Consider the following 72,089-nt stretch of genomic DNA (forward strand, 5'->3'; position numbering starts at 1 on the left):
TCTTTGCAAATGGCCGATAAATCAACTGCTATACCTGTCGGTATTTGTGAGGATGTGCCCGTTGTGGTTGCAAACGTTACTATTTTAACGGACTTTGTTATACTTGATATTTCCGAGGATGATAGTATGTCTATTATTCTTGGAAGACCTTTTCTTAATACTGCAGGGGCTGTTATTGATTGCAACAAAGGCAATGTCACTTTTCATGTTAATGGTTATGAGCATACGGTACACTTTCCGAGGAAACAACCTCAAGTTCATAGTATCAACTCTATTGGAAAAATTCCATTGATTATATTTGGAGGTTTTGAATTTCCTCTTCCTACTATCAAGAAGAAATATGATATACTTATTATTGGGGATGTGCATATCCCCGTTGAGGTAACCTAGTGTTATTCGAAATTTCTCCGGTTTCATGATTATCGGAATGAGTTTGTTAACAAGACTTGATCAACCTTGTTAGTGGATTATTTTTGATGAGCATGAGATGGATGAAACTAGAAGCACAAACTTCTGTACCCTCTCTATACTTTCTGTTATTTATATTAAATAAAGTAAAAATAGTATTTTTCTGTCTGTTTCCTAACTTATCCGTGCAATATAAAAATATCCCGAATAAAAGTCCTCAGAATGCCATGCCAATTTAATATGATTTTTTTGAGAATATTTGAGGATTTACTGCGCAAAAATTACCGCGGGACGAGCTGCCACCTGGCCACGAGGGTGGTGGGCGCCCCCCCTATAGGGCGCACCCCCCTGCCTCGTGGGCCCACGGTGGCCCTCCTCCACTTATCCCAGCACCCATCTTCTTCCTCTGTCTCACACAAACCCGAAAAACCAACTCAAGCATGAGTTCCAGCCACTTTTGCTGTGATTTTCGATCTCCCTGCTCAAAGCACCTCTCGCAAAACTGCTTGGGGAGATTGTTCCTTCGTATGTGACTCCTCCATTGGTCCAATTAGTTTTTGTTCTAGTGCTTTATTCTTTGCAAATTTGTGCTACATAGATGACCATGTTCTTGAGCTTGCATGTCAAATTTATATGGTTCCAAGTAGTTCTAATGCTTGATTTAGGCTCTGGGCACTTGTAGGAGTAGTTGCTATCAGTTTTATTGAGTTTGGTTTACTTTTTGTTTGAAGTTACTAAAAATTTCAGATTGTTTCAGAAAAATAATGAGGAGATTTTTGAGGGGCTCATCGAGCCAAAGCTCGAAGGAAAAGGCACCGAAGCCTAAGTATAATTTGCCGCGCACCGCGAAGATTCGGGCGTGTGAATGGCCTTCTGAAGATTTCTTGAGAGCAGCCGGTATCTATGAAGATTTTCATGAATTGGCTCACAATGCAGGCCTCACCGCTTTCCTCCATGACCAATGCGATCAGTATCTCTTTCTCACAAATACTTTCGTGCAAAACTTTGATTTTCATTCTAGGAACTCACCACCTACGGTGGAGTTTCATTTATATGATGAGCATAAGGAGATGTCACTTTATGATTTTTGTCGGATTTGTTTAGTCCCTTTTGAGGGCAAGGCAGAAGAACCACATCATGATGATGAGGCTGGGTTTATTGATACTATCACTATAGGAGAAACTAGAAAGGTTTCCGATGCACGAATCACTAGCATACATTTTGCTGTTTTACATTACTTTGCATTATTTGCTAGTCGTTGTTTAATTGGACGTGGAAACAGTGGAAACCTTAGTATCCCTGATATAATTATTCTGCACCACGGTTTATACAGTGATAACACTTTTAGTATGGGCGGTATTATTGCTAGACGGTTAAGTATGAACCGTACTAAGTGTCCCATCTATGGAGGCATCTATGCCACACGCCTAGCCGCACATTTTAACATACCTATTAGGCATGCTGAGAAGGAAGAAAAGGTGCTGCCCCGTGTTTATCTAGATCATAAAAGTATGGTGGCACATGATTTTATTATTAAAAATAGGGCAGGGGAGCTTAAATATCAATTGTTCTTTAATAAACATCATCCTGAGACTATTACATTGCCTGCTCCTTCTTTGTTTGATTTGACTGCAGGCACATACCTTGTTCCGTTGACGGCTATTCACGCCTACCGGAACCCTGCACCAGTCAAGGAGCTAGAACAGGAACCACAAGATGAGCCTCCACGACAATATGTTTATTCTTGGGATCCAGAGATGACTGTCAGCCAGTGGCAGTCAGAGTCTTCTTCTTCATCACAGTATGATCCCAACTATCCTTCCTCATCACAGTACGACCCCAACAACTATTATTATGGATATCCGCCAGGCCAGCCGTGGCCATAGACCAACTTAGGCCAAAAGCCTAAGCTTGGGGGAGTATGTATTTCTCACCGACATTACATTTATGTTCACACACACTCATTGCTAGATGTCGGTGCTCATGCTTTTTCACTGTAATATCCATGCTAGTTTATTTTCTTTTTCCTTCTTTCTTCTTGTGTGTTTGCTAAACCTTAAGAAAAACCAAAAAAAATTAGTAGTGGTTTATTTTTCTGCTGTAGTAGTAATAACTAAAAAGAAAACCCAAAAATATTTCCCGTTCTTCTTTTGATTGTTGGGAGCTTCCCCGTGTAAATAGTTTTATTTCTTTTCTTTTCTTTGGGGGTCAGTAGGAGAAGACCATAATTAAATTGTTGAAGTGGCTCTTATATGCATTATTGTTGATTTAACCAAGAGCCCATATTGCCTTGTCTTCTCGTGTTTATTGAATGCTTGCAGATTCCAGCTTAGTCCAATGCACGTGCACTCTTATTATTATTCACACCGTTCGGTCATGCAAGTGAAAGGCAATTATGATGATATATGATGGACTGACTGAGATGAGAAAAGCTGGTATGAACTCGACCTCTTTTGTTTTTGTAAATATGATGAGTCCCTCGTTCTTGATTCAGCTTATTATGAATAAACATGTTTGCAATGACAATTAGAGATCATAGTTGCTTGTGCAATGGTTTAGCTTGTGTGCCAACATGCTATTGAGATGATTATGATGTGGTATGATGGGGTGGTATCCTCCTTTGAATGATTTAAGTGACTTGACTTGGCACATGTTCATGCATGTAGTTGAAACAAAATCAACATAGCCTTCACGATATTTATGTTCATGGTGGATTATATCCTACTCATGCTTGCATCCAATGTTTATTAATTTTAATGCATGTACATGGCTGTTGTCGCTCTCTAGTTGGTCGCTTCCCAGTCTTTTGCTAGCCTTCACTTGTACTAAGCGGGAATACTGCTTGTGCATCCAATCCCTTAAACCCCAAAGTTATTCCAGATGAGTCCACCATACCTTCCTATATGCGGTATCTACCTGTCGTTCCAAGTAAATTTGTATGTGCCAAACTCTACACCTTCAAATAAACATTCTGTTTTGTATGCTCGAATAGCTCATGTATCAACAAAGGTTGTCCTTATCTTCCATGTTAGGCGGGTTATTCTCAAGAGGAGTGGACTCCGCTCCTCACTCGCGAGAAAATGGCTGGTCACCGGGATGCCCAGTCCCATGCTTTATGCAAAATAAATCAAAATTAATTGCAAACAAAACTCCCCCTGGGACCTGATGTATGTTGGAGGCACTCGTTGTTTCGAGCAAGCCATGGATTGATGCTTGTTGGTGGAGGGGGAGTATAAACTTTACCATTCTGTTTGGGAACCACCTATAATGTGTTTAGCATGGAAGATATTGCCATCTCTTAGTTGTTACGTTGACAATGAAAGTAAACCACTCAAAATACAATTTATCTCTATTGCAAAACCGAGCTCTGGCACCTCTACAAATCCCTGCTTCCCTCTGCGAAGGGCCTATCCATTTACTTTTATGTTGAGTCATCACCCTCTTATTAAAAGTCACTAGCTGGAGAGCACAGCCGTCATTTGCATTCATCGCTGTTAATTTATATTGGGTATGACTATGACTGGATCTCTTTTACCATGAATTACAATTTCTAGTCAGTCCTTGATCTTTAAAGGTGCTCTGCATTTATGTTTTGCGGTCTCAGAAAGGGCTAGCGAGATACCATCTTGTTATATCATATTATGATTGTTTTGAGAAAGTGTTGTCATCCGAGATTTATTATTATGACTTGCTAGTTGATTATGCTATTGATATGAGTAATTGTGAGACCTGAGAATTATTGCAAATGTGGTTAATTATGATCTATGCTGAAAACTTGAATGCTGGCTTGACATAGTTACAACAACAAGAGCAAACAGAGTTTGTAAAAGTTTTTCTTTCTTTCTTTCAGTTTGTCAACTAAATTGCTTGAGGACAAGCAAGGGTTTAAGATTGGGGGAGTTGATACGTCTCCGTCGTATCTACTTTTCCAAACACTTTTGCCCTTGTTTTGGACTCTAACTTGTATGATTTGAATGGAACTAACCCGGACTGACGATGTTTTCAGCAGAATTACCATGGTGTTGTTTTATGTGTAGAAAACAAATATTCTCGGAATGACCTGAAACTCCATGGAACATCTTAGAAAAAACAATAAAAAATCCTCGCCAAAGATGAAGACCAGGGGGCCCACACCCTTCTCACGAGGGTGCCCCCCCTAGGGCGCGCCCCCCTACCTCGTGGGCCCCCTAGAAACCCTCCGACGCCAACTCCAACTCTATATATTTGCTTTCGGAGAGAAAAAAATCAGGGAGAAGAAATCATCGCGTTTTACAATACGGAGCCGCCGCCAAGCCCTAAAACCTCTCGGGAGGGCTGATCTGGAGTCCGTTCGGGGCTCCGAAGAGGGGGATTCGTCGCCGGCGTCATCATCAACCATCCTCCATCACCAATTTCATGATGCTCACCGCCGTGCATGAGTAATTGCATTGTAGGCTTGCTGGATGGTGATGGGTTGGATGAGATTTATCATGTAATCGAGTTAGTTTTGTTAGGGTTTGATCCCTAGTATCCATTATGTTCTGAGATTGATGTTGCTATGACTTTGCTATGCTTAATGCTTGTCACTAGGGCCCGAGTGCCATGATTTCAGATCTGAACCTATTATGTTTTCATGAATATATGTGAGTTCTTGATCCTATCTTGCAAGTCTATAGTCACCTACTATGTGTTATGATCTAGCAACCCCGAAGTGACAATAATCGGGACCACTCCCGGTGATGACCATAGTTTGAGGAGTTCATGTATTCACTATGTGCTAATGCTTTGTTCCGGTTCTCTATTAAAAGGAGGCCTTAAAATCCCTTAGTTTCCAATAGGACCCCGCTGTCACGGGAGGGTAGGACAAAAGATGTCATGTAAGTTCCTTTCCATAAGCACGTATGACTATATACGGAATACATGCCTACATTACATTGATGAATTGGAGCTAGTTCTGTGTCACCCTATGTTATGACTGTTACATGATGAACCGCATCCGGCATAATTATCCATCACTGATCCGGTGCCTACGAGTTTTACATATACTGGTTTACGCTTATTTACTTTCCCGCTGCTACTGTTACAATCACTACAAAATACCAAAAACATTACTTTTGATGTCTTTACTTTTGTTGCCGCTACCACCACTATCATATTACTTTGCTACTAAACACTTTGCTACAGATACTAAGTTTCCAGGTGTGGTTGGATTGACAACTCAGCTGCTAATACTTGAGAATATTCTTTGGCTCCCCTTGTGTCGAATCAATAAATTTGGGTTGAATACTCTACTCTCGAAAGCTGTTGCGATCCCCTATACTTGTGGGTTATCAGTCCTCCCCAAGCTCGAGGCTATGCGCCTGCTCATATGGTTCAAGTGTGCCATCATGTTCAGCTCGGCAGATCAGCTCAAATGCGCGGCTACCTCTGGCGCCCTCCCGATGCTCTGTTCACCAGTCATTAGCAACGTACAAGTTACCAAGACTCTCATCGATGGCGGCGCAGGGATCAACGTCCTGTCCGTCGACACGTTTGACAGTCTCCAAGTGCTGTATGATCAGCTTCAGCCCACCAAGCCTTTCTCAGGAGTGACCGACGGCTCCACCACCCCGATCGGTCAGGTCCGCCTCCCCGTCACCTTCAGCCAACGCGACAACTACCGCACCGAGCTCGTCGACTTCGACGTCTCCCATATCCGTCTGCCATACAATGCCATCCTCGGGTATCCGGCCCTGGCCAAGTTCATGGTCGTGACGCATCATGGCTACAACGTCCTCGAGATGGCAGGAAGCGGTGGGATCATCACAGTCCCCTGCGAAGAAAGAGATGCGGTGTGCTCCCTCGAGCGCGCCTTCCAAGTAGCATCAATCGAAGACCCCGGCAACAATGCAGCTCGGTACCCTCCTGAGGTCGTCCCCAAAAAGAAGAAGAAGCTACTCCGTGTCGGACCTCGGGAGGGCAGCGCCGCAAGTGGCACCTCGTCAGGATCAGCGCCCGTACCTGGGGCGCCTCCCTCTGTCGCATAGGAACGTGCACCCAACGCCCTCCTCAGGCAGGGCTCGGGGGCTCTCTTCTGGAGGGCCTCAGACCTTGCCAACGTCATGGGGGAGGCGCTCGGGCACCACTTGGAGGCGTTTTTCGCGGCACATCTCCCTCAGGAGGACACTGGGCAAGGAGCACCCGGCGCTTAGGAGTTCATCACCAAGGTATCTCGGGAGCTTCAGGAAGCAAGAGCAATACGCGGCGACTACCGCCCACCTGGCGTTGCTCCCCACCCAGGCAAGGGTGGTGAGCTGCACGTCTGCATCGACATACCAGGGCTCAACCGAGCTGCATCTCAGGAGCGCTTCTGGCCTTCGCGTGTTGGGCACTGCGAAGGTCCACCTCACAGCTACGTTCGTATGCTGTTCGGCCTGCCGAGCGTGGCTGCTGCCTTCCAGCGCAAGCTGCGGAGCGTCATGGCGGGTCAGGAGGCTAGACACCACGTAGTCCTGGCGGAGATGGCGACAGTCCTCAAGGAACCGCCTGGACCCCCAGGGCCTCCCGAGGCACAGGGCCTCGGTGGCTCATGAGGAGCGACCCCTTCGCCGCGTACCTTCAGCTGCCTCAACACCCCTTCATCAACAGAACCAGGTGACATTTTCCAAGTTTATTTAGCTGGGAGCGCCCAGGGGGCTGCATTATTCCCAGGCCGCGTGGGTCCATCCTTGTGGCATGTATCCCTTCTTTTTTATGTCTTTAGCTTACGTTGCTGGGGGTGCCCCTCGGGCTGCATCATCCCCAAGCCGCTCGGGCCTGACCCAGTGGCACGTATCGTTCATGCATTTACCTGAGCTAGTTTGCCTTCCATGCTTAATCTATTTGTGACTATTACTTGCTTGATTGTCACCCACCGCGGAAGCCGCGCGCTGGCCGTCTTTCTTCAGGACCCGTCGCGTGAGAGGGTTAGCCACGGCATCTATGCTCGGGCCCGTCCCTGCAGCGTCGATAAATCCAACGGCTAAGCTATGTCTGGCGGGCCGGCCCCGCTCACATCACCTCCTGGGGCCGTTGGTGCTTGGCTTTCTCACGCAATAACCTCAGGAGATTCATTTGGCACAGGTTGTATGACCACCTCGCAGGACCAACACAGTGAACAAGAATCAAGATCAGGCACAACCCGCCTTGAGGTAGGGCCTCGTGAGTCCCGCGCTGGCTCACGAGTGCCCACACACACCTTGTCTAGCCCTGTCGTGCAAGCCATGTCTCAGGGCGGGGCTGTACACGCCCCGGGGGATCTCCGCAGTAGGGAGTCCCCCCCCACGTACCAATGGAAGCACCATGCTCCGCGCTGGCAGTCGACACTGCCGAGGAGCGGCTATGCCCGTGCAAGTGCGGAAGCACCATGGTCCATCCTGGTGATAAACAACTGAGGGCGGCCTCACGTCCATATCAACCTCAGGGAGCCTCCGGGCTCGGTGTCTGGCCTCAACGCAACGCCTCCCCTCGGGAGAGCCGCGCGAGGGGGCTGGGCATAGGGGCTACGCTCGGGTCACTCCCAAGCATACGCCACCCCGCCAGGTCCCTCGGACCCGGTCGTCGCGCGCCCCTCCCGAGCCTCGGTGAGGGCGAAGGTATGAAGGGTGTTTGTACGTCAAGGGGGACTCCTGAGCATCACGACTCAGGAGCCTAACTGACCACGTAGCCCCTCACTCCTTGGGTCCGTCCTGGTCTCCTGTCGGTCCAACGGCGGTTGAGGTATGCGCGGGGTCGGGCCCTGTCGACGTAGAACACAAGACCTGCCATTGCATCTCCTTTCCACAAGTTGTTTGTGCGTCAAGGGGGACTCCTGAGCATCGCGACTCAGGAGCCTAACTGGTCATGTAGCCCCTGACTCCTTGGGTCTGTCCTGGTCTCCGGTCGGTCCAACGGCGGTTGAGGTATGCGCGGGGTCGGGCTCTGCCGACGTAGAACGTAAAGCAAATGGGAAGGAAATCGCAAATCTCAAAGCAAATATTACAAGACATATTGTTCTCCGAATATCAAACACAAGTCTAAATGCCTCCACGAGGCACGCTACATGTTGCAGGAGTTTCAACAGGAAAGGAGCCGCAAGCCAGTCATCCCTCGATACCGCAGGCGCCTGCAAGAGGTGCCCCCTCCTGGGTGGCGTCGCCTTCACCTGCACCACCGTTCAAAGGCGCGGGGGTGAAGGCGTCGAACTTCTCCAGCAGGGCTTCCACCTGACCTTTCACGGCTGCGGCTGCAGCTGAGCAGTGTTCATCAGCCACGGGCTCCAGCAGCTCGTCAAGGCGGGCGGTAGGATCGCGAAGATGGAGGTGGCTGAAGACGTGCGTCAGTGCGGCTGAGGAAAGGACACGAGCCTCTGCCTCTGCCATGGGGCCGATGCTGCGCACACTTCCTCAAGCGCCTCGACCAAGTAGGGAAGCAACTGGGCAGGGTCGTCCTCATTGGTGGCCAACGGCTTCTCCAAGCCCTTCTCATAGAGTGACTTCAGGGCCTCGCGAGACCTCTTCTCCAGAAGCGCGAAGGCCACGCGGTCCTCGGCCAGAACCTTCGCCTTGGCACGAGTTCGGCCTTTTCAACCTACACCTTTTGCTCCAGCTCCTCTAGCCGGCCGCGTTCAGCGGCCTACGCCTGCGCCATCTGCCCCAGCTCGGCATCGCGACCCTTGACGGCGTCCTCACGGGCCTTCATCCTCTCTTCCTCTGCTTGACGGCCACGGGCATCTTCGGCACGCTCTTCGCGCAGGATCTTCAGCTCGGCCTCCAGCTCCCGGCAGCGACCCTGGGCAGCCTCAGCGTCCTTCAGCGCCGCCTCGCGAGCAACCGCTGCCTGAGCTGCGGCTCGCCTCACCCCCTTAGAGGTTGATGTGGCCTAGCTCAGCGCCGCCCGAATGGACACGTCAGAATGAAGCCAACCGAGGACCAGCTCCAGGCGCCCAGCCGCCAGGAGGGGTTCGGCGCTCTGGAGATCTTCTCGCAGTCGGGCCATCTCAGGGAGGGCTCGCTCCAGGACGTCAGGAGAAGCAAAGGAACCTGGGGCCGGCGACACAGCGGAAGGAGGAGGTAGAGGCATCATCGTCACCATGTCCTGAGAGGCTGGAGGCTCCCGAGCCTCTTGGACCCCAGCACCCGAGCCGGACTCTGGTACCTCCCGAGTCAGCGGGGCCTCGGGGGCTGACTTCTCCTGAGGACGCTCCACCCAGCCTCGCGAGGATGATCAGGCTGGAGAAGCACGAGCACCGTCCCTACATTTGCTCATGGAGAGGGGCACGGTCGCAGGAGGCAACCCGGACTCAAGTGGCACCACCTCGCTCTCCCTTCTCCTCTTCGCCACCGGCGCCTGTCTAGTTACACAACAAGGAAGAAGAGTTAGAAACAAGCATCAGCAGTAAGAATGAGGCAGGACGAAAATACTCACTAATCCACCGCGGTGTAGTCCCTCCGCTTCAGGAGCCTAAAGCTGGAGAGCTTCGCGACCCGAGGCGCGGGCGCACCGGCCCCTGAAGCAGAAGCAGGAGCAGCAGTTGAGCCGGAAGCGGCTCCAGCCGGTGCTGGAACAGCAGCAGAATCTCGGGAGATCAGCGCCGACCTGCTCCTCGTCGGGGTCACGGATGATTCCTCCTTCTCCTGGGGGGCATCGGCCTCGTCATCATCGAGAAAGGTGCGGAGCAGGTCGACCCTACTCAAGGGGGAGGTTTCCCCTATCCCTTCGGGGGTCAACCCCGAGTCGTGCTCCTCGTCCTCCTCCTCGTCCCCAGAAGACACGTCCACCGTCGCCGTCGCCGCAGGAACTCCAGAAGGCGGTGGCGGCACCGGTCCGCGCCCATCAAAGGTCGGCCTGGAGGCCACGACCATCGCCCCGTCCTTGTGGAGAAACAAGGGAGTGAAGACATTCGGCGGGCACTCTTGGTCGTCCCCGACCAGGATGCGAAGAGCCACAGCCAGCTCATCTTCGGACAAGGCTTTCGGGCTCAGGCGAACCTTGTCCTCTTAGTTCCCAAGCTCCCACAAGGGGCGCGTACGCGCTTGGAGTGGGGTTACACGCAGCATCAGGAATTCCCTCAGGAGCATGGCCCCTGTCACCTTTGCCGCCTTCGCGTTGCCCGGTTTCAGGTCGGCGTTCATCTGCTCCAGCACCAACATCGCCCGCTCGTCAGTGAGCTTCGCATGAGACCACCCCTTGTCGGACTGGGGCATCTCTGTTGGCAGCGTCAAGCATGGGTGGACGCACTTGGCGTCCATCATGGCCCACTTGCTCCGGAAGCCGTCGGCCTTCTTCCTAGTCTTCGAGATTGAGTTGGCCTTGCCGGCTGCGATGAAATTGGCACACTCGGAGGTATGGCCATCATTGATGCGGAGGAAGAAGAAGTGGCGCAGCAGAGCCACGGACGACATCACGCTGAGGTACGCCTCGCAGTAGTAGGCAAAGATCGACAAGAGAAGGATGGAGATGGGATGAAGATGCAGCGCCTGCAGTCCGTAGTGGTCCAGGACCTCGAAGAAGAAGTCAGCAAAAGGGGGAACCAGTCCTGCGGCGATGCTGCTCGTAAAGAAGGGGAAGAAGGTGCTTCCTTCGGGCTCCGGCACGGCAAAACCGACCCGGAGCTCGGTCTTCCCCCTCTCATTGTTTTCCCCCACCGTCAGCAAGCGCGTGGCGGAGAGGTTCTTCTCTGAGACATTGGGCGCATCGAGGGCCGGCTCGTACCAAGCCGGCGGCTAGGCAGCCTTGACCTTGCGTGGCGCCATTAGTCGCTGATGCGGGAGAAGATGGAATCAGATCTGGAGGTTTCGGAAGCAAGGGGCGAGAAAGGGGATCGGGAGCAAGGTGGAGGAAGGCAATGAAGGCAAGAGTAGACCGCGCCTGCCTTTTGTTAGTCAGGCAGTTGCCGAAGCAGGGTGGGGAAGCGGAGACGCCCACGTCCAATCAACCGCCACGCATCGACCAAGGCCGCAGGCTATTGGGGCCCACAGTGCTCCGTGCTTGACCTTTGGCTTTGCCTCGAAGCCAAGCCCGAGCGCGCCTTGGGCCCGGGGGCTATTGTCGGTGTTCTGGGAATGGGGGTCCCCAGACTTGCCTGCCTGCGGCCCACGGCGTGGCTCGGCGAGCGGGCCCGTACGGCCCATCTTCACCAACAAGCACTCAAGATCCTCGCGAGGCGGAAGACAAAAGACCTCCTCGGGAGCGCCCTCACCAGGCTGGCTCGCGAGGGGCGGAGAGTTCAAGGCAAGGCAAACCTCGCGAGGTTTCAGTTACGTGAGCCATGACGATCAAGATCAGGCGGGCGCCAGCGCGCACAGTGTCCTTGTTTCCTCTTTGGTGCTAAGGAAGCAAGCGCAGGCGCGGAGTACTGAGGCGTCAAGCAAAGGTTTCCATATTGGTGCAACGAGACCAAGACCAGCAGGACGGCAAGACGGAGGTCACCGTGGAGCCCAAGACAGCGTCACCATCAGAGCCTTTGGCAGGCGAAGACTGCTTTTGTCAGGATAAGTTGTACTAGTTGTCCCCTTTCAAATTGGCCGTTGTTGGCTCCCTTCCCGCTCAATATTTGGGAGAGGACCAGGGCCTCTATAAATAGGACTAGCCACCACCATAGCCAGGGGCGGATCAATCTCATGGAGAGTCGAGAGCCGAGAGACCCGAACAACCACAAGTTCACAAAGCACAAGAACACCTCGCCTCAGGAAGCTGTTCTTCCCCTTGTACTGTTCATCCTTAGCCCAAGAGGCAATCCACCACCACCACACTGGAGTAGGGTATTACACCACAATGGTGGCCCGAACCAGTATAAATCTTGTGTCCTTCCTGTTGTGAGTTCGTCGAGTTAGCCCTTGAGATCTTAGTGAAGCTAGGGCGTGGATCGGTAGGGGGAGATCTTCGCGCGCACCCCAGTGTTCGAACCTTGAGGGTTTTGCCAGAACCCGAGGTCCGACACCGGCCTGGCCGCTGGGCTCTCTCTCTCTCTCTCCTTATTTTCTTTAGCAGGAAACAATTAAAGAGAAGAAAAAAGAAAGAAAGAGGGGGTTAGGGAAAGAAGTTGGACACGTGGATAAATTTCCCGGACTCACAAAAACGTGCATGTTCATAGAAAAATAGAAGTGGCAAGATCGCAGGAGTTAAATTCGAATTCATTTGAATATAATTCAAATGGTTTTGAATTCGGACTAGGTTTGGTGTGGCCAAAAATGTTCGGATTTTTGATGGAGCTCCGGAAAATGATGAAAGAATATATGGCAAGGTTGGAGACCAAGAATTGAGATAACAAAGACATTGGGATAATTTGCAAGTGTGTTATGGTGAATTCCAAATTAAATAAATATTTAATATAGCTCCCTAATATTGGGAGGATATGTTATAAAGAGAAGTCACTCTTCCCTCGATTTAAATAGATCAAACATCTATGCAATTTATTAGTTGAGTTTAAAAAATGAAATGGCATGATGACATGATGCAAAGATGAATGCAACAGACAAAACAAATCACCCGATGAAACTCGGAAAACATGGAAGGCATCTGAAGCTCCGGTCTTGGGGCATTCCAACACTCCACCACTACAAGAGGATCTCGTCCCGAGATCTAAGGATGGCACCAGAGAGAAACAGAAGAGGAAGAGGTAAAACAAAGTTGCTTCTTTGACAAACGAGTGAAACCAAAGAACCTTGAGAGGTTGAACAAATTGAAAGGAAGAATGCAACAAAGATGAACAAAGTTGAAAACACTCCCTTAGAAAAGTGGAACAAGGAAGAACAAATTCGGACAGCACTCCGGTTGAAAAGATATGTAAGACTTGATAAGATGAAAAGAACTTGAGCAGAGGGCACAACACTCCGGTTAAATGGACAAGCACGAAAAGAACATGATCCTCATACTTCGAGATGATGAGTGAATAGAGCAACATCACAATGCCTCCGGGAGAAAGAATAGAAGATAGATCATTGGAATGAAAGAATGGAGAAGAAAATGCCAACTTCTGCCACAAATGAGCTTGGAGAGCACCCTTCCAAGAAGGTTATAACAGAGTTGTTGGAAAACCAATAAGGAAACGAATAAACTTGTAGTGGGCTTATGGAAAACTTCTCAAAATTGAGGCGAAATTCTGCCACTACGGAAACAAAAGATTGGATTGATATCACCAAGGAGTCGAGAAACTTATTTCACCGGGAGGATAAGTGAAGAACTTGGGTCATTTATAAGCACGATAAATAGCAACAATCCTTAGGTAAAGCTTTAGGTGAAATATAACCCAAGATAACTCCAATGAAGAGATTGATGGATTGAGAAGAGCTCATGCTCGAAGAAATTGATGGGTTTAACTATCTCATTGTTGACAACTGTTGAATCATGACACATGAAGGGAAATTGTCAAGAGTGACATAACATCACCTCAAAAGACAAGAGAGAAATAATTGCACTTCGGAATGCAAGATGAAGAATGCTTGAACTCCTCAAAACAAGACATGTGTTTAACACTGAGGGAGTCCTGGATTAGGGGGTCTCCAGACAGCCGGGCTATATCCTTTGGCCGGACTGTTGGACTATGAAAATACAAGATTGAAGACTTTGTCCCGTGTCCGGATGGGACTCTACTTGGCGTGGAAGGCAAGCTAGGAAATACGGATATGTATATCTCCTCCTTTGTAACCGACCTTGTGTAACCCTAGCCCCCTCTGGTGTCTATATAAACCGGAGGGTTTTAGTCCGTAGGGCAAGATACAATCATACCATAGGCTAGCTTCTAGGGTTTAGCCTCTCCGATCTCGTGGTAGATCTACTCTTGTAATACTCATATCATCAAGAACAATCAAGCAGGACGTAGGGTTTTACCTCTATCAAGAGGGCCCGAACCTGGGTAAAACATCGTGTCCACTGCCTCCTATTACCATCCGCCTTAGACGCACAGTTCGGGACCCCCTACCCGAGATCCGTCGGTTTTGACACCGACAAACACCATGTTTATTTTTTTGAGTATAGCTTGGCGGAACTTAACTTCGAGATAAATCTTGAAGAACAGTTGAAGAATGGAAAGAATCCTTGATGAGCCACCATGTAGAGCCTCCATGATGAACTCCGATAATAAAAGAATGATCAAACGGAAGGAAATCTGAAAAGAACTCCGGTAATAAAAGAATGATAGAAAGAAAGAGAAGTTGAAAACACAAGGTGTAACCGAGAAAACTTGGAGCTCCGGAAAAGGAAAAGGTGAAACACTAGACCCGAGAATTACTTCATCCTGAACAAACTCCGAAGGAAGGGATTAAACATTTGGATGAAACAAGAATAAGAATTACATTATGTGTATCCTTCATCAATTTAAATTGATGACATGCAATGGATTTGGCATACTACTTATTCTCGTAGAAAGGATTAAGATAGATATAGCGCAAACTTGAGAAGGTCTTGATGGAACCACCGGTGGGATTTGGAAATCTATATGATAACGAAGGAAGAGAACTCTTGAACGAACCACCGTAAGAATTGAAAATGAAAGTAGCAAAGGCACAATTCACCGGGAAGAATTGGAAAACGAACTAACATACGTGAGGGGATTTGCATACATGAGAATGAAGAGATCGTGAGCTGGCTAGATAATAGTTGAACGATGCGCCGGTAAGATTTGGAGAACGAGAGCTGAAAGCTAAGAATGATTAATATTTGTAAAGATGGCCTTCGGAGGAAAGAAATGGAAACAACTCATAAAATGCTCAGGATGGGTGAAAATAATTCTCACAATCGAAAATAATTATGAGAGGATGGCATCAAGCTTGAACCATGAATCTTTGAGAGAACAGATAAGATTTGGAGGAAAACTCTTCTTCGGTCTTCAAATGTTGAGAATGACGATGAGAAACACCATCATGCATTGTTGAGGCAATCCAGAATGAAAAATAGAAAGGTTGAACCAACGATGAAAGAATTTGAAAGACCTTGGAGAAAGACATTTGACCGATGACAATTCATTCTTACGTCAAACTTGAAAGAATTCAATAATAACTCCGGGAAAATTAGAAGAGTCAGGTAAGATCCTGGGAAAAGACCTGTGGGTTAGGGCCCACTCAAAAGATACACCATTGAACGATTTAAAAGAAAGATTTCACCGGTTGAATTAAATGACTTGAATGAGATAACAACCTCGAGATAGCTTGAACGAATTAGCAATGGAAACGCGAATCTTCTTTGATATCTTCGGCACTCCAGAGCAAATAAAAGGTGAGAAATGGATGGTTAAGAGGTGCACCGGCATGAGAAAACATTTGAAACGAGGAAAGGATATGATCTGCAAAGCTTGAATTGAATCCACCGGAAAGAAAGAGAACGAAAAATGATGAACTTGAGGCTTCCTTAATATCTTCCTGAGAATCACCGGATAAGAATATTGACAGAAAAGAGTGGGGAGACTTCACATCAATAAAATGGATAACGGATTAAGAAATCTGAGTCCTTGAAGAAAAAGGGTGGGAGGGCGGGAAAAACAAAGGCAACTTGGTGACGAACAATGTTGGAAAAAAACCTGAGGGGTGATCTTGCGAATGTTGAAATGATTGGATCCACTTGAAGAGAAACACGCCGGTTGGAAAAGAATTGGCATGACCATCTCAATGATCAAGAACGATTAGCACTCCCATAGAAATATGAGAGCACCTCTTGGAAAAAAGGTATAGAATCAACACTTGACTTCGAAGCAACTCGAATACCACAACTCAAAACAAAACAAAGGATTTGACTTGCAGGATAAGACGGAACAAACATATGATAGATCCCATATCATATCATGTGTCCGTTGGAAAGATATCCTACGAGCTACTTGAATTCCCACTTATAAACTCCCGAAACTTTCTGGTTATGCAATCAGGTGTGGGGATACATGGGAAGCATAATATCTCACCCAAACTAACAATTCCTACATCCAGTTGTATCCATCCTTCAACACATAACCAAGAAACCTTCAGAAATCATGTACCTCAACCTTCAAAAAGCATCCATTATACGAGTTATGGCAATACTCCCAAACTCCCGCCCCAGTACTGGGTGGCGTCGAGGTTATCTCACCAACAACTGCATAAAAGAGATTTTTGATGTCGGCGAAACTCAGGTATTCCAAAACTACAATGAAAAAACTATGATGACAACACCTCGGAGCTCAACTCCCCGGGACACTTCCACAACCCCTAAATGTCAGGAGGCACCAAGAACAATGTTCTCGTCACAAGACTATCGGAACGATTCCAAGATACCCGCGTGATCCTAAAAAAATTTCGTGAAATTTGAGGAGAGGGAAGTCAAAACTTCTACGTCAGGAGGCCTCACAAGAGTGACGAAGGGACTAAGGAGTAAAAAGAATCCTACTCCCCGATATATATAATCCTAAGACTCAAAACATTTTGTTCCAGACTCAACAACATTAGCGATTCGATCAAGCAGGGGGCTCCTAAGTCGGGGATGGCTCTGATTACCAACTTGTAACACCCATGATGCGGCTATATCTCCCACGTGTCGAGGCACGACTTAGAGGCATAACCGCATGGTGGTTTATTTGCAAGTGGGGTAATCTTCACGCAATCCCATGTATTGAATAAGAAAGGGATAAAGAGTTGGCTTACAATCGGCACTTCACACAAATAACAAGTTAAACATACATCATCCAGAATACAATCAAGGTCCGACTACGGAACCAAAATAAAACAAGACAACCCCAAATTCTAGATCCCCAATTGTCCCAACTGGGCTCCACTACTGATCAATCGGAAAAGACACATAACAACGATCAAGATCTTCATTGAGCTCCCACTTGAGCTGGATTGCGTCACCTGCACTGGTATCATCGGCACCTGCAACTGTTTGGAAGTATCTGTGAGTCATGAGGACTCAGCAATCTCACACCCGCAAGATCAAGACTATTTAAGCTTATGGGTAGAATAAGGTAATGTGGTGGAGCTGCAGCAAGCACTAAGCAAATATGGTGGCTAACATACACAAAAAAGAGAGAGAAGAGAAGCAGCACAACGGTCGAGAAGCTAGAAGTGATCAAGAAGTGATTCTGAAACTACTTACGCACAAACATAACACAAGAACCGTGTTCACTTCCCGGACTCCGCCGAAAAGAGACCATCACGGCTACACACGCGGTTGATGCATTTTAATTAAGTTAAGTGTTAAACTCTCTACAACCGGACATTAACAAATTCCCATCTGCCACATAACCGTGGGCATGGCTTTTGAAAGTTTATACCCTGCAGGGGTGTCCCAACTTAGCCCATCACAAGCTCTCATGGTCAACGAAGGATATTCCTTCTCCCGGAAAGACCCGATCAGTTTCGGAATCCCGGTTACAAGACATTTCGACAATGGTAAAACAAGACCAGCAAAGCCGCCCGATGTGTCAACAATCCCGATAGGAGTCGCACGTATATCGTTCTCGGGACACACCGGATAGGTCAAGCTACGAGTAAAACCAGCCCTCAAGTTGCCCCGAGGTGGCCCCGCGGGCTGCCCGGTTCGGACCAACACTTAGAGAAGCACTGGCCCGGGGGGTTAAAATAAAGATGACCCTCGGAAGCGCGACTCCCAAGGGAAAAGGTATAGGTTGTTAGACAAATGTAAAACCAATGTTGGGCCTTGCTGGAGGAGTTTTATTCAAAGCGAACTGTCAAGGGGTTCCCATAACAGACAACCACGTAAGGAACGCAAAATCAAGGAACATAACACCGGTATGACGAAAACTAGGGCGGCAAGAGTGGAACAAAACACCAGGCATAAGGCCGAGACTTCCACCCTTTACCAAGTATCTAGATGCATTCATTAAATAAGAGATATTGTGATATCCCAACATATCCATGTTCCAACATGGAACCAGCTTCAACTTCACCTGCAACTAGCAACACTATAAGAGGGGCTGAGCAAAAGCGGTAACATAGCCAAACAACGGTTTGCTAGGAAGGTGGGTCAGAGGCTTGACATGGTCAAAGCACAAGTGCTCCTTGGGTGATTTTGATAATTAATGACAACATATCTCTTATTGGACTAATACTTTTACCTAGTATGTTTCAGACAAGTTCAACAAATTAAGTGGCATAGACTAAAGGATGTGGAACCCCTTCAAGATGCTAAGGACAAAGGATTAGCTCAAGCTTCAAGATCAAGACTCTACATTTTCTATTTTAGTGAGCCAAGATCACATTGAGTCTATAGGAAAGCCAATACTATTAAGAAGGGATGAGGTGTTGCTTAATGGCTTGCTTGCTCAAAGTGCTTAGTGATATGCTCCAAAACCCTCAACTACCTTCCCACTTCCATATATGTCCCACACCAAATCCAACTCGGCCCCACCGATTCTTTCTATCTGGAGCCACCGAGTTCAGTTGACATAGCCACTGCCAGAAACCCTAATCAGATCGGTCTCACCGATAGGGATTTCGGTCTCACCGAGATGGGCTTCCAAACTCTCTGTTACCTGTTGCAATATTTTTGGTCCCACCGAGATATGCAATCGGCCCCACCGAGTTTGTTTGCCCAACTCTCTGTTTCGCTTATTACCCAAATCGGTCCCACCGAGTTTGAGTAATCGGTCAAACCGAGTTTTGGATTTACCCTAACCCTAGCACATCGGTCCTAACGAGTTGATCCAGTCGGTCCCACCGAAAACCCTAACGGTCACTAGATTTGCTGAATCGGTCCGACCGAGTTTATCAATTCGGTCCCACCGAGATTGGCAAGTTGTGTGTAACGGTTAGATTTTGTGTGGAGGCTATATATACCCCTCCACCCACTCTTCATTTGAAGGGAGAGCCATCAGAACATACCTACACTTCCAATACACATTTTCTGAGAGAGAACCACCTACTCATGTGTTGAGGCCAAGATATTCCATTCCCACCATATGAATCTTGATCTCTAGCCTTCCCCAAGTTGCTTTTCACTCAAATCTTCTTTCCACCAAATTCATATCATGTGAGAGAGAGTTGAGTGTTGGGGAGACTATCATTTGAAGCACAAAAGCAGGGAGTTCATCATCAACACACCATTTGTTACTTCTTGGAGAGTGGTGTCTCCTAGATTGGCTAGGTGTCACTTGGGAGCCTCCGACAAGATTGTGGAGTTGAACCAAGGAGTTTGTAAGGGCAAGGAGATCGCCTACTTCATGAAGATCTACCGCTAGTGAGGCAAGTCCTTCGTGGGTGATGGCCATGATGGGATAGACAAGGTTGCTTCTTCGTGGATCCTTCGTGGATGGAGCCCTCCGTGGACTCGCGCAACCGTTATCCTTCATGGGTTGAAGTCTCCATCAACGTGGATGTACGATAGCACCACCTATCGGAACCACGACAAAAACATCCGTGTCTCCAATTGCGTTTGAATTCTCCAAACCCTCCCCCTTACATTCTTGCAAGTTGCATGCTTTACTTTCCGCTGCTCATATACTCTTTGCATGCTTGCTTGATATGTATTGTGTTTGTTAAACTTGTGTCAAAACTCGACTTCAACTTAAAGAAGTTAAAAACTGCAACTTTTGGTACTTAGTGTCTAATCACCCCCCCCCCTCTAGATACCTCTTCTCGATCCTTTCACATGGCAACATGGGAGGCATGATATAACAAGTGGTAGGTAGCGCAACATAGTGATAGAGCGAACAACTAGCAAGCAAGTGATTTCGAGGGTATAGTCATCTTGCCTGAAATCCCGCAAGGCAGAAGAACGAGTCCAAGAAGTAGAAGACCCAACATAGTCAAACGAATCCTCACAACTTCTGAACGAAACCGAAGCTAACGAGAGAAGCAACCCAGAAAGAAGCAAACAACATGGTAAACACACAAACATAACATGGCATGATTCACAAACAAGGATGATGCATGTACGATTTAAATATGCATGGCATGGCAAACTGCAACAAACAATACTACAAATTAAGTGGAGCTCAATATGCAACGAGTTGCGTATTGATGAAACACCACATCAATTATTTAGTTCTCTCTCGTTTATGTACCCAACAATATTAAATGTTGTTAAACATGGCAAGAGGTGAGGCAAAAGTAAACTACACATTTTAGGCAATTTAAATGAGGCCGGAAACATCAAGCAACAATTCCAGTAAATCCTCATGTGCATTAGCAATTTAATGCAACAACAATTTTAAACATTTTAAATGTTGTTATCATTATGTGAATGACATGTGCAAGTTTTATGTGATTTTTGTTAAAAGTTGACATGAGCATTATGAAGCATTTGTCATTATGGAGGAAACGAAAGGGGTGCCACGACAACGACAATGGAAATGGTGTCACGGCAACATTCCGGTTCCAGTAACTCGATTGAGATGCCGGTGCAAAAGAGAGTGTGACGGGAGCGTGTCATGCAAGGATGGTGGGGTGATTCTGGTTACCGGATATCCCATGTGTCGGTGGCATGGCAACCGAAGGTCGTGCACGAAACAAACGGGCACGGTGCAAACACAAGCATCTCATACAACACACATGCATACGGTCCACGGCATCGTCTCGGGGTTATACCTTCAAGGCGTGCAATCGGGACGGTTCGGGTTCGTAGAGGGAAGTAGACGTTCTCGCGATGGAGTCGACCTTGACGTGTCCAGGGGACGCTCAGGTCGGTGGGGGTTCTCGGTCTTGTGGTTCTGGTCGGCTCATCGAAATGCGGGCAGGGCCTATGGATTCATGGGGCAAGACAACAGCAACCTTGCATGAAGGAGGCCATGGAGGCGAAGAAACTAATCGGAGGCCGGTACAGAGAGTTGCGGGTCATGGCACTGGTCGATGCGGGCGAGCAGAAGCGCGTCCTCCTCCCCGCTCGAACGAGGCAGAGGTGGGGCAGTGGCTTGGCGAGCTTGAGGCCATGGCTGCGGGCTAAGGAACGAGGTCTGGCGGGGTGGCGATGCTGCTGGTGGAGGACGGCGTGGGCGTAGAAGGCAGGGGCGCGAGGAGGCGAAGCAGAGGACGGGGAGGCCGGAGGAGCTGTCCTGGGGGCGTCGGAGTCCGACGAGGAAGAGGTCTGGAGCAGGGCGCCATGGCGGGGAGGCGACGTGGCTCCGGTGGAGAAGCACAGAGCGGCCACGACGATGGTGGTAGACGCAGAAGGCGGGGCCGCAGGCACCCATGGCCTTGACGAGGGGGTTGGGCGCGAGGCTCCTGCGGCGGAGGCGAAGAACGGGCGGCGACCATGGCAAACGAGGAGGTAGGACAGCGAGGCGGCGACCCAGTCGCGGAGGACGAAGGGGAGAGAAGGGAGATGGGGTTCGATGGAGATGGGGGATCAGGCGTCGGGTTTCTGGCGGCGCGAGGGAAGGAGATGGGATCGAGGGGAGAGACCGAGAGATGGGAACGGGCTCCCTGGCGAATAGGCTTGTGCGGCTGGGCCTAGGGAGGCCGCGGATGGGCTGCTGAGAGGCCTAGCTGGGCTGCGGGGAGGCTGGCTGGCCTGGCCGTTGGGCTCTCTCTCTCTCTCCTTATTTTCTTTAGCAAAAAACAATTAAAGAGAAGAAAAAATAAAGAGGGGGTTAGGGAAAGAAGTTGGACACGCGGATAAATTTTCCGAACTCACAAAAACGTGCGTGTTCACAGAAAAATAGAAGTGGCAAGATTGCAGGAGTTAAATTCAAATTCATTTGAATATAATTCAAATGATTTTGAATTGGGACTAGGTTTGGTGTGGCCAAAAATGTTCGGATTTTTGGTGGAGCTCCGGAAAATGATGAAAGAATATATGGCAAGGTTGGAGACCAAGAATTGAGATAACAAAGACATTGGGATAATTTGCAAGTGTGTTATGGTGAATTCCAAATTAAAGAAATATTTAATATAGCTCCCTAATATTGGGAGGATATGTTATAAAGAGAAGTCACTCTTCCCTCGATTTAAATAGATCAACCATCTATGCAATTTATTAGTTGAGTTTAAAAAAATGAAATGGCATGATGGCATGATGACATGATGCAAAGATGAATGCAACGGACAAAACAATCACCCGACGAAACTCGGAAAACATGGAAGGCATCTGAAACTCCGGTCTTGGGGCGTTACAGTATAACATTCCAAATTGGAAATTTGGGATGTTACATTGGGATTCTTTCCGGTGATTATCGTAGTTTGATAAGTTCATGTATTCACTAAGTGCTAATGCTTTGTTCCGGTTTTCTATTAAAAGGAGGCCTTAATAACCCTTTGTTTCCATTAGGACCCCGCTACTACGGGAGGGTAGGACAAAAGATATCATGCAAGTATTTTCCATAAGCACATGTGACTATATACGAAATACATGCCTACATTATATTGATGAATTGGAGCTAGTTCCGTGTCACCCTATGTTATAACTGGTGTATGATGAATGCCATCCGACACAACTATCATTGTCGATCCATTGCCTACGAGCTTTTCACATATTGATCTTTGCTAAGTTACTTTCGCTTGTCCACTGTCACAGTTGCTACAAAACTGCTATTGTTACTTCCATACTACTTTGCTACTAAATACTTTGCTGCGGATATTTAGTCTTTCAGGTGTGATTGAATTGACAACTCGGCTGCTAATACTCGAGAATATTATTTGGCTCCTCTTGTGTCGAATTAATAAATTTGGGTTGAATACTCTACCCTCGAAAACTATTCTGATCCCCTATACTTGTGGGTTATCAAGGTCTACAATGAACTACTCACGCATCATCAGAGAGGCACCAATGAGGATGATGAACCCCTCCGTGATGGTGTCTAGATTGGATTTGTGGTTTCTGGAACTTGCGGCGACTGGAATTGTGTTTCGTCGACTCCCCTAGGGTTTTTGGATTTTCAGGGTATTTATAGAGCAAAGAGGCAGTGCGGGAGGCGACCGGCGTGGGCACAACCCACCAGGGCACCCAGGTGGGTGTTGGGGAACGTAGCAGAAATTCAAAATTTTCTACGCATCACCAAGATCAATCTATGGAGTAATCTAGCAACGAGGGGAAGGAGAGTGCATCTACATACCCTTGTAGATCGCTAAGCGGAAGCGTTCAAGTGAACGGGGTTGATAGAGTCGCACTCGTCGTGATCCAAATCACCGATGATCCTAGTGCCGAATGGACGGCACCTCCTTGTTCAACACACGTACAGCCCGGTGACGTCTCCTACGCCTTGATCCAGCAAGGGGAGAAGGAGAGGTTGGGGAAGACTCCATCCAGCAGCAACACGACGGCGTGGTGGTGGTGGAGGAGCGTGGTACTCCAGCAGGGCTTCGCCAAGCACCGTAAGAGACGAGGAGGGAGAGGGGTAGGGCTGCGCCAACAAGAGAAGAAACTTCGTCTGTGGGCTGCTCCTTTGCCTCCACTATATATTGGGGGAGAGGGGGGCTGCGCCCCCACCTAGGGTTCCACCCTAGGGGCGGCGGCCAGCCCAGATCCCATCTGGTGGGGCGGCCAAGGGGGGGAAGAGGGGAAACTTGCCCCCCCCCAAGCTAGGTGGGGCGCCCCCTCCCTAAACCCTAGGCGCCTTGGGCCTTGGTGGGGGGCGCACCAGCCTACCTAGGGCTAGTCCCCTCCCACACTTGGCCCATGCAGCCCTCCGGGGCTGGTGGCCCCACTTGGTGGACCACCGGGACCCTCCCGGTGGTCCCGGTACATTACCGATAAAACCCGAAACTTTTCCGACGACCAAAACAGGACTTCCCATATATAAATCTTTACCTCCTGACCATTCCGGAACTCCTCGTGACGTTTGAGATCACATCCGGGACTCCGAACAACATTCGGTAACCACGTATATCTATTCCCTATAACCCTAGCGTCATCGAACCTTAAGTGTGTAGACCCTACGGGTTCGGGAACCATGCAGACATGACCGAGATAACTCTCCGGTCAATAACCAACAGCGGGATCTGGATACCCATGTTGGCTCCCACATGCTCCATGATGATCTCATCGGATGAACCATGATGTCAAGGACTTAATCAATCACGTATACAATTCCCTTTGTCTATCGGTACGATACTTGCCCGAGATTCGATCATCGGTATCCCGATACCTTGTTCAATCTCGTTACCGGCAAGTCTCTTTACTCGTTCCGTAACACATCATCCCGTGATCAACTCCTTGATCACATTGTGCACATTATGATGATGTCCTACCGAGTGGGCCCAGAGATACCTCTTCGTCACACGGAGTGACAAATCCCAGTCTCGATTCGTGCCAACCCAACAGACACTTTCGGAGATACCCGTAGTGCACCTTTATAGCCACCCAGTTATGTTTTGACGTTTGGCACACCCAAAGTATTCCTACGGTATCCGGGAGTTGCACAATCTCATGGTCTAAGGAAATGATACTTGACATTAGAAAAGCTTTAGCATGCGAACTACACGATCTTGTGCTATGCTTAGGATTGGGTCTTGTCCATCACATCATTCTTCTAATGATGTGATCCCGTTATCAATGACATCCAATGTCCATGGTCAGGAAACCGTAACCATCTATTGATCAACGAGCTAGTCACCTAGAGGCTTACTAGGGACATGGTGTTGTCTATGTATCCACACATGTATCTGAGTTTCCTATCAATACAATTCTAGCATGGATAATAAACGATTATCATGAACAAGGAAATATAATAATAACCAATTTATTATTGCCTCTAGGGCATATTTCCAATAGTCTCCCACTTGCACTAGAGTCAATAATCCAGTTCACATCGATATGTGATTAACACTCAAGGTCACATCCCCATGTGACTAACACCCAAAGAGTTCTGGGTTTGATCATGTTATGCTTGTGAGAGAGGTTTCAGTCAACGGGTCTGCAACATTCAGATCCGTATGTACTTCGCAAATTTCTATGTCATCTTGTAGATGCAACTACTACGCTACATTTGGAGCCATTTCAAATAACTGTTCTACTTGGAGCTATTCTAAATTGTTGCTGCATTATACGTATCCAGTATCTCTACTCAGAGCTATCCGGATAGGTGTTAAGCTTGCATCGACGTAACTCTTTATGTCGAACTCTTTATCACCTCCATAACCGAGAAACATATCCTTATTCCTCTAAGGATAATTTAGACCGCTATCTGGTGATCTACTCCTAGATTACCTTTGTACCCTCTTGCCAGATATGTGGCAAGGCACACATCTGGTGCGCTACTCAGCATGGCATACCGTATAGAGCCTATGACAAAAGCATAGGGGACGACCTTCGTCCTTTCTCTCTATTCTGCCGCGGTCAGGTTTAGAGTCTTACTCAATGTTCACACCTTATAACACAGCCAAGAACTCCTTCTTTGCCGATCCATTTTGAACTCCTTCAAAATCTTGTCACGGTATGTATTCATTTGAAAGTACTATTAAGCGTTTTGATCTATCCTTATAGATCTTAATGCTCAATACTCAAGTAGTCTAATCCAGGTTTTCCATTGAAAAACACTTTTCAAATAACTCTGCATGCTTTCCAGAAATCTACATCATTTCCGATCAACAATATGTCAACAACATATATTCATCAGAAATTCTATAGTGCTCCCACTCACTTCTTTGGAAATACAAGTTTCTCATAAACTTTGTATACACCCAAAATCTTTGATCATCTCATCAAAGCATACATTCCAACTCCGAGATGCTTACTCCAGTCCTTAGAAGGATTGCTGGAGCTTTGCATACTTGTTAGCATCTTTCAGGATTGACAAAACCTTCCGGTTGTATCACATACAACCTTTCCTCAAGAAAATCGTCGAGGAAACAATGTTTTGATATCCTATCTGCAAGATTTCATAAATAATGCAGTAATCGCTAATATAATTCCAACAGACTCTTAGCATCGCTACGAGTGAGAAAGTCTCATCGTAGTCAACTCCTTGAACTTGTCGGAAAACATCTTAACGACAAGTCGAGCTTTCTTAATGGTGATACTTACCATCATTGTCCGTCTTCCTTTTAAAATCCATATGTACCTAACAGCCTTACGACCATCAAGTAGTTCTTCCAAAGTCTACACTTTGTTTTCATATATGGATCCTCTCTCGGATTATATGGCCTCGAGCCATTTTGGAATCCAGGCCCACCATCGCTTCTCCATAGCTCGTAGGTTCATTGTTGTCTATCAACATGACTTCCAAGACAGGATTACATACCAATCTGAAGTAGTACGCATCCTTGTCATCCCACGAGGTTTGGTAGTGACTTGATCTGAAGTTTCATGATCACTATCATAAGCTTCCACTTCAATTGGTGTAGGTGCCACAGGAACAACTCCCTGTGCCCTGCCACACACTAGTTGAAGAGACGGTTCAATAACCTCATCAAGTCTCCACCATCCTCCCACTCAATTCTTTCGAGAGAAACCTTTCTTCCTCGAGAAAGGACCCGATTCTAGAAACAATCCCTTATTGCTTTCGGATCTGAGACAGGAGGTACACCCAACTGTTTTGGGAGTCCTATGAAGATGCATTTATCCGCTTTGGGTTCGAGCTTATCAGCCTGAAACTTTTTCACATAAGCGTCGCAGCCCCAAACTTTAGAAATGACAGCTTAGGTTTCTCTAAACCATAGTTCATACGGTGTCATCTCATCGGAATTACGTGGTGCCCTATTTAAAGTGAATGTGGTTGTCTCTAATGCCTAACCCATAAACTATTGTGGTAATTCGATAAGAGACATCATGGTATGCATCATATCCAATAGGGTGTAGTTATGATGTTCGGACACACCATCATACTATGGTGTTTCAGGCTGTATTAGTTGTGAAACAATTTCCACAATGTCTTAATTCTGTGCCAAACTCGTAATTCAGATATTCATCTCTATGATCATATCATAGATATTTTATCCTCTTGTCACGACGATCTTTCAACTTCACCCTGAAATTACTTGAACCTTTCAATAATTCAGACTCGTGATTCATCAAGTAAATATACTCAACATCTACTCAAATCATCTGTGAAGTAAGAACATAACGATATCCACTACACGCCTCAGCACTCATTGGACTGCACACATCAAAATCTATTACTTCCAACAAGTTGCTTTCTAGTTCCATTTTACTAAAAACGGGGCTTTCAGTCATCTTGCCCATGTGGTATGATTTGCATGTCTCAAGTGATTCAAAATCAAGTGAGTCCAAACGGTCCATTTGCATGGAGTTTCTTCATGCATATACACCAATAGACATGGTTCGCATGTCTCAAACTTTTCAAAACGAGTGAGCCCAAAGATCCATCAACATGGAGCTTCTTCATGCGTTTTATACCGATATGACTTACGTGGCAGTGCCACAAGTAGGTGGTACTATCATTACTATCTTATATCTTTTGACATGAACATGTGTATCACTACGATCGAGATTCAATAAACCATTCATTTTAGGTGCAAGACCATTGAAGGTATTATTCAAATAAACAGAGTAACCATTATTCTCCTTAAATGAATAACCGTATTGCGATAGACATAATCCAATCATGTCTATGCTCAACGCAAACACCAATCTCGATGGTAGAGGGAGCGTGCGATGCTTGATCACATCAAGCTTGGGAAAAACTTCCAACACATATCGCCAGCTCACCTTTAGCTAGTCTCCGTTTACTCCGCAGCCTTTTATTTCGAGTTTACTAACATTTAGCAACCGAACCGGTATCTAATACCATGGTGCTACTAGGAGTACTAGTAAAGTACACATTAACACAATGTATATCCAATATACTTCTATCGACCTTGCCAGCCTTCTCATCTACCAAGTATCTAGGGTAATTCTGCTCCAGTGGCTGTTCCCCTTATTACAGAAGCACTTAGTCTCGGGTTTGGGTTCAACCTTGGGTTTCTTCACTAGAGCAGCAGCTGATTTGCCGTTTCATGAAGTATCCCTTCTTGCCCTTGCCCTTCTTGAAACTAGTGGTTTCACCAACCATCAACAATTGATGCTCCTTCTTGATTTCTACTTTTGTGGTGTCAAACATCGTGAATATCTCAAGGATCATCATATATGTCCCTGATATATTATAGTTCATCACGAAGCTCTAGCAGCTTGGTGGTAATGAGTTCGGAGAAACATCACTATCTCATCTGGAAGATCAACTCCCACTCGATTCAAATGATTGTTGTACTCAGACAATCTTGAGCACAAGCTCAACAATTGAGCTTTTCTCCCTTAGTTTGCAGGCTAAGAAAATCGTCGGAGGTCTTATACCTCTTGACGTGGGCACGAGCCTGAAATTCCAATTTCAGCCCTCGAAACATCTCATATGTTTCGCGACGTTTCAAAATATCTTCGGTGCCTCAACTCTAAACTGTTTAACTGAACTATCACGTAGTTATCAAAATGTGTATGTCAGATGTTCGCAACATCCACAGACGACGTTCGAGGTTCAGCACACTGAGCGGTGCATTAAGGACATAAGCCTTCTATGAAGCAATGAGGACAATCCTCAGTTTACGGACCTAGTCCGCATAATTGCTACTATCATCTTTCAACTAAATTTTCTCCAGGAACATATCTAAACAGTATAACTGAAGCGCGAGCCACGACATAATTTGCGAAGACCTTTTGACTATGTTCAGGATAATTAAGTTCATCTTATGAACTCCCACTCAGATAGACATCCCTCTAGTCATCTAAGTGATTACATGATCCGAGTCAACTAGGCCGTGTCGATCATCACGTGAGACGGACTAGTCATCATCGGTGAACATCTTCATGTTGATCGTATCTACCATACGACTCATGCTCGACCTTTCGGTCTCTTGTGTTCCGAGGCCATGTCTATACATGCTAGGCTCGTCAAGTCAACCTAAGTGTTTCGCGTGTGTAAATCTGGCTTACACCCGTTGTATGTGAACGTAAGAATCTATCACACCCGATCATCACGTGGTGCTTCGAAACGACGAACTTTCGCAACGGTGCACAGTTAGGGGGAACACTTTCTTGAAATTTTAATGAGGGATCATCTTATTTACTACCGTCGTTCTAAGTAAATAAGATGTATAAACATGATAAACATCACATGCAATCAAATAGTGACATGATATGGCCAATATCATATTGCTCCTTTTGATCTCCATCTTCGGGGCTCCATGATCATCATCGTCACTGGCATGACACCATGATCTCCATCATCATGATTTCCATCAATGTGTCTCCATGAAGTTGTCTCGCTCACTTATTACTTCTACTACTATGGCTACCGGTTAGCAATAAAGTAAAGTAATTACATGGCGTTGTTCAATGACACGCAGGTCATACAATAAATAAAGACAACTCCTATGGCTCCTGCCGGTTGTCATACTCATCGACATGCAAGTCGTGATTCCTATTACAAGAACATGATCAATCTCATACATCACATATCATTCATCACATTCTTCTTGGCCATATCACATCACATAGCAAATGCTGCAAAAACAAGTTAGACGTCCTCTAATTGTTGTTGCAAGTTTTTTACGTGGCTGCTATAGGTTGCTAGCAAGAACGTTTCTTACCTACGCAAAAACCACAACGTGATATGCCAATTGCTATTTACCCTTCATAAGGACCCTTTTCATCGAATCCGATCCGACTAAAGTGGGAGAGACAGACACCCGCTAGCCACCTTATGCAACTAGTGCATGTCAGTCGGTGGAACCAGTCTCACGTAAGAGTACGTGTAAGGTCGGTCCGGGCCGCTTCATCCCACGATGCCGCCGAATCAAGATAAGACTAGTAACGGCAAGATAATTGACAATATCGATGCCCACAACTACTTTGTGTTCTACTCGTGCATAGTAACTACGCATAGACCTAGCTCATGATGCCACTGTTGGGGAACGTAGCAGAAATTCAAAATTTTCTACGCATCACCAAGATCAATCTATGGAGTAATCTAGCAACGAGGGGAAGGAGAGTGCATCTACATACCCTTGTAGATCGCTAAGCGGAAGCGTTCAAGTGAACGGGGTTGATGGAGTCGTACTCGTCGTGATCCAAATCACCGATGATCCTAGTGCCGAACGGACGGCACCTCCGTGTTCAACACACATACAGCCCGATGATGTCTCCTACGCCTTGATCCAGCAAGGGGAGAAGGAGAGGTTGGGGAAGACTCCATCCAGCAGCAACACGACGGCGTGGTGGTGGTGGAGGAGCGTGGTACTCCAGCAGGGCTTCGCCAAGCACCGTAAGAGACGAGGAGGGAGAGGGGTAGGGCTGCGCCAACAAGAGAAGAAACTTCGTCTGTGGGCTGCTCCTTTGCCTCCACTATATATAGGGGGAGAGGGGGGCTGCGCCCCCACCTAGGGTTCCACCCTAGGGGCGGCGGCCAGCCCAGATCCCATCTGGTGGGGCGGCCAAGGGGGGGAAGAGGGGAAACTTGCCCCCCCCCCCCAAGCTAGGTGGGGCGCCCCCTCCCTAAACCCTAGGCGCCTTGGGCCTTGGTGGGGGTGCACCAGCCTACCTAGGGCTGGTCCCCTCCCACACTTGGCCCATGCAGCCCTCCGGGGCTGGTGGCCCCACTTGGTGGACCACCGGGACCCTCCCGGTGGTCCCGGTACATTACCGATAAAACCCGAAACTTTTCCGACGACCAAAACAGGACTTCCCATATATAAATCTTTACCTCCGGACCATTCCGGAACTCCTCGTGATGTTCGGGATCTCATCCGGGACTCCGAACAACATTCGGTAACCATGTATATCTATTCCCTATAACCCTAGCGTCATCGAACCTTAAGTGTGTAGACCCTACGGGTTCGGGAACCATGCAGACATGACCGAGATAACTCTCCGGTCAATAACCAACAGCGGGATCTGGATACCCATGTTGGCTCCCACATGCTCCACGATGATCTCATCGGATGAACCGTGATGTCAAGGACTTAATCAATCCCGTATACAATTCCCTTTGTCTATCGGTACGATACTTGCCCGAGATTCGATCGTCGGTATCCCGATACCTTGTTCAATCTCGTTACCGGCAAGTCTCTTTACTCGTTCCGTAACACATCATCCCATGATAAACTCCTTGATCACATTGTGCACATTATTATGATGTCCTATCGAGTGGGCCCAGAGATACCTCTCCGTCACACGGAGTGACAAATCCCAGTCTCGATTCGTGCCAACCCAACAGACACTTTCGGAGATACCCGTAGTGCACCTTTATAGCCACCCAGTTACGTTGTGACGTTTGGCACACCCAAAGTATTCCTACGGTATCCAGGCGTTGCACAATCTCATGGTCTAAGGAAATGATACTTGACATTAGAAAAGCTTTAGCATGCGAACTACACGATCTTGTGCTATGCTTAGGATTGGGTCTTGTCCATCACATCATTCTTCTAATGATGTGATGATCCCGTTATCAATGACATCCAATGTCCATGGTCAGGAAACCGTAACCATCTATTGATCAACGAGCTAGTCACCTAGAGGCTTACTAGGGACATGGTGTTGTCTATGTATCCACACATGTATCTGAGTTTCCTATCAATACAATTCTAGCATGGATAATAAACGATTATCATGAACAAGGAAATATAATAATAACCAATTTATTATTGCCTCTAGGGCATATTTCCAACAGTGGGTTGTGCTCCCCTCGGAGCTCCCCTCTCGTACTTCCTTGGTTCATCGTGCGCCTTCTGGTCCAGAAAAAATATCCAAAAAGTTTCGCTGTGTTGGACTCCGTTTGGTATTGATTTTCTGCGAAGTAAAAGACAAGCAAAAAACAGCAACTGGCACTAAGCACTATGTCAATAGGTTAGTCCCCAAAAATGATATAAAGTTGCTATAAAATGATTGTAAAACATCCGACAATGATAATATAACAGCATGAAACAATAAAAAATTATAGATACGTTGGAGACGTATCAGGATCCATCTGGCACTCCACTTCCTGAGGTGATTGCAGACTTGTGTCGAGGTGACCTCTTGGCCACATGTCAAACACCTTCTTGGAAACAGATTTCAAGTGCACCTCCTTGAAGCCCTTATCAGTCCTTACCCTGTTGACTATGATCTTACATATTTGTTAAGCACGAAAGTAGTAAGAACGACTGACATTTCATTGAGTTCCCCCTCCCAGCCATCTTTGCCCTCCTAGCCTTGGTGGCTGCCTTATGTGTAGAAGCAACAACATTAGGCGCATCTGACACATATGTGCTAGGCACAAATGGTAGAGGCCTTGCAGACCCCTCAAGGGAATCTAATTCAGAGATATCTGATCCTCGGTCATAGGCTAGGGGTCCTCAAAATAGGATGACGGGAATTGGCTCTCGAACAAGACAATGAAATGGCTAAAATCTTGCAGCCTCATGTCCTACAAGCGTTAGCGTCACGATTTGTGAAACACACTACACATGGACAGTAAGAAGGACCACTACGCATGGATAGTAAGCATATTACACATGGACCATGAAGTTCAACACATCACCCTATGACTGATTTTCAAGCTCGTAGCATGCCATGAAGTTCAACACACTACCACACCTACATACTTGCAAACTAGCATACTACACATGCTCTGATTCAGAGGCTAGTACCAAATCTACCATGGTATCATCCTTGTTGACAAGGAACAACATGAACATCATCAAAGCTTACAAGCAACACCTATCATGCTACCCATTCATCAACACTAGCTACCAAAACATCACATTCTCATGGATCGACGGTCTATAGTGCTACCACATGCTCACATATCTAAGATAGAATAAGTAGGGAGGACGGACTAACCGAACTTACAACCATCGATTAAGCCCGATGGAGGCGTGGAACTGGTCGGAAAACAGGAAGAAGACAAATCGTCGCCGTTGTCGACCGCCGGCCGAAGAAGACGTGTCGCTTACCTGCTCGTCGATGACGATCCACGCAAAACGGAGAGCTCGAAGGAGGGGGCGCGAGTTTGGGTCGTGAGCCGAGGGTGGCTGTATAGGGCGACCGATTCGGCAGGAGGTGGCCACAAATTCTTCCTGCAGATTTTTGGGGACGCGCACGATCTCGCACCATCTCCTTGCTCTCATGAGCTTGACGCCGTGTTCCCCTTCCTTGTATCGTCCGAGTTTGGCTGAGGGGAAACGGGCGATTCCACTGTTCCAACGAGCCTGCCTGGTAGGGTACTTTAAGTTTTGTGCTATGCTAACCAAACAGTAAATATAGGCTACCAAATAGGACATTTTTGCACCCCGTGGGTTTGGTTGGACCTAATGCAGGCTATCAAACATACCCTCGAAGACCAGCCCTACAGAGACGGGAGGAACGCGATAGATGGATCGATGAGGACGATGGCCAGTGTTTGCTCATATCTTTGAGGTGGGCTTTGAGAGAGGACCAACACATGTTTGATGCATGCTCAGCGGCGATGGAATGTGACGCAACTGAAACATGTTTGATGCATGTTGGAGAGAGGACCAAACACACAAAAGTCATCTTCTACTCGCGAGCTTGAGCTCACGACCAACATCAAGCTCACAAAAAAATAAAAATAAATGGAAAAAACTGATTTTTTTTTTCTAATGAATTTTGACAAATGTTTCAAGTGTTTGAAAATTTTCATCATGAAATGACATTCGCGGATGTCATGGTTGCCACCTCTTCCACGAATGTCATTCTTTGATGGAATTTTATGAGCACCGAAAACATTTATCAATGTTTGCTCTGGAATAATTTCAGAATTTTTTAAATTTTATTTTAATATTTTTGGATTTTTACTGTTCATCTGAGCTAATTTGAGCTCGAGCTCGGAAATTCTGCGTCCACAAACACATCCTAATGCTTCAGCACATTTGTCGAGCGTGGAAAGTAAAAGAGCAACCCTGGTAACACAAATCATCAAACTATTACACTCGTTTAACTCAATCTGACAAAAGAATCGACGACGACGACGCACCTCGACACAGATAGACAGGTGCGTGTGTGCCGTGCTCCCGTAAACAGTACATTACAGTACAAAAGTAAAGTAAAGTAAAGTAGAACAGCACAAGAGTACACATACGCATAGACGGACACAGAAAAAACAAGCCTATGTTTTAGGTTGCGTCGCTGAAGCTTGAGCTGGTTGGCATATGGGGGAAGGAGATTGATTTTATTGACTGACTCCGTCCGTCCTCGCCGCAAAACTGCCGCCGCGCTCACCTGTAGCTGCGGTAGAGCGGGGTGTACATGCAGCTCTCGGCGTACTTGAACAGGTCGTCGGGCCGCGGCAGCCGGCTGGCCAGGCCCAGGTCGTAGGCCTTGGCGGCCACCTTGGCGGCGATGCTGGCCGAGATCTTGCGGATGTTGGTGAAGGGCGGGAAGATGAGCCCCTTGTCGAAGTTCTCCTGGGTCGCCTCCTCCGCCAGCGCCTCCGCTGCACCCAGCCAAACCAAACACCATTCACCATCATCAGATTCAGATTCAGATTCAGTCACCAGCCGCCGCAAACGCGCGAGAGGAGATGCAGATACTTACAGGCGGCGAGGAGCATGTCGTCGTGGACGCGGATGGCGCCGGAGATGACGACGCCGAGGCCGAAGCCGGGGAACACGTAGGCGTTGTTGGACTGCCCGGGCACGTACGTCTTCCCCTCGTACTCCACGGGGTCGAACGGGCTGCCGCTCGCGAACACCGCCGTGCCCTTGCTCCAGGTGTAGGCCTCCTCGGCCGTGCACTCCGAGTGCGACGTTGGGTTCGACAGCGAGAAGATTACGGGTTTCTGCATTTCTCACACGGCCTCTGTTTAGCGTCTCTGCAGCTCGAATCAAGAAAGAAATGTGATAGGATTATCATGGCCGGACCAGCTGCGTACCTCGTTGAAGGAGGCCATGGCCTCGATCACTTCTTGGGTGAAGGTCTTCCCGACGCCGGAGGTTCCGATCAGCACGGTTGGCTTGATGGACTGGACGGCCTCTAGCAGGGTCTTCAGTTCTTCGTGCTCATGAGCGAACGGCTTCTTGAAGTGCTGCAGAGACTCTTTTCTGGACTCAACAAGCAGACCCTGCACAACACGAGCCCTACGTGTCAGAGACAAAACGTCGTGCTAAATCTTGCTGCAATTCCTGAGATGAGATGAGCGACCAACCTTGGAGTCCACCAGCCAGATCTTCTTGCGGCAGTCGTCCACCGGGAGTTCAGTCTGTAAAACGAACAATTCGACATCAGCGATACGTAATACACCATGGACTGGCTGATCCATAGGCAATGCAGAGCTTGCTGTCTTACGTGTTTCGACATCTCAAGAGCAATGAGCTCTGCAATGCCAGTTCCAGCCTCTCCAGCACCAAGGAAGAGGTAGGTCTGATCCACAAGGCCTCCACCGATCATCTTCAGGGCCGCCAAGAGGCCTGCGAGGACCACTGATGCTGTGCCCTGCAACACCACCATTTCTGTTCAGTGCCTCTGGAGATAATAAAGACAGTAATGCTTCACCTTGTGATGACTTGGTACCAACAGTACGGGAATGAATGAAGCACCTGAATATCATCGTTGAAGACGAGATGGCTCTTGCTGTACTTTGCGAGCAAATCGAATGCATTGTGGTTGGCAAAGTCCTCAAACTGGACCAGGACTTTCTCGCCGTAGTTTTGCTTCACTGCATTCATGAACTCTTGAAGAAGCTCATGGTATTCCTGGCAGCCATGAAACAAACACAAAGTTCAGCATCATCGACATGTCAAAAGAGTCTGCCCAGCTCACCAGCTGCAGAGGCGAGCTAATAACCACAGTATGCACTAGTAGACTGCTGCGTACAGCCATCGGCATTACCTCGCCGGTAGCACGCCGTTGACGGAGCCCGATGTAGTACTCGTCGTTGAGCAATGTCTCATTGTTGGTGCCAACATCGATGGTAATTGGCAGGCACTGCATCACGATCATTACATTGTTAATACTGTATAAATCAGTCAGCAGAGCGATCCACTGGTTTTGATCCTTGCATGCTTTCAGAACATTCAGAACCACACTTACAGCTGATGGGCGAACTCCTCCGAGGGCGGTGTACAGAGACAGTTTGCCAACCGGGATACCCATACCCTGCACAAGATCATCATAACATGCATGAGCATTAACAATCAGGAAAAGGTTTTTTTAAAGGAATCAGAAAAAGGTTGGTGGTGCATCATCCTTGAACATATTGATACCTGGCAGCCCAGATCTCCGAGCCCCAAAATGCGCTCGCCGTCGGTGACGACGATGACCTGGATGCTCCTCTCAGGCCAGTTCTTGAGCACCTCGAGCACCTTGCCCCTGAAAAGTGCTTGACATGTCAGACATGTACGCCAGTCTTGAACAGTTTACTGTCAGAGAGAAACGCACAGCGCTAGAGAGAGAGGGAGAAGAGAGAGAGAGAGAGACGCACTTGTCCTTGAGGCTGATGTAGAGCCCCTGCGGGCGGCGGTAGATGCTGCCGTACTTCTGGCAGGCCTCGCCGACGACGGGCGTGTAGACGACGGGGAGCAGCTCCTCGACGTTGTCGATGAGGAGCTTGTAGAAGAGCCTCTCGTTCCTCTCCTGGAGGTCCATCATGGCGACGTAGCGATGCAGGGGCACGGTGTAACTGCGGAGGTTGTGCATGATCTTCTTCTCCTGGTGCTCCTGGGAGACGATGGCCGGCGGGAGGAGCCCCCGGATGTAGTGCGCGTCGCGCTCCGCCTCGGTGAAGGCCAGCCCCTTGTTGTGCCGGGGGTCCCTCAGAAGCTGGTGCCCACTGTTGGTTGATTGCACGCAAGGAAAATGTCATCATGCATGTGTTAACGTCAAGAAACAGAGTAACGCAGACGAGAACTTTCAGCGCAGTGGTAACAAGGCAGGAGCAGGATATCCCAAAACGAAGAAAATATTTTGGCAGGCGTGAGGAAGGAAGGAAGGAAAAGATGGGTTTACAACCGTGCCCTAAATAGTCGCGATCGCAATAGTAAGTTGCCGACCAAATCCTAAGTCACACGAGACCACAACCGAAATCGCATGATCTCGCCGTGCCGATGCGGATCACCGCGGAAACACACGCACCGACGCACGCACGCACCATCATAATTTCTCAAGATAGCGGAGGTGGAATTGCCATGGAACTTCATTTCCGGCCGGAGGGGGATCTGCCGTAAGAGTGGCTTGGATCACGAAGCAGAACATGTCGGTTTTGGTTAGCGGCATTACCTTGCGACGGAGAATGACCATGGCGTGATGAGCTGCTCCTCGGTGGCCCTGTCCTCGCCGTAGACGTCCTCGACACCGCCGCCCGCCATCTCCTCAAACTCTCAGCTCTGGCGAACGCGCGGACGGAAGAAGCGCGATACGTAGCGCAGGATTGGGTTTGATTTGAATCGAGCTCTTGTCCTTTTTTAATGTCCTGGGATGGATGCGGTGGATGGTGTGGAGACGGGAGGGAGCAGCGTTGCCTATTTATAGAGGCCCCGTGGCCGCCGGGGAGGGCCCGCCAGGCAGAAGGAAGGGGAGCGGAGGGCGCGCCGTGGGAAAGGGAGGAATGGTCGGGGACGCGGATGGTGAGAGACAGAGAGAGAGAGAGACGAAGGTTCCTTCCCCGGTTGGTTCGGTCGTTGCCCATGACAAAGACAAGGGGAAACGAGGGGACTAAACAAACTCTTCTTTATTATATGTACTGATGTACACAATACAAAAAGGAAAGAAGAGGGAAACGAACATGGAGGGCAGCAGCCTCGCTCGGCTGCGGATTGAAGAAAGTGGTCGGCGCGGGGCACTTGGAATGGAATACTAGTATAGTCTCCTGCTCAATTGACAATTGTACACACACCCCTAGGCCCCATGGGCATACGGCTTGCTACCGGGCTAGTAGTAGTAGGTGCGCGCGTCCCTCTCCCTCCGGTGGAACCGCGAGACAGGAGTGAGACACCATGTCGACTAGCTACACCATGTCGACTAGCTATGGTCGGGGCCAAGAGCACACCATGAGTGGGAAGGGTGAGGTGGGAGAAAGGGGAACAAAGAAAAGCTTAGAGCATCCATAGCAACGATGTGCCAAGAGCGTCTACAACTGGACTTTGCAAATTCGGTCTCTCAAACGTACATGGACACGATTAGGTGCTTCTGCAGTGATCGGTTATGTCTTAAATTAGTCACTCTATATCTGACTCTCTCATATTTCAACATCTCTGGTTTCAAAAAAAAAAATCAACATCTACATCCACACAAAGCATGCAAAAAAATGCTACGTACTACATACTATGCACTACCCTATCTACCTTTCGTCGTCGGAGATGTCCGTGACGACGGTGCCGGGCACCGGCTGGATGGGCGGATAGGAGGGCTCCGGCTCGACCTCACCCATGTAGGCGAGCATCTCAGCCTCCTCTGCCGACTTAAATAGCCGGGCTAGCCACTACGCGACCCGCCGGTGCGCCACGCGGCACCACCGGTCCGACGGAGGAGACGAGTTTCGGACCGCCGGGATTTCGGGCGTTTCCGTATGGGACCATGCCGTCAGTCCAACGTGGCGGGTGTGCCCGGGCGCCCCCATATCCGCCTCATATGTGAGCTGGATATGAGGGGTGTCGGTCAGCCTGGGCGTTTGAGGCCCGTTTGAGGGGGTCGTCTGAGTCAAGAAATCGTGACTAGTCAGTGCCCGGGCTGGCGGCTCGGGTGTTTGAGACCGGTTTGGGGCGCCCGGCTATAGATGCTCTAATTCGGCCTCTCAAATGCATGCGGACGCGCCTAGGCGCATCCGCGGTACTGATCGGGCACTCCTCATATTTCCCTTTTCACATCCACGTATCTCATATTCGCCACCCTATATCCATCTTATACATGCAACGTGAGTTACTCTACATGATCAAACAAACGGGTAACAAAATCGACTGCAAACGGACAACAAAATCAGCTGCAAAACGGATATAAAAGAGCTTCACATCATCCACAAGATCATCTGAGTTCGTCGCCGGACAAGTTCTTAAGCATCAACAACTAAAAATGATATAAACATTGGAGGAGGAGCGACATCACAACTTCCGCGTTGGGCCTTTGCCCTTCCAGTCGCCGGCGCAGCTATAGGCATCTGCGGCTAGTGGAGGATCTTGGTCGTTGTCGGAGGAGGTGGAGCTATCGTCGTTGTCGGTGTCGTATGAAGAGGAAAGACGATCAGCCCCTTCATCCGGCGGGCGGCCTTTTTCGGTTGTTGCTTCAGCTTGGCAAGCCGAGTCGCCTCCGCCGCTGCCTCCTTCGCGTCGAGCTTCGCCGACATCCTGCGGCGACGGTGCACGGACATCTCCGCCGCCTCCCTCTCCCTTGCCCGCTGCCTCTCACGGCACGCGATGGGCGCCTCTGATTCCGGAGTGCGCGTGCGGGCCGGTGGCGCGGACACTAGCACCCACCGTTGCCGGCATGGAGGAGCGGATGGGAGAAGAGGATGGCGTCGGGACGGCGCGGACTGTGCTATCTTGCCGGAGCTGAGCGTGGGCTCGGAGGGTCCATCTCCAACATCCACGCTGCGCTGGCACGGGAGCTGTGGCGACGCTGCAGATCTGGAGCTGCCCCTGGTGTCAACCTTGGACAGCTCCAAGGCAATGCGGGGGTCAGCTCCTTGTCGAAGTCGAGGTCGGAGCAGGAGTGGCTATCGGAGCTCGACATCGCGCCGGATATGATCGGAATGTAGGAGGGAGGAGGACAGGATGGAGCAAGAGAGGCGAGTGGAGTGAACCAGGGTCCGAAGTTGGAAGCCAGATTAGGGATTTTGTGGGACACATGTGGGGTCAGTGGTGGGCCGACCTGTCAAGCGGACGCGCCCGGGTGTGCCTAGGCTGCCCAATATCTGCCCTAGATTTGGGCTGGATTTGAGGGGCGCCGGACAGGCCAGGCGTTTGAGGCCGGTTTGAGTCGCCCGAGTGGGTAGATGTTTTGTGACCGGTTGGCCCGCCAGGGCGTTTGAGATGTGTTTGGGGCGCCCGGGTGTAGATGCTCTTATGATCCTTGATTAGGGTGACTAGGGTTAATCATAGGGCTCAAGACCTCGAATGTAAAGGTGGCGATGAGAGCCCCTTGGCTAGCAGAAGATGAGACGGTACCCTAGAATGCATGAGTAGTGATATTTCCATGTTGTCGGCCATGGTTCAAGGGTGGCGTGACCACCGTGATGGCAAGAGATAAGTGTCACAACGTCGGTCGTTTGTGGATGATGACCATGGTTGGAAGCATGACCACTATGGAAAGAGGCAAATACCATAGCATCGGCAATCGTGCTGAACTAGATGTTTGAAGGTCTTTATCGGTGTGAAGGCCCTAAACCTTAAATTGGCCAGGTGAGCATGGTGGCCACCCACAAGCAACCAAATTTTCTTCAATGCGCACATGTGGCACTATTACCCTCTTCTCGTGTTCCGGGAGAAACCCTAAATCAAAACCCGCAGATCGGGTGACAACATTTTGTAAGGCTTGCTTTTCTTCAAGGTGTTGGTCTGGAGTACTTTCCTCCCATGCATTGTTGATGGGCGGCCGACGGTGGGCGCGATTGTGTTTTGTAGTTGCGGGAACCGCCTTGAGAGGGGCCCTCATTTTGGATTATGTCTTATCGTCGATGCGCCTTTTTCTTAAGCTCGTCTCCAAGGGAAGCTCTCAAAAGCAGACATCACCGGGAGATAGGGGTCCTATGCTCCTAGGCGACTGCATAAGCTATACAATGTTACAACTCTCTATTGATGCATGTCTTCAGTCCTTCCTATTTGCAAAATCGCTTCTAACCGACAACCTTTTTTCATGGCAACTATAGCAACGACTAGCCGGCAATAGTTCCAACCTGGCACCCTTGTAATTTTCCACCATGCCCGTACCTGAACCAATTCTGACTTTGCAATGGCCGGGCATCCCATTAGCTTCAGGACAAGGCATACAATTCGTCACAACTCCAACAGTCGCAGACAATGTTGGGAATCTCTCTAGTGCCGGACATGCCCACCAACTGTTCGACAATATGCCTCAATAAAACAATCATGCTTTTTTTTGCCCCATAGCATTTAGCGAATCAATTTTAGGATGGCAGTTTCATTGTGATGCACCTTTAGGACTCATTTATAATGGATATGATAAATGACAGTCAAGATCCTCCAAATTATGAGATGTGTGATCAAATTTTGTCTTTGTTTGATGTTGGGAAATCGTCGAGCGCTCAAGGAAAAGAAGCAGGTGGAGGCAAGAGAAAATTCTTACTCAACCCATGAAAATGCCATGTTATTAATGCTTAGTTGGGCACGAAACATGGATCATGTATGTGAAACCGAGTAAAAGGGTTCCAAGTATTGGTAAAATATCCACCCATGGTACGTTGAACACAAGCGCTACGTGGAGAAACATCCGATCCACCACTCGCAAGGAGTGTTGTCTCCAACATAGATGGTCCGGAATCCAAGAGTCTATGAACAAGGTTCGAAATTTCTATGCACAAGTGGTGAATAATCACCAAAGTGGTATTGGAGTCGATAGCTATGTAAGTTTTGGTAGCTTCACATTGGTCATCATCTTTCTTGCTTGCTTCCTTTATCCCAGTATGTTGACGTGTGATTTTTGCTTGCTAGATGGGGTTTGCCGCCACTTTGTACCATCAAGTTAAGAAAAAAAAACCATTCATCGTGTGCCATTGTTGGATGGAATTGAATGAAAAACCAAAGTGGTCCAACCTCTTTTGAGATCTTAAAAACCCTATCAAGAAGAAGAACAACGATGGCACAAGCTCTAACCAATCTATTGGATTGGATGACGATGATGAGTCACGTGGAAGGGCGGGCAGACATGGTACTGAGCCAAAAAGGAATAGTCACTTGAGGGGCACAAAGTGGGAGAAGGATAGGGTTGCATATGATGGTGCACAAGCAAAATGTATGGCACATGGACAAACATCTTTTGCAACAAGAGGCAGACACTTAAGAAAATTGAGGAGAAAAGGGAAGCAAAAGGAGGGGGAGAGGTACACGCTCTTTTTGGATGTGCAAAGGAATGAGTTCAATCAGGAGAGGCGCGGAAGAGTATGAACATTGAGAGGGGAGGATAGACATGGAGAAGCAAGAGAAATGACAAAAACTGAAAATTGAAAATGCGAAAACACACGAGGCAATTGAGCTTATGAAAGAGAAGATGAGGCTCGCGAGGATCATGGAGGAGTCAAGGATCAAGTTGAGCGACACAAGCATCATGGATGACAATTGCAGTAAGTGCTCCATCAACAAAAAGAAAGAGATCAACGACCACAACAACAGGGGTGATTGATTTCTTCATTTATTCTATGTATAAATTGTTGAGTTTTACTTATCCTGGATTTTTTTTGAATTTGTCGAATTGTTGAATTGCTTGTGTGCTATATTGACTGAGTTATCTATGTGCATGTCTTTTTATGAATTTGAGGTTTCGAATCTGATGGATGTGTTGCCCGGGCGAAGAAATGGGGGCGGCCAGCTCTTGTTCCCAGACGCGCTTGCTGAGATATAGAGGGGTCACATTTGCCAAATGTTGGAGATGCTCTTAGAGCAACTCTAGCAGAGTCGCCATATTGGCAGCCTCCATATGAGACATGAAACATTCTCTATATGAATATGGAGGCCGCGGTCGTTGCGCACAAATACAGAGTCGGCATAATGCGACCTCCATTACCTTGCATTTATGTTTTTTTGTTGTATCAACTCAAAAATTCACACTCAATTTTAGGGATTAGAACACTAATTTGAGATAACATTGCATTACAAAAGTGGTTACGTAGGGGTAGAAAAGATAATTAGCGACATATTTTTACTAAGCTAATGATTTCTTCGTCTTGTTGAGCACCAGTTGCTTCTTGCCACGATGACAATGAATGCAGTGTAGGGGCACATGCCTAAGTGATGACTCGACGTGTCCTCTACAAGTGACGGTGTGAAGGTCTGGCGACCTCGTCTCCGTCTCGTTCCTGTCAATTGCCATCGAGGCCGGGGACGACCTTTTTCCAAGAGAGGCAAGGCCCAATGAGGCGCGGTTGATGTCACCATGTTCATGTTGATTGTGTGTCATCTGATGTGCTCCCTCTTTGCCACCAAGTCCGCGTGATTCTCCTCGTCATGATGCTAGATAGTGCAGTCGCTCTCTATACGGAATGCCTACCAAGCGTCGGTATGCTTAAAGATGTTGCCGGGGTTGTCAACCGAGGCATGGGTGACACAACGCTCATCCCATGCCCCCTTAACAAAGTCACTTGGGAGCACGTGGTGCCCGATATGAGTTGCATGGACGAGACCTCGCCTGCTAGTACGGGATTTCACGTACTTGTGGCTGTCTTGGATATCCCAGACAATGGAGGAAGTCCCGGATTCCAATCTTGGCACTCATTGAGGGAAGGATCCTCCCGCGTATAACAACAATCCTTCTCCTCCTTTAGCGATGAGGGTGACCTCCTCCTCCGCCAGCTCCTCGTCCATCATTTGCTCCTCCTTTGAGAGCGACACCCGGCTCGACCACGGGGGAAGCGACATGGCGACTGAGAGGGAGAAAGTAGTTACGGGAAGCTGTGTTGGAAGTGGAGGTTGTGAGCTATTCGACCATGATGGCGACTTTTTTATAGCAGCAAACGAAGGGCGACGGGAAAACATGGCGGGAGAGACATTAGGCAGTTGGCACATTGCGGCTGTCACAAACTGTCATTCTTTTCAATGACATGCTTGTCTACGCCATTGACAGAGAGAGGAGATGGCCGCACGGGAGGCTGAGGAGGCCAGGAGGGTGATGAAGCTCACAAGTGGTTGGTGGATGGAACACGCTCCAAGCTCCAAATATCAAGGCTTACGGGTTCAATATGAAATGCCCTCCTAACGACTCTGCTAGAGTGTTTTTTTATTGTTGACAAAACTATCTTATTGATGATTGATGGTTATTATTATGTTGATGGAGCTAATACGACAACTCTGCTCCACGTTTTAGCTCCCCGGTGGTCCTTGAGCATGACTGCCTAGTGTGTGTGTGCCTCATATGAGTTATCCAGTAGGGGCTGATCACTGTGTGTCTGCCCTCTTTCTTTATGGTTAACAAGTTTTTAGTCCGATCGTGGCCACATGTGGTCAGCACAGTCGCGAGACAGCGAGCAGCCAAGTCGCACGAACGATTTACAATTCCAAAATCGCACTCCCACCGAGCCACTGGATTTTTTTTTTTTGAACGTACTGGAGTTAGTGGAGTATTATAGGAGTACAGGGAGATGAACTTGCGCGCGTTCGTTCTCAGGCCCCGTCGCTTTCCACCCGGTTTCGTCGGAGCCCGAATATAAAGAAAGAAAACTAAAAATGAGAAGAGGAAAAAAGGGACCGGTAATCCCTTCGCTGGTGTGTTCCCCAGCCCCAAGCTGAAGCTGTAGTACGCGTAGCCTTTTTTTTTCTTTTGAGGCAAGGTACACGCGTAGCCGACGCCAAAAGGTCAAGCTCGAGAGTTTATACTGACCGGGCTGGCTGGCCTTGATTACTCTGACCCGTCATCAATTTTCTTCCCGTTGCCAAAGAAAAGCACATGCTCCCTCGGGAATTCAGCGCACGATCTTTCAACGGCCCGGAGTCAACGGCCAGCGGAACGTTGAACCATGAGCACGGATTCTCTCTAGTTCCACCAACCCAGCGACACATTTTACTACTCCCGTGCTGGAATGGAAGCGGTAAATTTTGAGAAAATGCTTGCAGCTCTCTCTCTCTCTCTCTCTTCTGCGGTGGTAGGTTTGTGCAGCGCAGGTGCGATCTAGGCGTGCATGTTCAGTCCAGGGGCAGGTGGTCTCTGGAAAGAGAGAAAAGCAAAGTTCGTTACGAGAAAAAATACGAACATGGGAAGTGAAAAGTAGGCGTGCACAAAGATGGTGTGGTGAGGCTTGGTCTGGTCGGGTGGCGAAAAAAAAAGGCTTGGTCTGGTCTCGCACGCGCCGCCGCGTCGATCGGGTCGCCACCCGACCCTGACCGGACCCACTGCCCGCGCCACCATACGACCTCACGGGGCGGACCGTGTGCCGCTCGGGGTTCGGCCGCTACCGCCTACCGACCCCGCGATATGATCTTTCCGCTCGTACACACTGACACGGTTGGCCGGCGTTGACCAGTTCGTGACCATCCTGCAGTGGTTGCATTGCATCTTTTTTTTTGGTCGTAAAAATGATGGATGATGTTTGATGAATAAATCGAAATGGATGATGTTGTTGCTGGTCTGTTGCACGCCATTTGGTTATGTCAACTTTCTTTATTTTTTTAATCTTTTTTCTTCTTTGCGCATCCTCAATGTATCTACTAGATTACTATATTGTGTTCTTGCAAATGTCAGATGTAATTGGTATTATCTTCATATTAATATATTACCCGTTATCAAATAATGTTTGTAAGCATCCTTTTGGAGCGACCTGCATCAATGCTTTAGACTAAAGGATCAGTTGGTGTTGTCTACAAGCATACGCTTGGGCGCTTGAGGCCTATATATTTGATTAGTAGAATTTTTGAGGAATAGAAAAAAGAGTGCAATTTTCAAACATGATACTTATAAAAAATTCCTAAGGAATCAAATCCTTCAAGAATCCTATGACATTCTTTTGAATCAAAGGAGCCCTTGATCTTCGCACAACTAAGCACCTACTTGATTAAAAAATGCAACTTTTGTAGAGAATTCTATATTAAGAAGTTTTTTCTAAATAAATTGTTTGATTTAATCACAGGTCACACTAGATTTTATTGTAAATTTTCTATCCACCTAACCTCTTGGAAGTTTTCTCTAATAGTGAATACTCTATTTCCACATTCTTCTATTCCTTGTTTTGCATCCTATGATACAAAGGGTCCATTTTAGAACCTAGGCCCACATCGTAGCAAGCCCAATAACACCAAAAGGTGCATTTTTTGTTGGCCTCTGGATATCCCTTTATCTCTTTTTTCTCAAAAACCCTTATTTCCACATCTAGAAAAAACCCAAAAAGTATGCATGTACACATACATGTATAGTAGGTGCATACAAAATTTCATAAAACTATATATCCATTCGAGATATACCCAAAAAAATACAAATACATAAATCAAACATGTTTTTTGGTCAGAAAATTGTTTGTTTTGTGCATGTTGCAAATTTTCATAGTATTTAATGAAAAAAATACAGATACATAACTAACATGTATAGGTTTTTACATAAAAATAAATTGAGTTTTTGAAACTTTGAAATGTCATCTTTACTATTATTTTCAAATACCAGGTTCCAAGGAACCAGGATCTTGAAAGTTCAAGCTCTAACAACACACATTTGTTAGCAAGGTTTGATGTCGAAACCATTTTTTTTCTTTCTTTTTCACCATCCTCACAATGGCCCAGCCATGCCAAGGCTAGACACCAAGGCCGGAGAGCGACAACGTGTTGGCGCCGTAGTGCAAGAAATACGAAACAAATTTGAAGTTCAAATGTCATTTTGAGCTTTCCATGGAAATAACTATTTTTTACATGAAACATAAAGTTGAGTTCTGAAAGATCATGCGGTGCCCCATGTTTGATTTTGGTAATATATGACAATCTCTGTGGACTAATGGTTGTCTTGAGTTATATTTGAAGGGCTTGTCCATAAATTTTTCTTGAAGTCCATTTGTTGCTTTCAAGGATAGTATGTGATGACCAAGGTGCTATTCAAGAAATTATAGAAAAGATTGATCATATGAGAGGTTGATCAAGACTAAGTCAAAGAGTGAATCAAGCTGATCAACACATAAAGCATACAAGATATACTGAGAGGGATCAACATGGTCTACCTGAATCAAAGATTTTGGTAAGCATTGTCCATTACGCTTTGTGTACTAACCCATGATTTACGTGAGAGTTTTAGGTGGGGTTAGGTATGTTTTCATGGGTTTGCATCAATAGAAAGATCTCATACAACCCATGGAGGATGACATCAAGTGGTGATCGTCATCAAGATTGCGGTGTGCAAGTTCAAGTGGTGCATCACGAAGAGATCAAGTGCTTGAAGCTTACCGTCCATTGTGGTGGCAATGGACTTGTGAAGATGTGTCGAAGAGTGACTCACCCATAGTGGAGTATGGGGGAGCAATTAACTAGTCTTCATCGACCAATACAATAAAAAAAGCTGGTCCAATTTGAGAAAGACAAGATCGCCATCATCTAGCTCAAGTGGACTATGTGCAAGCTAAAGGTTTGCTCTTAATAGGTTTTCTATTTTACCGGTCTCATGGTGGTAGTTGGAAGATCGGATTATAGGATCGATTGTCGTACAATCAAGGGGGCTCTCAAGTTAGTAGCGCGATCATATCGTTCGTTGAGAGCTCAAACCATTGCATCCTTGCATCATCTTTCTTGGTTCTTGTTTGGTGTTTCTCTTTGTGACTTTTAGAGGTTATGGTCATCTTCATGACAAGCTCGAGTTCATCGAAAATGGAGTTCACATGCAGCTTCTATGATGTTTTCGATGTTGGGGTTTTTGCCAGTTCTTCATTCACAGAGGTTTACATCTCTACTGCATTCATAGAGGTTCTTCATAATAGGTGCCGTCATCTATCCAACAAGCTTGAGTTTGCTCAATTTGAAGCTCATTTGTAGAAGTTATGGTAGTTCTGGTTTTCCTGCATCCATCTGTTTTACTTAGGCCTTTTGTTGCACTCTAGCAGTAGTACCACTCTGGTCTGCGGTAGTACCGCTTGTGCGGTACTTCTGCGATTCCAGTGCTGCGGGCACTTTCACATATTCTTGGGCTTTTGGATACTATATCACCTCAGCGGTAGTCGAGCGGTAGTAGAGCGCGGTAGTACCGCTTGGGCGATACTTCTGGCCTTCTACTACCGCAGGAACTTCCGCTTATATCCTTGCTTCTGTATCCTTTTCCACTCAGCGGAAGTGGAGTGGTACTAGGGCGCGGTAGTACCACTTAAGGCAGTACTGCCGTCCTACTCACCACTACTACCCCAATTCGTTTAGTACTGCAACCTCGACGGTAGTACTGTTTGTGTGTGGGCTGTTGTCATTACGGTTGGATTTGGAGAGGCCTATAAAAGAGGGTCTTCTTCCCCATTGCATATTTTCTTTGAGCTCGTGTTCTTCCCCCGTTGTGGACCTTCTTTGAGCTTACTAACTCTCAATCCCTCCAATGATTCTTACTAGTTTTTGAGAAAAAAAGAGAGAGAAGATCTAGATCTACATTTCCACCAATCTCTTTCTTCTCTATGTGAGGGGAACCCCTTGGATTTAGATCTTGGAGTTCTTGGTGTTCTCCTTGTTCTTTCTCTCATTTTCCTTCATAGCTTTCGTTGCTTTGGTGGGATTTGGGAGTGAGGGACTTGGGCACTCAGTGTACCCTTGCCATTGCATTAGTTGCATCGGTTTGAGTTCTACTTGGTGAAATGTGAAAGTGAAAAGTTGAGAACTTATTACTCTTGGGTGCTTGGTACCTTAGAGCTTGTTTCTCTTGAGTGCTTGGGCGTCCTAGACGGTTGGTGGTGTCCCGGAGCTCAATCATTATCGTGTAAAGCTCCGGGCAAGCGTCGGGGTCTCCAATTAGGTTGTGGAGATTGCCTCGAGCAATTTGTATGCGTTTCGACGACCGTCCCCAAGGGTTGCCAAAGTGTACGGGTACCGGTGACCGCCCCCAAGGGTTGCCATTTGTACGGGATCGGTGACCGCTCTCAAGGGTCCCTTAGTGGCATCACGTCATTTTGCATTGTGCGAGGGCGTGAGGACATTACAGTGGCCCTAGTGACTTCTTGAGGAGCATTGTGCCTTCACACCGCTGCAAACGGAGATTAGCATTCGCAAGGGTGTGAACTTCATGATACATTGTCGTCTCCACGTGCCTCGGTTATCTCTTACCCGAGCCCTTTACTTATGCACTTTACTTTGTGATAGCCACAATGTTTCTTGTTATATATTTTGCTATCACTTAGTTGCTTATCTTGCTTAGCATAAGTTGTTGGTGCACATAGGTGAGTACAGTTGTTTTAGGTTTGATGTTTGACAAATTAAACACTAATTTTATTCCGCATTTGTTCAAACCGTAATTATTTTTAAAACGCCTATTCCCCCTCCCTCCCCGACGACATGCAGGTTGAAGTGAAAGGATCAACTTATCCGACAATCAATCAAGACACACACATACATGCAACATGCGAACAAACTATGCATTGGAAGCCAATCTTTTAAATTGCGGGTTATGCCATTTAGCGGTGGCTCGGACAAAAGCTATAGCAAAGCTAAGACCCATTTAGCGTTTTCCTTAAATCATGGAAAACTGAAAAAAAATAAGCATATAATCTGGCGTCGTATATGATATATCAAATATATTTGACATATACACATGTTCAAACATCAAAACATGAGCACTAATTAGTCATCCTAGTTCAGTAACCAAGCTTTGCATCAATATATCAAATGCATAGATGCACTGATATCATATATATCAGAAATAAGAAGGAAGTTCATCGCAAAAAAAGGAAGAAAAAGGCGCAAGGATGGTATTGTATAGCGGTTTAGTTGGCTAAATGATAGCGGGAAATAGAATCATTTTCGATTTATCGTTAGTGGGAGAGCTCTCGAAAGGTTATTTGCAGCAAACCGTCTAGACGCAGCAGAAAGCAGGCACACACATACACATACTACATACTATGTATGTTTCTCTTTCCATTCCACATCACTAACCTCAGACCGTTAACATCCGAACCACCATTGGCGCGGCATGGGCTTGCAGCTTCCGTCCCGGGGTCTTGATCCAGCGTGGCTGCGCGGCCAGGGCCCGTCGCCGAGTTGAGTTCGCATTGTGCCATTGGGGGCTGCGGACGGAAGGAGGAGTGTGCGTGGCCTGGGTGTGGAGCTCCTAGAGCAGCATGAGAACTCAAACGAGAGAGGAGAAAGACAAGTGGTTCAGAAAGGGATCACGCTCCACACCGCACTAAATAATCCGGTGCCCGTTCCTTTCGATCGCCTTGGCATTGTTGCTTGGCATGGCAGGTAAGGTACTACATGGTTCTCAGTGCTGCTGGGATTAATTGGCGGATGCAGAGATCAATGCGGAATTAAGCAGCGACCAAGATGGTTACACCGGCAACTGATTTGATTGTGCGCTCAACAGGAGCCATACGTACAGTACGAAGATTTTTCCCTACCGGTGGAGCTTGCGGGCTGAGGTGGAGGGTCACGGTGAGAACCGCGGGGAGCGGTCAGTGACGATCAGGAAGAATTAGTGAGGAAGATGACACGTTCGACGTAAGCCTCATCCACAAGTTTCAGCGTTTCCGTCTCGCCTTTGGTCGATTCGGCACCCGCGGGTTTCGTCAGCTAGACGTGCAGCCGTTAACGTTCGCTTTAATTTGGTCGATGGATGCGTGCAGGTTCAGAGAAAATAATAATGCGTGATGGTGGGTGCAGTACTACCAGTCAGTAGAGCCATAGCCAGTACTCACACGGTACAGACGGCCAGCACGCGAGACCTGCTGGGAAAAGCTGTGTGCTGCTTTCTGAGTTTGGTTTTGGTTTTGTGCAGTCCACCAGCTTCGTGCTGGGAAGTGCCACTGCAAGAAGTACAAATCTGAAACTCGTTTCTTTTTTCCTAAACGCTGTCTAACGAGTACGCGCGATCCAGCGTTCCCGAGCGGCCGCACTAGAGCCGTCGATCTCGGAGCGAAGTCTATTTTAAACCTTAAATTTGTAGGCCTTGTTGGAAACAAACATCTACCTCTAAATCTCTGAAGTTCATACCCTATACTTATCGACCCCGGTTAATCTCGACCCAAAATCCGTTTACATTGGGTTTGGCACGCTAGAAAAATAATGATCCCAGCCGGGATTACTCTCTAGTCTCGCCGACCTCACGGGTCCACATGTCATATTCATCTTCCCCAATCTCTCCATCTCTCCCTCCCAAGGAACCACGACATCTCCTTCCTCAGGCATGGTGATGGGCTACCATTCACTTGCACGCCGCGGTGTATCTGCCAATCGAGTCGTCGATGTACCCTGCCGGCCGTGCCACTTCTTACGCGCCGCTTGATGTCGTGCGAGCCACTCCGTGCTCGAATATGCCGCACACGCGCAGCCGCCGCCGGCCCCGCTGCTGCCACCTTCTCTTGTCAGACCGTTGTTGCTGCCTCCGCGTTGCACATCGATGTGCAAACTGTGCTTTCGTACCTGTTGCACCACACAGTGGGTCGAGCTACATGCCGCCCTCGCCGGCAGTCTTGCTGGCCACACGGTGTGTGTGAATCACCGATGATTTTCATTGATCACATCCAAGTGTTTATCTACATGTACAAGGGTAAGTGGGTAACAACAGAAATCAGAGCTAATTAGCATTACACAAGCGTGTGCGGGAGCATGGAGCGCTAGAGCACCGTGTTTGCATCGGCCGGCAGCGTGGTGAGCGTCAGACACGGCTGTGGTTGTTGATGGGGAACGATGGACGGGCGGAGTCGATTGTGCCGTTCCAGCAGCCGCGACGTGCCTTACGGCACGCAGGAGCCCACTGCCACGCCGAGGCGCCACCGCGCTCGCCTGTTGCAAGCGTTCTTGGCCACTGCCATCTCCGTCGCGTAGCTCGGCTCCATGCTCGCTGTGAGTGCACGTCGATCCGCTGACCGCAGTGCCACATGCCGGTACTGCTACCTCCACATGTTGAGTCACTTGCGGCCACGAGTCGCCGCCCCGTACGAGCATGAAGCGTCACTACGCACTGGCGCGAGCACCTTCGTCGCTGCCTGCCGAGGGCTCCATGTGCCTAGCCCCTCCAGGATCCTCGTGACATCGCGTGGCCGGCTACAGGCAGATTGGCGGCGGGGCTTATAGGCGTGTTCCGCGCAGTGGCACATCGGACGCGAGGCGGGAGGATGGCAGCGTGAAGGGGCGGGACATGAACAACGACCGGGCTAACGTCCACGGCGGCGCCAGGGGCGCATGGGGGTACTACATGCCCTTGTCCGTCGATGAGCCCCGCGGCGGGCAAGTGTCGCCGTTCTGCCATGTTGGTGCCGTCGAGGCGCTGCGCTGGTTTCAGGATGGAGAGAAATAGGAGGGGATTGGGGGTAGAGGATAGAGATGACAAGTGGGGCATGGGTGTAAGTGAGAGTAGACTTTAATCCCATGTAGGATGTATCTTTTCCCGGTGCGCCAAACAGGTCAAGGTTAAAATTGACCGGGATCAGTAAGTATAGGGTACAAATTTCAGAGATTTAGAGGTGAGGGTTTATTTTCAACGTGCTCTACATCCTCAAGGTTTAAAACGGACTTCACTCTCGATCTCGCGCTACCGTAGGACATGTGGGCGTGGCGACCCGACCAGGTGGGGAACAGAGTTTTGTTGCTTGAGTGAAGTCAATGAAGTCTGTTCTCCACCTGGTCGGGTCGCCACGCCCACATGTCCTACGATAGCGCGAGATCGAGAGTAAAGTCTGTTTTAAACCTTGAGGATGTAGAGCACGTTGAAAATAAACCCTCATCTCTAAATCCCTGAAATTTGTACCCTATACTTACTGATCGTGGTCAATTTTAACCTTGACCTGTTTGGCGCACCGGGAAAAGATACATCCTACCTGGGATTAAAGTCTACTCTCACTTACACACGTGCCCCACTTGTCATCTCTATCCTCTACCCCCAATCCCCTCCTGTTTCTCTCCATCCTGAAACCAGCGCAGCGCCTCGACGGCACCAACATGGCAGAACGGCGACACTTGCCCGCCGCGGGGCTCATTGACGGACAAGGGCATGTAGTACCCCCATGCGCCCCTGGCGCCGCCGTGGACGTTAGCCCGGTCGTTGTTCATGTCCCGCCCCTTCACGCTGCCATCCTCCCGCCTCGCGTCCGATGTGCCGCTGCGCGGAACACGCCTATAAGCCCTGCCGCCAATCTGCCTGTAGCCGGCTACGCGATGTCAAGAGGATCCTGGAGGGGCTAGGCACACGGAGCCCTCGGCAGGCAGTGACGAAGGTGCTCGTGCCAGTGCGTAGCGACGCTTCACGCTCGTACGGGGCGGCGACTCGTGGCCGCAAGTGACTCAACGTGTGGAGGTAGCCGTACCGGCATGTGGCACTGTGGTCGGCGGATCGGCGTGCACTCACAGCGAGCATGGAGCCGAGCTACGCGGCGGAGATGGCAGTGGCCAAGAACGCTTGCAACAGGCGAGCGCGGCGGCGCCTCGGCGTGGCAGTGGGCTCCTGCGTGCCGTAAGGCGCGTCGCGGCTGCTGGAACGGCACAATCGACTCCGCCCGTCCACCGTTCCCCATCAACAACCACACCCGTGTCTGACGCTCACCACGCTGCCGGCCGATGCAAACACGGTGCTCTAGCGCTCCATGCTCCCCCCACGCTTGTGTAATGCTAATTAGCTGCAATTTCTGTTGTTACCCACTTACCCTTGTACATGTAGATAAACACTTGGATGTGATCAATGAAAATCATCGGTGATTCACACACACCGTGTGGCCAGCAAGACTACCGGCAAGGGCGGCATGTAGCTCGACCCACTGTGTGGTGCAACAGGTACGAAAGCACAGCTTGCACATCGATGTGCAGCGCGGAGGCAGCAACAATGGTCTGGCAGGAGAAGAAGGCAGCAGCGGGGCCAGCGGCGGCTGCGCGTGTGCGGCCTATTCGAGCACGGAGTGGCTCGCACGACATCAAGCGGCGCGTAAGAAGTGGCACGGCCGGCAGGGTACATCGACGATTCGATTGGCAGATACACCGCGGCGTGCAAGTGAATGGTAGCCCGTCACCATGCCTGAGGAAGGAGATGCCGTGGTTCCTCGGGAGGGAGAGATGGAGATATTGGGGAAGATGAATATGACATGTGGACCCATGTAGTCGGCGAGACTAGAGAGTAATCCCGGCTGGGATCATTATTTTTCTAGCGTGCCAAACCCAATACAAATGGATTTGGGGTCGAGATTGATCGGGATCGATAAGTATAGGGTATGAACTTCAGGGATTTAGAGGTAGAGGTTTGTTTCCAACGAGGCCTACAAATTCAAAGTTTAAAATAGACTTCACTCTTGTTGCTTCCCCTTTCTCCATCCTCACATGTTCCCCGTTCCACTTCACACTCGGCCCGACGACGAGCCAAATCCCCACCAAATCCCTAGGTCTTCGCCGCGAGCGTGGCCGGCTAGGAGTTAATTGAGGAAGGCGATGGCCCGGCGAAGGATTCCGCATAGCTCGAAACGGGGTGAGGGCAGAGCGCGCGTGCCGGCGAAGGAGGAGAAGGTAGCGGCGACGGGGGAGGGGGTGGACCTGATGATTCTGCGCGAGGCGGCGACGACCCCGAGGGACGCGAGATCCTGCTGCTTCGATGACCCGAGGTTAGTTTACCCATACGTTCCGTCCTCGCCCACACATCTCGCGGTTGCTGAGGTTTCGTCGCCGATGCCCTCATCGTCATCGATGACCGCAGGAGCGAACTATTGCGTCGGGGGGGGGGGGGGGTAGATCAAACGGAGAGGCTCCCGGAGAGGAGGGAGGGAGGAAGGGATTTTTTGCGTGGATTTTGGGCTGCGGCATCCTCTGTCCGAATCTGTGTTTTTCTCTTGTTTTTATATGCATCTGCCGCTGAGAAATCATAAGAATACTGCAATCCCGGACTGAAATAGGGTTCAACTAGGAACGCAAGCATAGGGAGAGGGGGCAATAGTGTGGAATTCGGAATAGGAAGGGGGGGGGCAACGCTGTCTGTTTTTGCCTTGGTTTTGTAGGCAATCAGGTAGAAGATAAGTAGTCAATAATCAGTTTTGAAATGATGCGATTTTAATCAGTTCAGAGAATAATCAGTATGAAATGTAGGCAAGGAGATAGATATATGTAGGCAATCAGATAGAGTTATGTAGGCAACGATCAGTTAGATAATAGGCAGTAATGTGTGTTTTTGTTTTCTGTACGTAAACAATCGACGTACATTTTTGATTTTGTAGGCAATTTTAATTAACACTTTTATAGGCATTGTTTTGTGTGTTCTTCATAGGCAATTAAATTAGCATCATAGGCGATACTGTTGTGCTTTCAGCAGGCAGTTTTTAGGAATGTTCGCCATGTGTTCGTAGGCAACACCACTGTGTTTTGTGTAGACAATCAGAGAGAGATAAGTAGGCAAAACAATGCATAAGATGTGTTCATAGGCAATCCCGTAGGCAATAACGTGTGTTTTTGTGTTTCATCACCTGACAACACATTTTCTGTAGAGAAATACAAGCAAGGGGGCAAAATACTCACATATTTTTTCTTGCCATGGATTTTGTTCCTTTTTATGCAGTACTGTAAGATACGTGAGAAAACCACAGATAGTTTTGGCATGGCATGGCATGGAAGCACTAGTTGTGGTTCTAGTAGTAGTAGCAGATTTCAGAGATGGCACTAACCTCTGCCATTTTCCTTCTGGGTAGCAACTAAAACTACGCGGCATACATGACAGACATTCTAGCAGGTAGTCAAGATGAGAAAGTTATACTATGTAGCATATACACAGTTTTTTCAGTACAAACCGAGGAAACCCCCTTACGAGAACAGATTATGAACCGACTCTCACGTTTGCTGGAGGTAAACGTGCGACTCCTGCATTAAGATTCAGGACTCATACAGATATTTGTTGTAGTAGCTCCTAGTGCATAAGATTGGCATCTTTGCCACATTTTTCTGTGAACTATGCTCTGGAAGTTTGACTTCATATGCAAAGAATAGGTTGCTTGAGTACGTAATTACCTCGAAATCTCATGTGATGTTTTCATGTAATTTGGAATCGAAACTTGAAACCATAGTGGACATTCGATTTTCAGTAACTGAACTTTTTGCCATTTTAAAAAGTTAAATGCGTTGCTGCTTTGAGTGAGCTCTGAGTAATGAATCACCTCGAAATCTCATATGATGCTTTATATAAGCTGGATTTTGGTACTTAGATGTGTGGAACTCAATTTCGGTAATTGAAAACGGCCATTTTTTTAGAAGTTAGATGTGCCGGTACTCGAAGTATTTGTGCATATTTTTTTGCAGCTAATGTGATGGAGTGAAGTGAAGGAAATATGCCCTAGAGGCAATAATAAAGTTATTATTTATTTCCTTATAATCATGATAAATGTTTATTATTCATGCTAGAATTGTATTAACCGGAAACATAATACATGTGTGAATACATAGACAAACAAAGTGTCACTAGTATGCCTCTACTTGACTAGCTCGTTAATCAAAGATGGTTATGTTTCCTAACCATGAACAATGAGTTGTTATTTGATTAATGGGATCACATCATTAAGAGAATGATCTGATTGACATGACCCATTCCATTAACTTAGCACCCGATCGTTTAGTATGTTGCTATTGCTTTCTTCATGACTTATACATGTTCCTATAACTATGAGATTATGCAACTCCCGTTTACCGGAGGAACACTTTGGGTACTACCAAACGTCACAACATAACTGGGTGATTATAAAGGAGTACTACAGGTGTCTCCAAAGGTACATGTTGGGTTGGCGTATTTCGAGATTAGGTTTTGTCACTCCGATTGCCGGAGAGGTATCTCTGGGCCCTCTCGGTAATGCACATCACATAAGCCTTGCAAGCATTGCAACTAATAAGTTAGTTACGGGATGATGTATTATAGAACGAGTAAAGAGACTTGCCGATAACGAGATTGAACTAGGTATTGGATACCGACGATCGAATCTCGGGCAAGTAACATACCGATGACAAAGGGAACAACGTATGTTGTCTGACCGATAAAAGATCTTCATAGAATATGTAGGAGCCAATATGGGCATCCAGGTCCCGCTATTGGTTATTGACCGGAGACGTGTCTCGGTCATGTCTACATTGTTCTCGAACCCGTAGGGTCCGCACGCTTAAGGTTACGATGACAGTTATATTATGAGTTTATGCATTTTGATGTACCGAAGGTTGTTCGGAGTCCCAGATGTGATCACGGACATGACGAGGAGTCTCGAAATGGTCGAGATGTAAAGATTGATATATTGGAAGCCTATGTTTGGATATCGGAAGTGTTCCGGGTGAAATCGGGATTTTACCGGAGTACCGGGAAGGTTACCGGAACCCCCCGGGAACCATATGGGCCTTGATGGGCCTTAGTGGAAAGGAGAAAGGGGCAGCCCAAGGTGGCCGCGCGCCTCCCCCTTCCCCTAGTCCTATTAGGACTAGGAGAGGTGGCCGGCCCCCCTCTCTCTCTCTCTTTCCCCCCTCAAGGAATCCTATTCCAACTAGGATTGGGGGGGGAATCCTACTCCCAGAGGGAGTAGGACTCTCCTGGCGCGCCTCCTATGGCCGGCCAGCCTCCCCCCTCTAGTCCTTTATATACTGAGGCAGAGGCACCCCAGAAACACACAAGTTGATCCACGTGATCTATTCCTTAGCCGTGTGCGGTGCCCCCAGCCACCATATTCCTCGATAATACTGTAGCGGAGTTTAGGAGAAGCCCTGCTGCTGTAGTGCATCAAGATCGTCACCACGCCGTCGTGCTGACGGAACTCTTCCCCGACACTTTGCTGGATCGGAGTTCGGGGATCGTCATCGAGCTGAACGTGTGCTCGAACTCGGAGGTGCCGTAGTTTCGGTACTTGATCGGTTGGATCGTGAAGACGTACGACTACTTCCTCTACGTTGCGTCAACGCTTCCGCAGTCGGTCTGCGTGGGTACGTAGACAACACTCTCCCCTCTCGTTGCTATGCATCACATGATCTTGCGTGTGCGTAGGAAAATTTATGAAATTACTACGAAACCCAACAGTGGCATCCGAGCCTAGGTTATTTATGTTGATGTTATATGCACGAGTAGAACACAAGTGAGTTGTGGGCGATATAAGTCATACTGCCTACCAGCATGTCATACTTTGGTTCGGCAGCATTGTTGGACGAGACGACCCGGACCAACATTACGCGTACGCTTACGCGAGACCGGTTCCCCCGACGTGCTTTGCACATAGGTGGCTTGCGGGCGACTGTCTCTCCAACTTTAGTTGAACCAAGTATGGCTACGCCCGGTCCTTGCGAAGGTTAAAACGGAGTCTATTTGACAAACTATCGTTGTGGTTTTGATGCGTAGGTGAGATTGGTTCTTGCTTAAGCCCGTAGCAGCCACGTAAAAATTGCAACAACAAAGTAGAGGACGTCTACCTTGTTTTTGCAGGGCATGTTGTGATGTGATATGGTCAAGACATGATGCTGAATTTTATTGTATGAGATGATCATGTTTTGTAACCGAGTTACCGGCAACTGGCAGGAGCCTTATGGTTGTCGTTTTATTGTATGCAATGAAATCGCGATGTAATGCTTTACTTTATTACTAAACGGTAGTGATAGTCGTGGAAGCATAAGCTTGGCGAGACGACAACGATGCTACGATGGAGATCAAGGTGTCACGCCGGTGACGATGGTGATCACGACGGTGCTTCGAAGATGGAGATCACAAGCACAAGATGATGATGGCCATATCATATCACTTATATTGATTGCATGTGATGTTTATCTTTTATGCATCTTATCTTGCTTTGATTGACGGTAGCATTATAAGATGATCTCTCACTAAATTATCAAGAAGTGTTCTCCCTGAGTATGCGCCGTTGCCAAAGTTTGTCGTGCCCAGACACCACGTGATGATCGGGTGTGATAAGCTCTACGTCCATCTACAACGGGTGCAAGCCAGTTTTTGCACACGCAGAATACTCAGGTTAAACTTGACGATCCTAGCATATGCAGATATGGCCTCGGAACACGGAGACCGAAAGGTCGAGCGTGAATCATATAGTAGATATGATCAACATAACGATGTTCACCATTGAAAACTACTCCATCTCACGTGATGATCGGTTATGGTTTAGTTGATTTGGATCACGTGATCACTTAGAAGATTAGAGGGATGTCTATCTAAGTGGGAGTTCTTAAGTAATATGATTAATTGAACTTAAATTTATCATGAACTTAGTCCCTGATAGTATCTTGCTTGTTTATGTTGATTGTAGATAGATGGCTCGTGCTGTTGTTCCGTTGAATTTTAATGCGTTCCTTGAGAAAGCAAAGTTGAAAGATGATGGTAGCAATTACACGGACTGGGTCCGTAACTTGAGGATTATCCTCATTGCCGCACAGAAGAATTACGTCCTGGAAGCACCGCTGGGTGCCAGGCCTGCTGCAGGAGCAACACCGGATGTTATGAACGTCTGGCAGAGCAAAGCTGATGACTACTCGATAGTTCAGTGTGCCATGCTTTACGGCTTAGAATCGGGACTTCAACGACGTTTTGAACGTCATGGAGCATATGAGATGTTTCAGGAGTTGAAGTTAATATTTCAAGCAAATTCCCGGATTGAGAGATATGAAGTCTCCAATAAGTTCTATAGGTGCTAGATGGAGGAGAACAGTTCTGTCAGTGAGCATATACTCAAAATGTCTGGGTATAATAATCACTTGATTCAATTGGGAGTTAATCTTCCAGATGATTGCGTCATTGACAAAATTCTCCAATCACTGCCACCAAGCTACAAGAGCTTTGTGATGAACTATAATATGCAAGGGATGAACAAGACTATTCCCGAGCTCTTCGCAATGCTGAAAGCTGCGGAGGTAGAAATCAAGAAGGAGCATCAAGTGTTGATGGTCAACAAGACCACTAGTTTCAAGAAAAAGGGCAAAGGGAAGAAGAAGGGGAACTTCAAGAAGAACAGCAAACAAGTTGCTGCTCAGGAGAAGAAACCCAAGTCTGGACCTAAGCCTGAAACTGAGTGCTTCTACTGCAAGCAGACTGGTCACTGGAAGCGGAACTGCCCCAAGTATTTGGCGGATAAGAAGGATGGCAAGGTGAACAAAGGTATATGTGATATACATGTTATTGATGTGTACCTTACTAGAGCTCGCAGTAGCACCTGGATATTTGATACTGGTTCTGTTGCTAATATTTGCAACTCAAAACAGGGACTACGGAATAAGCGGGCACTGGCAAAGGACGAGGTGACGATGCGCGTGGGAAACGGTTCCAAAGTCGATGTGATCGTGGTCGGCATGCTACCTCTACATCTACCTTCGGGATTAATATTAGACCTAAATAATTGTTATTTGGTGCCAGCGTTGAGCATGAACATTATATCTGGATCTTGTTTGATGCGAGACGGTTATTCATTTAAATCAGAGAATAATGGTTGTTCTATTTATATGAGTAATATCTTTTATGGTCATGCACCTTTGAAGAGTGATCTATTTTTGATGAATCTCGATAGTAGTGATACACATATTCATAATGTTGAAGCCAAAAGATGCAGAGTTGATAATGAAAGTGCAACTTATTTGTGGCACTGTCGTTTAGGTCATATCGGTGTAAAGCGCATGAAGAAACTCCATACTGATGGACTTTTGGAACCACTTGATTATGAATCACTTGGTACTTGCGAACCGTGCCTCATGGGAAAGATGACTAAAACACCGTTCTCCGGTACTATGGAGAGAGCAACAGATTTGTTGGAAATCATACATACCGATGTATGTGGTCCGATGAATATTGAGGCTCGTGGCGGATATCGTTATTTTCTCACCTTCACAGATGACTTAAGCAGATATGGGTATATCTACTTAATGAAACACAAGTCTGAAACATTTGAAAAGTTCAAAGAATTTCAGAGTGAAGTTGAAAATCATCGTAACAAGAAAATAAAGTTTCTACGATCTGATCGTGGAGGAGAATATTTGAGTTACGAGTTTGGTGTACATTTGAAAAATTGTGGAATAGCTTCGCAACTCACGCCACCCGGAACACCACAGCGTAATGGTGTGTCCGAATGTCGTAATCGTACTTTACTAGATATGGTGCGATCTATGATGTCTCTTACTGATTTACCGCTATCGTTTTGGGGTTATGCTTTAGAGACGGCTGCATTCACGTTAAATAGGGCACCATCAAAATCCGTTGAGACGACGCCTTATGAACTGTGGTTTGGCAAGAAACCAAAGTTGTCGTTTCTTAAAGTTTGGGGCTGCGATGCTTATGTGAAAAAGCTTCAACCTGATAAGCTCGAACCCAAATCGGAGAAATGTGTCTTCATAGGATACCCAAAGGAAACTATTGGGTACACCTTCTATCACAGATCCGAAGGCAAGACATTCGTTGCTAAGAATGGATCCTTTCTAGAGAAGGAGTTTCTCTCGAAAGAAGTGAGTGGGAGGAAAGTAGAACTTGACGAGGCAACTGTACCTACTCCTTTATTGGAAAGTAGTACATCACAGAAAACTGTTTCTGCGACACCTACACCAATAAGTGAGGAAGCTAATGATGATAATCATGAAACTTCAGATCAAGACACTACTGAACCTCGTAGATCAACCAGAGTAAGATCTGCGCCAGAGTGGTACGGTAATCCTGTTCTGGAAATCATGCTACTAGATCATGATGAACCTACGAACTATGAAGAAGCGATGGTGAGCCCAGATTCCGCAAAGTGGCTTGAAGCCATGAAATCTGAGATGGGATCCATGTATGAGAACAAAGTATGGACTTTGGTTGACTTGCCCGATGATCGGCAAGCAATTGAGAATAAATGGATCTTTAAGAAGAAGACTGACGCTGATGGTAATGTTACTGTCTACAAAGCTCGACTTGTCGCGAAAGGTTTTCGGCAAGTTCAAGGGATTGACTACGATGAGACCTTCTCACCCGTAGCGATGCTTAAGTCCGTCCGAATCATGTTAGCAATTGCCACATTTATGATTATGAAATTTGGCAAATGGATGTCAAAACTGCATTCCTGAATGGATTTCTGGAAGAAGAGTTGTATATGATGCAACCAGAAGGTTTTGTCGATCCAAAAGGAGCTAACAAAGTGTGCAAGCTCTAGCGATCCATTTATGGACTGGTGCAAGCCTCTCGGAGTTGGAACAAACGCTTTGATAGTGTGATCAAAGCATTTGGTTTTATACAGACTTTCGGAGAAGCCTGTATTTACAAGAAAGTGAGTGGGAGCTCTGTAGCATTTCTGATATTATATGTGGATGACATATTACTAATTGGAAATGATATAGAATTTCTGGATAGCATAAAGGGATACTTGAATAAGTGTTTTTCAATGAAAGACCTCGGAGAAGCTGCTTACATATTAGGCATAAAGATCTATAGAGATAGATCAAGACGCTTAATTGGACTTTCACAAAGCACATACCTTGACAAGATTTTGAAGAAGTTCAAAATGGATCAAGCAAAGAAAGGATTCTTGCCTGTGTTACAAGGTGTGAAGTTGAGTAAGACTCAATGCCCGACCACTGCAGAAGATAGAGAGAATATGAAAGATGTTCCCTATGCATCAGCCATAGGATCTATCATGTATGCAATGCTGTGTACCAGACCCGATGTGTGCCTTGCTATAAGTCTAGCAGGGATGTACCAAAGTAATCCAGGATGATGTATTACAAAACGAGTAAAGAGACTTGCAGGTAACGAGATTGAACTAGGTATTGGATACCGATGATCGAATCTCGGGCAAGTAACATACCGATGACAAAGGGAACAACGTATGTTGTCTGACCGATAAAAGATCTTCGTAGAATATGTAGGAGCCAATATGGGCATCCAGGTCCCGCTATTGGTTATTGACCGGAGACGTGTCTCGGTCATGTCTACATTGTTCTCGAACCCGTAGGGTCCGCACGCTTAAGGTTACGATGACAGTTATATTATGAGTTTATGCATTTTGATGTACCGAAGGTTGTTCGGAGTCCCGGATGTGATCACGGACATGACGAGGAGTCTCGAAATGGTCGAGACGTAAAGATTGATATAGTGGAAGCCTATGTTTGGATATCGGAAGTGTTCCGGGTGAAATCGGGATTTTACCGGAGTACCGGGAAGGTTACCGGAACCCCCCGGGAACCATATGGGCCTTGATGGGCCTTAGTGGAAAGGAGAAAGGGGCAGCCCAAGGTGGCCGCGCGCCTCCCCCCTTCCCCTAGTCCTATTAGGACTAGGAGAGGTGGCTGGCCCCCTCTCTCTCTTTCCCCCCTCAAGGAATCCTATTCCAACTAGGATTGGGGGGGGGGAATCCTACTCGGACTCTCCTGGCGCGCCTCCTATGGCCGGCCAGCCTCCCCCCTCTAGTCCTTTATATACTGAGGCAGAGGCACCCCAGAAACACATAAGTTGATCCACGTGATCTATTCCTTAGCCGTGTGCGGTGCCCCCAGCCATCATATTCCTCGATAATACTGTAGCGGAGTTTAGGCGAAGCCCTGCTGCTGTAGTGCATCAAGATCGTCACCACGCCGTCGTGCTGACGGAACTCTTCCCCAACACTTTGCTGGATCGGAGTTCGGGGATCGTCATCGAGCTGAACGTGTGCTCGAACTCGGAGGTGCCGTAGTTTCGGTACTTGATCGGTTGGATCGTGAAGACGTACGACTACTTCCTCTACGTTGCGTCAACGCTTCCGCAGTCGGTCTGCGTGGGTACGTAGACAACACTCTCCCCTCTCGTTGCTATGCATCACATGATCTTGCGTGTGCGTAGGAAAATTTATGAAATTACTACGAAACCCAACATGAAGCTCTGAGCAGACTTCCACAAAATGTTCCCTCTTTTTTGGTGCTTTGGATTTTGGGTGGTGGTAGAGCTTGCACCATGCTAGCTCCCAGTCTGCTGTATTTGCTCGGCCACATTTGCAAACGCAAGCAATAATAAGACTAATTTCAGTAATCACATGTTTAAATGTAAACAATGTTGTACATGTATATATGTAGGCATCTTCATTTGTATACTAGGCATTTTTTTAGTAGGCAATTTGTTTCAGCCAAAACACTAAATCACCCACCCCACAATTTAACCACATAGTTTCAGACTACTTTGTATGCAGTCAACTAAGTCATTTTCTCCCCTGCAATTTTACTTTCTGTTTTCCAACTATGAGATTTCTAAATCATTTTTGCCCACTAATAGCAGAGCAACTTCAGTTTAGTGGGAAATTTTACCAACTAATTTCAGACTACTTTTTGCAAAGCATGAAGGAAACTAGAACATTTTTCAACCTGCAAAATTCTTTCTCCTGAAGCAACTATGCTCCCTTTTAGTTGGGTTCCTTCAAAGTGTGCCTGCAAAGGTTTATCTAAGCAACTTCCTTGTATGTGTTTTTCCATGAAACGGGGCCCAGAAAATGAAACAACATCAAACAAATGCTCAGGATCTCTCTCTAACATCCAGGTCCAAAATCGGAGGGGGAGGGGGGGATGAATCATCCCGGTTCATCATACATCATCCAAGGAACAACTCGACCAATCGGACACACAAAGTCGCCCACCACCGGGTGCTAGGTCGCCTAGCCCGCCGACATACTCGCCTACACATACCCAACCCCCTTAAAAAACCGCCTAAGCCAGCCAAAACAAACTCGCCCACCACCGGGTGCTAGGTCGTCTAACCCGCCAACCTACTCGCCTACACATACACACACCCACCTCCCTTGAAAAATCGCCTAAGCCGGCCAAAACGATCTCGCCCACCACCGGGTGCTAGGTCGCCTAACCCGCCAACTCACTTGCCTACACACACACACTCACCCCCCTTGAAAAATGGCCTAAGCCGGCCAAAACGAACTCGCCCACCGCCGGGTGCTAGGTCGCTAAACACGCCGACCTACTCGCCTACACACACACACTCACACCCCTTGAAAAACTGCCTAAGCCGGCCGACACGAACTCGCCCACCACCGGGTGCTAGGTCGCCTAACCCGCCGACCTACTCGCCTACACACCCACTCACACCCCTTGAAAAACCACCTAAGCCGGCCGACACGAACTTGCCCACCACCGGGTGCTAGGTCGCCTAACCCGCCGACCTACTCGCCTAGACACACCCAAACCCCTTGAGAAATCGGCTAAGCCGGCCAAAACAAACTCGCCCACCCCTTGGTACTAGGTCGCCTAGACCCAACGACCTACTCACCTACACACACAATCCACCACCTTGAAAAATCGTCTAAGTCGGCCAAAATGAACTCACCCACCACCGGGTGCTAGGTCGCCTAACCCGCCGACCTACTCGCTTACACACAGACCCACACCCCTCGAAAAATCGCCCAAGCCGGACGAAACGAACTCGCCCACCACCGGGTGCTAGGTCGCCTAGACCCGACGACCTACTCGCCTACACACAGACCCACACCCCTTGAAAAATCGCCTAAGCCGGCCAAAACGAACTCGCCCACCACCGGGTGCTAGGTCGCCTAACCTGGCGACCTACTTGCCTACACACGGACTCACACCCCTTAAAAAACCGCCTAAGCCGGCCGACACGAACTCGCCCACCACCGGGTGCTAGGTCGCCTAACCCGCTGACCTACTCGCCTACAAACGGACCCACACCCCTTGAAAAATCTGCTAAGCTGGCTGAAACGAACTCGCCCACCACCTGGGTGCTAGGTCTCCTAACCCGCCGACCTACTTGCCTACACATGGACCCACACCCCTTGAAAAATCACCTAACCTGGCCGAAACGAACTCGCCCACCACCAGGTGCTAGGTCGCCTAACCCGCTGAGCTACTTGCCTACACCGACACCCACACCCCTTGAGAAATCGCCTAAACTGGCCAAAACAAAATCGCCCATCCCCCGGTGCTAGGTCGCCTAACCCGCCAACCTACTCGCCTACACACACCCATACCCCTTGAGAAATCGGCTAAGCCAGCCGAAACAAACTCGCCCACCCCTTGGTACTAGGTCGCCTAGACCCGCCGACCTACTCGTCTATACTCACACCCACCCCCCTTGAAAAATCGCCTAAGCCGGCCAAAACGAACTCGCCCACCACTGGGTGCTAGGTTGCCTAATCCGCCGACCTACTCGCCTACACACGGACCCACACCCCTTGAAAAATCGCCCAAGCCGGCTAAACAAACTCGCCCACCACTGGGTGCTAGGTCGCCTAACCCGCCGACCTACTCGCCTACACACGGACCCTCACCCTTTGAAAAATCGCCCAAGCCGGCTAAAACAAACTCGCCCACCACCGGGTGCTAGGTCGCCTAACCCGCCGACCTACTCGCCTACACACGGACCCACACCCCTTGAAAAATCTGCTAAGCTAGCTAAAACGAACTCGCCCACCACCCGAGTGCTAGGTCGCCTAACCTGCCGACCTACTTGCCTACACACGGACCCACACCCCTTGAAAAATCACCTAACCCGGCCAAAACGAACTCGCCCACCACCAGGTGCTAGGTCGCCTAACCCGCCGAGCTACTCGCCTACACACACACCCACACCCCTTGAGAAATCGCCTAAACTGACCAAAACAAAATCACCCATCCCCCGGTGCTAGGTTGCCTAACCCGCTGACCTACTCGTCTACACTCACACCCACCCCCCTTGAAAAACATGCCTAAGCCGGCCGACACGAACTTGCCCACCATCGAGTGCTAGGTCGCCTAACCCGCCGACCTACTCGTCTACACTCACACCCACCCCCCTTGAAAAATCGCCTAACCAGGCGAAAACGAAATCGCCCACCACCGGGTGCTAGGTCGCCAAACTCGCCTACATACCCACTTGGGTGCTAGGTCGCCTAACCCGCCAACCTACTCGCCTACACACACCCCTTGAAAAATCGCCTAAGCTGGCCGAGACGAACGTGCCCGCTCCCCCCAGTGCTAGGTTGCCTAACCCATCGTCCTAGCAACCTAAATCACCATTTTTTTGGGCAATATTAAGTTTTTCAATTTTTCGGTTCCGTTTTTTCATTTTTACAGTAGTTTTTTATCAGTGAACTACAATTAACATGGATGTACACTGATGGAGCAGCTAAATGCATGTTTTTTGTTTTTTCAGGTATGGCTGCAGGATGTACAATGCTGAAAACTGGGACGACACCTATGTCCTGGAGTATGTATCATGACTGTTTTTTGGTTTTTTCATTTTTTTTCTTTCGCATACCAACATGGTCTACTTTAGTAACAAGTAACATAAATAACATGGTCTCTTCTCAAATTAAAAAGCATTCAAGTCTTCTCACAATCATCAAAATCATCAGGGAGTTTAGTGAGATCAAGCTCAGCCATATGCACATTTTTAGAAGAGGGAAGAAAATTCTGTATAAGTGACAAATTGTAAATAAAACAATGAAAACATCTAGTTTTTCGCTCTCTTTACTACTAGCCAGCTTGGCATATCATGTTTACTACTAGTTGGCAGAAAAATGGCAGGCGAGAAATTTACATTATTGCTACTTGTAGTACTAGCTCAGACTTTTTTTTCCTGGTTTTTTGCTTTGTAAGCAACCAGTCTCTTCTCATTTCCATCTTCCCTTTTTTTAATATGGGATGTATGCAAGCTTTATCGCAACCAGTTTTTCCTCTCCTTTTTGTGTGCAGAGGCAAGGTGCAAGACAATAGGCAAGATAATTCAAGAGCAGGCATTTCTTCTCAAGCATCCAGATTCAACATAGGGAAGAGGAGGCAACTACATGTGAAGGCTAGCAGTATCACACGGGAGGTACAGAGGGGTAGTCCCAGTAGTTCAAGAACTAAACAGGAATCAAGATTTTCTGTTTTGTTTTTGCCCAAGGATTAGTAGGGATAATAGTAGTGCGGAGTACTTCTACCTTGGTGTTTTTTCTGGGAGGAATTGCCCAGTTTGTCGAAATTTTCTTGCCAACTTTTGCTCCACAATATTGCCTGATCAGCAACAAAGAGTTGCAGGGCAAAATCTATGGCCTTCTTCAGGATTTGGCTTGAATTGCCCCTTTTTTTGTGTGTTTTCTGTTTGCAAGGATCTCTCCCCCTGCTAGGCCATGGCCTGCAGCCGCCGACGGCTGGGAGATATAGCGGGTCAAGGGAAGAAAAAAGCAGACTACTATGGATCTGTGCTGGGGGCAGGATTTCTGCCGTGGTAGGGAGAGACCTAAGCATTTTTTTTGGCGGGACGTGGCTAGGCAAGGGAGAGGGTGGGATTTCCTTTTCTGACACATGGGGGACCGTACGTGGGGGCAACTTCCAAAAATGGACGGCCGTGAGATCATACCGCATCGCGCACGGGCGGTACGTAGCATCGTCCTTCTTTTTTACAACAACTCGCTCTAAAACGCGGGCCCGAGCCACCGCACCGTCTTTTCGCACTCTCCTCCACTTATTGCCGCTAGAAGGCAAGGCCCACGCGGCATCAACTATGGCGGGGCCATCCCTTCGCGCAGTCGCGTGCCTTGCGTCGGCGTTGTGAAGTTGCCCTACCCTGACTGCATGGCGAGGCTTATGCTGGCAGGGATGGCCTACGAGGCCTCTTTGTGCCCAACGTCAACTCGGTGGTGCTTGGCATCCATGGCAGTGCATCTGGGCCTTCCTACCCGGATTTGGCATGCGCTAATGGTACATTGTTGGAATATCGGTGCCCCTCTTTGGAGCATTGGGGGGGGGGGGGCTGATTCATTGGATTGGACGGCGCCAACTGACACCGTCCCCATCATGAAGGTGATGTCTTGGTTGCTCGTGGCATCCTCGTTGTTGGAATTGAAGATGTCAGATGGGCACGAGCATCCCGACAATGTACGACATCGCCGACACTTTGTCCAATGGCTTCTTCCTCATGCCTGGCCTGGTCCTGCAACCCACCTGTGGACTCGACTCCTCTAGACACCTAAGGTGTGTGTGTGTGTGGGGGGGTATGTTGATATGGTAAGTTCTAGAGTCATGGTCACGCGAAGAAGGTGCCTCACATTAGTCTGATGCGGTCTAGTTGCCCTGCGACTCGTATCTTGCCTTCACTAGCTGGAATTTGGGCTAGGTGCCCCTACATGGTGGGCACCCAGGCACCTTGTGGGCCCTCCTGGCCCAAGCCTAGCCCCATGGATGCTCACTGGTGCAAAACTGGTCCTCGTACTTTTTATGTATATTTTTCAAAGGTTTAAAGTACCTATTTTTCATGAAAATACAAACAATGGAAACTAGCACATGCCACTTTGTTAATAGGTTAGTCCAGATAAACTTCAAAAACTTCACTGAAGTTATGGAAATATGGCATGAACAATTCAAATATTATAGGTATGTTGGAGACGTATGAGCATCTCTAAGCTTAATCCATTCTCGTCCTTGAGCATATATGATGTAGGGCCAAGCCCTTGCTAGTGATCTTGCAGGAATTGGAGGGGGAAACCTCGAAGAACACGGGGAAGAACATGGAGAAATCACAAGGGGGACACTCAAGAGCAAGTCGAATCACACATCCACTAGACTCATAACCACACAAGATCCACAAAGGTACATGAACAACAAAGAAAACAAAGATACAAGGTAAATTTCGTCCCAAATCCATGAAGGAGATGAGGTACTGAATACAAGATGGATCTTCCCTAAATAGGGGTCTTGATACCCACTAGGGGGTCTTCTCACATGCATGGAGGTCTTAATCTCCATGGGAGAGGTGGTAGATGAGCAAAGCTCTCTCACAAATTTGAGGTATCACTTTGCTAACCCTAGCAAGAGGGAGGAGAAGGTCTATTTATAGTCTAGGGAGAGATGGGGGTGAGAGAGGGGGTTACATGGTTCTTTGGCCCGAGGCTGCGCGCAGGAGCCGGATGTCTGGGAGGACGCCGGATGGCAGGTCGTTCGTGGGGCACCGGATGTCCGGCCTGGTGGCCGGTTGAATTCTCTCCTTCTTTGGATAGCCGATGCTGGATTTTCGGGGAGGCGGTGGATGTACGGACATTTGGTGGATGCCGGATGTCTGGGGGTCGGCCTGATGTCCGGCCGCTGTAGAGTCGCCTGGCTTCGTTTCTCTCTGGCCTTCTTCTGGTCGGTGGCGCTGGATGTCCGGGCTTAGGTCGGATGTCCGACCGCTGTAGCTTTGCAGCGATTCCACTTGAGGAACTTCTCGCTCCGCTTCCGTGTGGGCTTGCCCTTTGCGCCGAGCTCCTCCATTGTAGTCTCCTCGGTCCCTGACCACATGTAGTGTCTTTGTCTTAGGTAGCAACCATGTCTTGCACGAATGGAAAGGGAAAGCATTTAGGAGTGAATTCACATTATGTGCAATGGCACATGCTCGAGCTCTCATCGTAGGTCCACTTTGGGTTTGGGGATTAGTTGTAGTGTACATGGGGACGACCGTAGGATGCTTCACATCATCTCCCCCCCTTGGGAAAGATCGGCTCTTGGGTTGTGAACCTCATCACCATGGAAAAGGTAGTCGCGGATGGATTTGTAGTTGGATGGAGTGGATGTCATGGCGCAATCTAAGTACTCCAAGTTGTCTCTGAAATGGTATACAAGCAAAAAGAGCAAACACAAAGGACACTTGTAAATACAATGGTTAATGCACACAAGGTGTCCATCATTTAAGCACAATTTCGTCCGAAAAGGTTGTTTATGACAAGGAGCATGAAGCTTAGTGAAATGATAGAGCTTGGCACATAAAGCATTCATGTGATCAAGGTAATTGTGCACCAAGTGACAAATGCTACCATTGTGTAGGATGATTTCATAGTGGGAAGGTTTATCAAGAGGATGAACATGGCAATTATAGCTCAAAATTATTGTGTTATCATGCAATTGATGGTGGGCAATGCAATCATTATGTACAAATATGCCATCAAGGTAGATCACAATAAATTTGCTAAGAAAGTGCACAAGCTCATATATCATCTATGATATGGAAAGACAAGATGCATCAAGCCATTCATAATGTGTGTCAATCCATGAATAAAGCAAACATGTGGTGGGTATGATGTGTCCATCGAGTATGCATATCAACAAATAGGGAGGAGTTGGTGCAATATGTCAAATGCTTGTTGGTGTACCAATGCTCGATGTCATGTCACGAGTGGAGGTCCAGTGGTGCTTACAAAGTAGGCTCATCCTCCAAGTCTGATCACTCCTCAATGTGATGTCCTATAGAACCAAGCTCCAATGTTGTTTCACCATCCGATAGATGTATCATGTAGACAACAAGGAGCAAACAACAATGAAAGTATGGCCCATTCAATATGATCATGTGAGGATGGCTCAAAGGGAAAGCATTCACCTTATGGAGGTTCCCACAAATGTTGTTGTCGCTCATCGTGTGTACTTTCTCATAACCAATATGTCTCATGAAGGTGCCGCCTTGTGAATCCTTCAAAACGAAAGAACATGACAAACACTAGGAAAAATAAATGAGGTTAGCGTGAATGCAAAACCTATCATTCGGGTGGTGAGATACCCAAAAAGTGTCTTCATCATGCCTATCATAAGAAAGGGTATGAGAGGTTGTGGCATGGTATGAAAGCATATGATGTGGGGACAACCAAAGTTATTAAGCTCATTCAAACAAGCATGCTTCACAAGTAAGATGTACAAGTCTCCAAGCATAAATGGGAAAGATAGTGCAATCTCAATATCAATAAGCATAACATTGTTGTACTCACTACAAGTGACAAGGGATGCAACTATTGGATACAAAAGACAATTATAAATACAAATCGTGTGGTGGGGGGCATGAACATATATGTCATCAACCCAATGAAATGAGCAATTATGTATCATGGGTGATGCAACAAGGCAAGCAATCATAGTAATCAAGTCATGTAAGGTAGTAGTGTGAAGATGCAACACACTAGAGGAAATCATAGCAATCATGTCATGTGTGTAAATAGTGGGCATACGTAATGCACATGACATATCACAAGAATGAAAACAAGATATGAGAAAAGTATCATCAATGTCATGGGGCACACATAGAACATTGCAATAGCAACTAGGATGTCCACCAAATATGCAACTACACATAGAAATAGTAGAATGGTGAATCATGTGTAAATGCAAACTTGTGTCACAATTGCATGGAAAAAGCATAGAAAGAGGCATAACATGCAAAGTGAACACGAGAAAATGGGCATAAAGTGAAAAGTGGTATATAGC

The 72,089-nt window shown here is 47.7% G+C and overlaps 1 protein-coding gene across 2 annotated transcripts; it reads right to left on the reverse strand.

The window, feature by feature from the left end:
- Positions 1 to 34,128: 34,128 nt before the first annotated feature.
- Positions 34,129 to 50,160, reverse strand: LOC125551635 (NADP-dependent malic enzyme, chloroplastic). Of its 2 annotated transcripts, none has more exons than XM_087516108.1 (11): positions 49,905 to 50,160; positions 36,644 to 36,991; positions 36,426 to 36,531; positions 36,253 to 36,318; positions 36,052 to 36,147; positions 35,760 to 35,915; positions 35,509 to 35,655; positions 35,369 to 35,422; positions 35,096 to 35,284; positions 34,759 to 35,002; positions 34,129 to 34,657 (listed from the first exon to the last, which is right to left on the reverse strand). In XM_087516108.1, the coding sequence occupies exons 1-11, from the start codon at positions 50,027 to 50,029 to the stop codon at positions 34,440 to 34,442; spliced, it is 1,749 nt and encodes a 582-aa protein (XP_087372234.1). In that variant the 5' UTR covers positions 50,030 to 50,160; the 3' UTR covers positions 34,129 to 34,439. The 2 variants fall into 2 exon arrangements, with proteins under 2 accessions (XP_087372234.1, XP_048570865.1); XM_048714908.2 differs by lacking the exon at positions 49,905 to 50,160 and adding an exon at positions 37,438 to 37,671.
- Between the last annotated feature and the right edge of the window lie 21,929 nt (positions 50,161 to 72,089).

This window comes from Triticum urartu, chromosome 1A (genome assembly GCF_056163025.1).
Source record: "Triticum urartu cultivar PI428250 chromosome 1A, HENAU_Tu73, whole genome shotgun sequence".
NCBI lineage: Eukaryota > Viridiplantae > Streptophyta > Magnoliopsida > Poales > Poaceae > Triticum > Triticum urartu.

Bases quoted from the DNA above. Each gene is read 5' to 3' on its own strand.
- LOC125551635 (XM_087516108.1), bottom strand. From the start codon at position 50,029: ATGGCACAATGCGAACTCAACTCGGCGACGGGCCCTGGCCGCGCAGCC. The intron at 36,532-36,643 runs GTGCGTCTCTCT...AGCACTTTTCAG, and splicing joins TACATCAGCCTCAAGGACAA to GGGCAAGGTGCTCGAGGTGC. The intron at 35,285-35,368 runs GTTGGTCGCTCA...CGTGTTGTGCAG, and splicing joins TCTGGCTGGTGGACTCCAAG to GGTCTGCTTGTTGAGTCCAG.